The following is a 72,089-nucleotide window of genomic DNA, read 5'->3' as shown; positions in this document are numbered from 1 at the left end:
GGGTGGCCATAGTCAGAAGGTGGTTTATAACTTGAAGAATGGGCGACAAGAGAACCTTGAACTAGAGACGTCAGCTGATGAGTGGAGCTCAAGTGGATGCTCCTCATCCATGGACGAGGAAGAGAGTTCAAGTGAAGAGAGTGATAGCACTCTCGAAGTCATGGGCGTCACCATAAAGGAAACTACCTCATCAGAAGATAACCCAAGGATCCAAATGGAGAATGTGTGGGATGCCAGCCTAGAGAAGATGTTATCCAAGGATATAAAGGAAGAAGAAAGGGAAGGTTATGAAAATGTTCTCAATAAAAGAAGGGAGCAAGCCAGTAGCTCAAAAACTAAGAAGATTAGGAGTTGTGCAACAAAATGCACTATTGTCCGAGGTGAAGAGACTCTTAGAAGCAGGATTCATATACCCAGTAGAAGATTCAGAGTGGGTCTCCCCAGTAGTGGTGAGGCCAAAGAAGAATGGTAAATGGCGAGTGTGCGTGGATTACAAGCCACTAAATGCTGCAACAAAGAGGGACCACTTCCCTCTCCCATTTCAAGATGAGATTCTAAATGAAGTAGCAGGCCACGAGCGATACACAGTGTGTGATGGCTACTCCGGCTACTTTCAAATACGCATTGCAGAGGCGGACCAGAAAAATACTACTTTCATCACACCATGGGGCTGTTTTGCATTTCGAGTCATGCCTTTTGGTCTCACCAACACTCCAGCCACCTTTCAACGATTCATGAATATGGTCTTCCAACCTTACTTTGGTAAGTCCATAAGGGTTTTCATAGATGACTTTTGTATTTACAGCTCCAAAAGTATGCATCTCGGCAAGATTGATGAAGGATTTACTGGCTTAGCTAAGCTGGGTGGACAACTAAACAAGGACAAATGTCACATTGGGGAAAGCAAGGTTACAGTATTGGGGCATGTAGTGTCCATTGATGGAATCGAGGTAGATCCTGAAAAGATAGAAACATTGCTAAATCTACCTCCCCCAACTTCCATCAAACAATTAATCTCTTTCTTGCAAAAGCTAAGATATTTGAGTAGATTCATACACTTACTCTCCCAAGTGATATTTCCTCTACAACAGCTGACTCGTCAAGAGATGCGTGTTTGGAGTGAAGAAAGTGATGGGCATTTTAGAGAGATAAAAAAAAATGTTAGGGTCACTCCCTGTAATCCTCCAACCTTGTTGGGAAGAAACATTCTTTGTAAACCCTAGTGTGGGAGAAGAAGCCATTGGTGCTACCCTCCTACAAAAAGATCCAAAAACATCCTTTATGAGGCGTGTGTATTTTGCTAGCCGCCTCATGGAAAACACAGAGAAGGCCTACACCCTGATGGAACAGCTAGTGTTAGCCCTCATGTTTGCGGTAACCAAATTTCGGCCATACTTGCTGCCAAAGAGGTTTGTAATTATCACTGTGGAGGATATGTTTCCCTATGCACTACAACATATGGAAATCTCTGACAAAATAGCAAAGTGGGTGGTGCGACTTCAAGAGTTTGATTATACAATACAGGTTGAAAGAACAACTCGAGCATGCTTAGCCGACATTTTAACAAACAAGTGCTATGAAAAAGTTTTCCATTTGAAGAGAAAGGAACTTCCACCACCGCCAGCTCTAGAGGCTCTGGTCAATTCTTATAGCCTCTACTTTGACGGAGCATACAAGAGAACCAAGGATAAGGCAGCTGCAGGCATTGTGGTCTTATCTCCATTGGGAGAGAGGATCCATGGTGAAGGGATCACTCTAGAAGATGTCCACTCCAACAATGAAGCAGAATATCAAGCTCTAATTCATGGCCTTTGTTGGTGCCTGGATAATTCAATTGAGAGATTAAATGCTTTTGGTGACTCCATGCTTTTGGTAAGGAAAATGCAAGGTACATGGGCTTGCAAAAATGCCAGTCTCTCTACTAAAATGAGAGAAGCCAAAGCTCTTATGAGGAGATTTAGGGAGGCACAAGTACATCATGTGCCAAGAGACCAGAACAAGGATGCAGACCACCTAGCATCATCGAAGTTAAATGAGTCAATAGTGGGAGCAGTGTCCATCCAACTTCCACTTCAGCAAGGCAAGGAGGACTTAGAAGATATTATGCACATTTTGGAGCAAGGAGAGGCTCCTAAACACTTGAATGCAGGGGAAAGGCGATGGTTAGCTAGGAAGGCTACGAGGTATCGCATAGTAAATGATAATTTGTATTGCCTTGGTAAGGATGGTGTGCTTAGGAGAGTGCCTTTGAAGAGTGAAATTGAAGAGATTTTAAAAGCTTGTCACGATGATGTGTGCGGAGGACACTTTGCACACGACATCACTAGTAGAAAGATTCTACAAGCTGGGTTTACTTGGCCAAGTCTTCATCGTGATGTTAAATACTGGTGTCAAACATGTGATGAATGTCAGAAAGCAGGACCACGACGGCTCATAGCTGAACCTCAGAACCCAATAAAGGTATATGGGCCCTTTGAGAAGTGGGGAATTGATGCCATAGGGCCTCTACCACACACTCAGTCAGGTAAAGAGTACATCATTATGGGAGTAGACTACATGACTAGATGGGCTGAGGCTATGCCAACCAATAGAATTACTTCTAAGGATGTGAGTCAGTTCATCTTTGACCACATTTGTTGCCGGTTTGGCACCCCTCTTGAAATACTATCTGATAGAGGACCAGGGTTTAGAGCAGATTTGGTAGGAGAACTCATGCACAAGCTAAATATTCAGCATCAACACTCTACTCCTTACTACCCTCAGTGCAATGGCTTGGTGGAAAAGGTAAATGGAATCATTTGCAAAATTCTCACCAAATAGGTACATGCCAGGCGCCAAGATTGGGACAAACACCTGAATGGAGCTCTATGGGCCTATAGAACCTCCTTCAAATCCGCATTAGGGTACACACCCTTTCATTTGGTTTATGGAAAGGAGGCACTTTTTCCCATTGAAGTGAAGTTAACAAGTCTTCGAATATTGGGTAGCCAGGTAGGCTCTCAAAAGGAGAAAGTACATCAAAGGATCATGGATCTAGAGAGGCTGCAATTGGATCGTGAAGAAGCCATCAACCACTACTCTCAAGAAGCAGAGAAGCGTAGAGAAAAGTTCAACAAAAAGCTAGCATCTAAAGACATCAAAAAGGGATCTCTAGTGCTTCGATATGACAATCGCTTCGACACTCGTAAGGATGGAAAGTTTCTTTTTCGATGGGAAGGCCCGTTCTTGGTCACCAAAAAGTTCAAAAATGGCTCTTACAGACTTCAAGACATTGATGGTAAAGTGCACAAGACCAGGACAAATGGATGGCGTCTAAAGCCTTATCACATCAAAATAAGGTCAGCCCAAGATCAAAGAAAGTAAGCTAGAGGCATAAATACCTCTAGCCAAGGTTTGGGGGGGCTATGATCCGAGCCTATCACATTTAAAAAAAAAACTATATTTTGTTGGTTTTCCCTGCTTCTAGAGGTTTACAATAAAAGAAAGAGTGAGAACAACCTCTTGGAAAAATTCAAAAAATGACTGGATGGGAATTTTTCCTTGACTAGTTCACCGGAGGTGAAAGGTAGAACCTAGTGGTAAGGGAAGGGAAAATATGTAAATGTGAAAAGAAAAGATATGATGTGGTTGTGGAGCCATGCACCCATGATTCAAGGGTCATGGGGGGTTCATATCATCATGGCTTTGGAGCCATATAATGATTCAAACAGATGGGACCCAGGTGGAAGACTTGGTGAACGAAGGAAACAAACACATGATTTTGCTGATTTTTAAAAAAATACGTCCACTCCGATCCAAGAAAAGTTGTCTCCATCAAAGTTGTAGCTTATGAGCTGGAGATTCTGACCATCTTTTTTTAATAATTTTTGCAGCTATGGTCTAGGAAATATGGCAAAAATGGTGGACGCCAGTTTTTCCAACTATGGTGGAGACCACCCCCTCTACCTTTACACACACACCCTTCCTTTCCCACATTGAGTCCTTCTCTAAAAATCATCCATTAGTCTCCTCACCCTCCCCTCCTTTCTCCTCTCTCTCAAGCTCATAAAACCATCACAAACTCCTCTTCTAATCACCTCTCAAATCATGCTTAATCTTGTTGTAATTCATAAGTTGTCATTCAAGCCCTTCCTATTATTACTAGATATGCATTGATTTTATGAAGAATCTTTACATTTTAAAATAAGGAAGATCTTGGACTCAAGCTATGGAGGAAGGAGTGAAGACAACACAAGTGATGATGGAGCCAATTAGTTGCAAATTGGTCAACAAATCCCTTGGAAGGAGCTTCTTCATTGGTGGAATGTCCCTAATCAAGCTTCATTTGTACAAATTGCACTTGGATCTTAACCTCACTCCTAATCACTCTCTTGCCTATATAAAGAGCCCCCCCCCTTTGTAATTTCAAGTCTCCCTCAGCCTCATTGAGTCTTTGTATCACTCATCATGAGCCCATAAAGCTCATTCATTCACTCTATTCTTGCACATTCTAAAGTGCAAATTGTTTTATGCTAGTAACCACCCTCCTCTCACTTATGTTAATTCAGAGAGATCTTTTATGTGTGTGTGAGAGTGCTTGATGTAATTTTGGCTAAATCTTGAGTTGTTGTTTAGTAATCTACATGCTATTTGTGTTGGGAGTGCTTGAAGTTATCCATTCCTTGTACACACATTGAGGTTAATGCTTCATTTATAGTGATAGCTCTCTCTCTCTCTCTCTCTCTCTCTCTCTCTCTCTCTCTCTCTCAGCGTAGCGGTCCTAGTCCACGCTTCCAAGACTAGGTGGTGCCCTCATCTCCTTTCCCTTGTGGCGCAATGGAGTTTGTTTTGGTGTAGAGGCCGCCATTCCAAATTTCCTTTGTCAGCGTGTACTGGAGTAGCTGGCGACTAAGCCCGGGAGGACGCAACCTGCTCTGATACCAATTGTTGGAATTAGGGTTGCAGAGAAACACACACAACTTGGAGAAGACAAAGGAAGCTCAAGGCACACAATAGAGAGTGTATTACTTAGTGTGCAATGGAAAGATAGATAGCCCTAGAGTGATGGGCGTATATACAATGCACGGGGGAAAAAACCTCCTAAAGAGGGAAAAAATGCCCCGACGGTCCTAGTGTGTTCACACACATCACTACCACATGTATATGGTAACAGTACCAATGTAATGAAAATGGCCTATGAACTTTGAGAATAGAGGAATTAGGAAATTACGTGAAGCACTTTTGAGAGATTACTGTGATTACTTTTGCAAGAGAGAGAGTTTAGAGAACATGACAATAGTTGAGGACCGGATTCATATGGAGCCAGTCCCCCCTCCAATAGGCATTTGTATTATAGTTTCTCCCATCAAGAGAGACTTGGTACAATACAATCTTTGTGTTCCTTGTAACCTAGGTGATGCAATGAAGATGGAAAGCTTCATGCATCACAAGCATAACATAAACTTGAAGAACGCATTAACTATCCCAAGCCTCAGTCCCAAGGCCTCAAACACCTTCGAAGGTGGAGAGAGCTAGCGGGGAATGAGGATAGGGAAGAGGAAGAAGAAACATTCCATAGGAGAAAGAAATAGTTCCTCACTTATCATTACTCTTCTTGCTAGCATATGTAATAGCATAGTAATGAAGATGGAGAAGATGGAAAGCTTAAGCATTGAAGCATAGCTCTTGGTTGGATTTTCATTCTATAGCCAAGAGTGTTGGTGTAGGCTTTCACTCTCACAAGCTTGGAGAAGGAGGTGGTGTTGCTCAACTTTCACCAAGTGAGAATAGCCTTGAAAATGAGTGTGTGTGTGTGTGGAGTATATCCCCCTAGCACCCCCCTTTCTTGCTTTGGGCTTGTTGCAAGCTCATTGGACCCCTCTCCCCTTAGCCAATCACATCCAGCATGCAGTCAAGCATATGGGTAGTCTTTTGACAAGTGTCCTCCTTACCCCTTAGAGAGAGAGAGCTTGAAAATATCTAGATATTTGTTAGATGGAAGTAGAATCTCATTGGACTCCTCTTTAGCCCAACCAATAGCATTCAAGCACACCATGTGGTTAAGCTTAGTGAGAGTTTGACATGTGTCCCATGTGCTCTTTTAGAATTCCCCTAACTTTGAGATTTTTATGCATAGGAAGTTTCTCAAGCAACCTACTCATTAATTGAGTAGGTTCTCTTTTTGACTCAAGCATCTTACCCCCCATGCATAGGAAGCTTCTCAAGCAACTTCCTCATTAAATGTGACAAGTACCTTAAGTACCTTAGTCATCAAGCATGACAAGCACCTTAGGTGGGGTTCCCACCTCAAGCACAACCTTAGCTTGCTTAAGTTTAGGGCGGGTTTCCACATCAAGCACAACCCTAGCTTGCTTAAGGTTAGGTCGAGTTCCCACCTCAAGCACAACCCTAGCTTGCTTAAGTTTCCCACCTTAAGCACAGCCCTAGCTTGCTTAAGGTTCCCACCTCAAGCACAGCCCTAGCTTGCTTAAGTTTAGGTCGCGTTCCCACATCAAGCACAGCCCTAGCTTGCTTAAATTTAGGTCGGGTTCCCATCTCAAGCTTAGCCCTAGCTTGCTTAAGGTCAAAGGACTTTTAACACTAACCGGGTCTTTAATGAAGCTAACCCTAAGGTCTTTTAAGCTTCATTAGTTGGAGATTGCTCTTTGATAGACTACCTCCTTTTGGACCCCTATTGAGATGTAACCATCTTTCCTCTTGGTCCCCTGCTGAGGTAAGTCTAGAAGCACTTATTGCACATTGCTCTTTGATAGACCATCTCCTTTTGGACCCCTATTGAGATGCAACCATCTCTCCTTTTGGTCCCGTCTTGAGACAGGTCTAGAAGCACATGTCTCTATTCTAACTCTTGTTCCCATTTATTCTCCCACATTAAATGATCAGTTTAATATGAGAAAATCATTTGGTAAAGTTAGATATTATATTTTATGACACATAGACAAAACAAATAGATGCCCAATTTTTAGACCTAAATGATGAGGAACATGGATCATAATTCATGTACCCTAGTCAGATGAGGAAATTGGAATACGAATAATTCATAGTGTTTATACACATAGGACAGTCACTTGGCACAAATTCAACCCAAAATTTTGCAAAAGTTGGATCACGATCCAATAATTTCTTGATTTTATAAGAGTTTCAATCCGCTCACAAAAATATTTTAGCACGTGGAATTAAAATATGCAAATCTGATTAAAATGTGTTATGACTTAGAAGAAACTTACAAACCCTTGAGTGTTGGTTACATTTCACGTCGGGATCCAAAGCTCTTGAACAAAGTGTATCCGCAAGGAGGCAATTGGATCTTAAATCCCAACAGGTTGCTTTGAAATTTTTACTACAAAATTTTCATAGTTCTAAGGTCGCGAAGGTTTTATTATCAGTTTAGAATTCCAATCCAAGGAGATAGGGCTTAGCACTGTATCCAGAAGGAAGAGTGTAAACCAAGGGGAGACTCAACAATTAGAGACATCTTGGAAGAATGTCTATCGGACACCTCATCTGCTGACAAATTGCATCAAAGTAGATGATAAACCCAACAAGTTCAAGGACTTAGTGCCTGTGACTACAATGGGGTTAGATACTTTGATGATGATGGAATGGAATATAGCATTGTCTTTGATCCGTACATTGTTGATAAGTGGGGCATGATGAGAACCAAGGCAAAGGTAGAGGAAGAGCCAGAGGAGAAACCTCCTCTAATCCAAAAATTGAATGCCAACTGCATCAAGACCAATGAGGCCATGAGAGTTCAAACTGACTACATCTATATGAGCATTTATAAGTTCATGCATGGGGGTTTGAAAAATTTATACAGGTGCATAGATATGGAATCTCCTATTCAGACATCCAAGGAATGCAAATTTTCTTATAGTACAAACATGAATACAAAAATGGTGGACCAAAGAGAGTTGGAAAAATATACCTTTATGAATGCTCCATACTCTTCCTACTACATTCCACAAGGTCGAACCCACAGGGTAGACTTGAGCCTAATTTGCAAGAGCTAGAGAGCCAAACCATGAGGAGAAAATGGATAAAAGGAGCCAAGGGAAAATACTTATAATTCAGGAGCTCAACCCACAAGATCAATCGGATCACATACTTCCAGGATCACGAGATCCAAAACACAAATCACATGTCATTGAACCACACAAAAGGATAAACCTCTCTAATGGGGTCGAGAGGGCCACAAATTGAGATTAGAGAAATAGATCATGTGGCGATGGAAAGGACTCCACCAAGTTTCGCTCTCAGAACACAAGAAGCAGGGAGAGATGCCTAAAAAGAGATCCTAGAATATCAAATTGATGGCTGAGCCTAAAAAAATGAGACCATTGCAAGTTGCCAAATGTGTAAGCAAAAAGTATGGTGGATCAAAGGATCCCCATGCCCATGTATCCCTCTTTACACGAGTTCTAAGGGTGGAATGGGTGCACTACTTCACAATATGGAGGATTTGAATTGACATTAGAAAGAACTGGTTTGACATGGTTCCAATTGTTGACCCAATAATACTTTCCTACAATAGAAAATCTGGTAATTGAATTTGCGAAAGAATTTCTAAAGGGGGAATAAAGCATAATACTATTTTGTAGATATATGATTTTAGACAAATAGATAACAAGAAGATGAAAGATGCTTCTTTTTTATTTAAGGAATATCTATAGATATGTATGCCGAGAGAGGTCCCACAACAAGACAGTCTATCAATAATATTCATTGAATCTTAGAAACACAAATCTTAAAAAAGATCTTCATTTGAAGGGATTTGATTCTCTGGAAGGAGTGACAAAGAGGCCTTGTATCTTGTGGACAACTACAAAGCCTATGGAAAATTCAATGAGGAAACTAACTTCTTGACAACTAAAACAAACTCTACCATAAGTGGAAACACTTCTAGGGGAACAAATACTACACACCAAATGCTTAACATGGAGAAAATCACAAAAGAAGTGATGGGAAGAATGAACTAGGTTTTCAAAGAGATGCAGAATATCTGACAACCTTAGACAAGGAAGTGCAGGATCTGTGGGGGGGTCATCTTGCCACCAAATGCTACATTTAGCCAAGACCAGTAGTACCAAATGTGCCGTGATAGCCAAAATGGTGTGCCATTGAATAAGATTGGACCAAGCATGGGACCAATGAGTGCTATTACAATCAAAATTTTGTGAGGGAATGATCGTACAATCCTCCACCCATGAACCAACCACCACCATCAAAGTACATAGTGGGAGAGAATAACATTGCACCACCAGGAGTTGAGAGACCGCAACCTGTTTTAGGAAAGCAACAAACTCTTCTGAACGACAACATAGGTTGTATGAGATACTCTCAACCAAATAAACCTCAAGTGACTTAGGCACTAGTGCTTAATTCAACCTACTATGAAGGTCCTAAGGAACTGTATGTAATCTCTACATAAACCTTTCCATATTAGGAAGCACTATATTTCCCCTTGCCAAACACAAAAACCTCTCTCCAACCCTCATATGTATCACAACTGACACGCGATCATTATTCCCTAAACTAAACCTCTCTCCAACCATCATATGTACCACGACCAACATATGATCATTATTTCCTAAACAAAATCACTTTAGTGTTCATAGCCAGCCCAAACTACAAACCCAAATCTTATCCATCTAGACAAGGATAACTAATGCCACCAACAGTCACCCCATCCGTGGGGCCGTGCTTTGGATGTGGAGGTGATCATTGTGGCCATGCCCAATCCTCTCGAGATGCAAAATCGCAATGGACTTCAGAAACGACTTTCTCACGAGTTGTTTGTACACGTGAGTTTGCAAACAATTACATACCTAAATCCTAAACTCCAGCCTTTCATAGATTAGAGGAGTGCATCTTTTCTTAGGTAGAGAAGAAATAAACCTAGGCTCTAATCACTAACTATCTAGATTTATCATTGCACTCTCTTTATAGAGAGGGGTAGGATGAAGGCAATAGAGTAGAGAGAGAGCAATAGTAGATTTATCCTCTCCTATTGATCTCTCTCTACTCCTACTATCCTCTATCTATCTAATGTATAGATAGAGAGGGATGTAGATACCACACAAAGGAGAGATCTTTAAATTCTTTGGCTTTTGTCCAAAATTGGAAAATACACACATTGTTCCAGATAGCCCCAAGAAACATGAAAAAGGAGCAAAGACACCGATAAACAAAATAGGAATCCTACCTAGTTCCAGTGGCCAAATTCAGTGTGGATTGTTCTTGTTGTTTTTGGCTTGCAAAGCCAAAAACAACAAGAATAGTGGGAAGGAACGTGCCAAGGCGAACCCCACTAAAGCAGACGCCAAGTTGATAAGAGCACGACACAAATCTTGGAAAACCAAGAGGAAAAAGATGAAGGCTACACAAGAGAAAAAAACAACAACAACAAGAATAGTGGGAAGGAACGTGCCAAGGAAAACCCCACTAAAGCAAATGCCAAGTTGATAAGAGCACGACACAAATCTTGGAAAACCAAGAGGCAAAAGATGAAGGCTACACAAGAGAAAAAAAAAGCAACTATGGCCCTAAAGATCTCACAAGCTCAAGAGCAATTGAAACAAAACAAGGAAAGGGAAGCTTCAATAGCAAGGTCTAAATAAAGTCCCTCCAATCAGCTCAAAAGGATCAATCTTCATAGACAAAGTCTTCAAACCATTAAATGCTATATTGGAAGCATTTGAGGATAAGCTTAAACCCAACTAGACATTAGAGCAAAGATGGATGACATATCCACATGCAAAAGTTGAGAAACAAAGGTAGGAAAGGAATATAAAACTAATAGAATTTGTACCGGCCTTGATAACACCAATTGAGACCTCACAATAGAATGAGTCCAAAAGGCAAAGAATTAAGCTTGAGTCACTGAATGCAAAGACCCATGAAAGAGCTCCTCAAATAGACAAAGAACCAAAACCACAACAAAGCATGTAAATAGAAACTCAACCTTAGGTTGATGATGAGCCAAAAGAACAAGTTAATGCACAAGCCCAAATAGTGATCGAACCAAAAACTCAGATGGATGAATCTATGGTTGCAAACACCACATATGAGGTTGTACTAAATGGCACCCCATCCTAGAGATTGATGACCCATGGCCATATGAATTATAGAAGGCAACAAGGAACACGAAGTAGGGAACTGCAACCTATCAATCTATCTCAATCCTCAAGATTAACATGGAATGTGAGCATCTAAGCCTCGATATCAAATCTCTCTATGGTGACATGGGTTTTGTCACCTCAAGCTAAATTAAAATCTTCACGTTGAGAAACTTACCCTCTTACACAAGAGAACATGAAGCTAAATCAACAGTCATAGTCATACCATCGCAATGGAAGGCAACTCTTAAAATGATAGATTCTAGGAGTTTACAGAAAGTGAAGTCAACTCCCATCCAATGCACCATAACATTGGCAAAATTGTGTAAAATAAGACCACGTGTGGAGTGAAGTGGAAAAGAACGTGAAAAAAGGGCATTAATTGGCCTTTCAAATCCATAGGAACGTTTAGGTAAAGAATACAAAATATTTGAAACCAAAGACTAGTGAGCCCGTGCCTATAAACAAAGTGGGCGAATATTGTGAAGGTGAAGACGAAAACACCACCATACCGGTGTATTGCCGCTTTGTGGGCACGAGATAAACGATAAGAATCTGTATGCATTTTTGAGTTTTGACAATCTTATGATTCATGCCAGACAGTTATGATATTAACTGAAATGTGTGCTAATTGTAGATTTTGGGGCCATCAAATGCGGTTGCTATCTATAGCCCAAGATGTGGAGATGCTATCAAAATGCAGATTTTTAGGCGAGAAGTGTAGTGCTTCACACGCTCTCCATGCCTGTCTATGCGGCTCATCGAACAAGGAAGATAAGGCCTATTACAACAATTGTTGGGGCCCAATTTTGTTGGTGTTTGGACCCGCCTCGACATGTGTACTGGGAAATTAGATCAAGCTTAATAGGGGTTTGATTACTAGTGCAACCTGGCATGGGCTACAACATGTGCTTTATAAGGCTCAAATTGGGCAATAACTGCTCAACTTATAGCCAATTCAAATTTCTCCATAGTCCCGAACATCCACGAGCAGGGGAAATTGAGGGGATGCAATCAAAGCTCTCTTTGACGTGTCTTCGACACCGCTTTAGTCAAAAAATTGGGTGCTTGGCAATGCTTTGATTGATATGTAAGCTAGAAGTTATGCTTGGCAGTGATTGCGTTGGTATGTATGCTGTACGTGATGCTTTTATGAAAGCACATAAAGTTCTTGAAGGGATTCCATCCAGAATGTCATCAATTGCGATGCTTTGAGGGTCAAATATGCCAAAAGTGATGCTCTCACGAAAGCATAAAAAGTTCTTGGTGGGCATTCTCTTTGGGATGATATCACTTGGATTGCATTGAATAAGGATATGGCTAGGGAATGCTAGAGAAAGATACGGTGCCTGGTAGTGCTTTGGTTATGGAGGGCTAATCAAGAAACATGCTGTGCTAGGCAATGCTTTGGTCGACATATAAGACAATTGTGGTTTACTTGAGGAGAGAGGGTGGCCACCCAACACGCCGGGGTTTAAATTCCTTCAAAGGTCACCCATAGTAAAAAAGAAGAAGGGATTTTAATGTGGACTAGAGGGGAACGAAGAAAGAAGGGCGAAACAGGCAGCATGAGGAGGAGTGCAAGGCAAGTTTGATAGAATACGTTTGTTTAGTCTCGTTGACATTAGGTTTATTTCTTTTTCAGGGCAAGATTACATTAGGAGAGAAAGGGTTTGGGTGAGCAAATGTGCACAAGGATGGATTCTAAAGCTTTGATCAGGACCAACTTGTGACCATTGTGGACTCGAGTGCAAGCTGCCAATGATGGCTTGAGCATGTGACGGGCAAGAACTAAATTTATGATCGGTTGGAGGGCTAGGCAGTGGATATTTAGCGTGTTTGGGTGCCAGTGCTCAGGAATTTACTAAGTATCTAGGTTTCTTTTAACAGTTTTTGGTGATTATCGAGGGTCGATTTTGATCGCACTTTGTACATAAATTGGGATATTGAAAGAATTTCGTGTTAGGTTGAATATGTGTTGCAAATTTCTCACTACTTTAGTCTTGCTGCCTCTAGCTCTCTCAACTCTCTCATAGCCAAAAGCCTAGCGCTTGCCTGGTCGACCCTGGACGATGAAATGAGAAGCGAATCTGAGATTGAAAACATAGTTTTGGGAACTAAAGAAAGATTCCATGTTTTTTCCAATAAAAAATCCAAGCGACAAGCATGGTACAAGAAAAACAAACCAGACATAAAGAAAAAACCAACCGCATACCAATGCCGATAGTAAAAGAAAAAATTCATTACCTAATGCTTGTAGGGAGAATGGATAAAAGATCCTTGGCCAAAGGAAAGAAGACAATGAATAAAAAGGGAACTAAATCCACAATAAATAAGAACGAGTCAAGAATGACCAAGTGGAGTGTAAAAAGGAATATCAAGAGCTAAAACGAACGCTAAAGAAATTTTGGACAACGAAAGTAGAGAGTTTTGAAAACACTCAAACAGATCACATCAGTGTTTCATTCCATTACAAAATTTACAATGATTAAGGATAAACGAATTCTTACCTAACAACCCATGTGAGAAGTGAAAAAACAAGAAAAATAAAAAATAGCCAAGAGAATCGACCTAGCAAAACCAGGGGAAGAGCTTAAACGAGCATACGTCGCAACTGACTTAACCCCTAACCTGTGAGGAAGAAGAAATTTTGATTGCTCTGCAAGAACTACAAATACGTGTTTGCTTAGTCTTACAAAGATATTAAGGGAGTGCGGTGTCCCAATATTTGTTAGCATACCATCCCTCTCAAGAGCGATGCTAAGCCCAATAAACAATGTTTGTACACATATAATGAAACATTCGGACGAAAATCTAAGAAAAAGATAGAAAAAAAAGGAGACTGAATTCATTTACAAAATTGAGTACACGGGCCGAGTGTCGTTTATTGTTGTGGTTCCCAAGAAAAATGAGAAATTCAGAGTGTGTGTAAACCTCAAAAAGATCAATGTTGCCACTATTAGAGACTATTATCCTATTACAAATCATGTGCTAAAAAGAATGGAAGGAAAAAAACCCTACAATTTTAGACAGATTCTCAGGTTATAAACAATTGGCTATTAAACTTGAAGACCAACATAAAATGGCATTTGCCACAGAATGAGATACATACATTTATCGAGTTATGTCTTTTGGTGTGACCAATGATCCCAGCCACCTTGTTAATCCCTAGCTCTTATTGGGGAATATTGTTGTGGAGAATCTCTATTAAGATGACTTTGTGTGTACCTCTTTAGTCTAGTTATAGCTCTTTATAGCCATGTAGGATTGGCATGTTGACAAAAGGCATGTGATAGCCCATGTCAAACCGTTTGTAACTTTTCACCTAGGATCAATGACCTATGCCATGCTGTATTATGAAGATGATGTATCCCATGATGTCACTCACCATTCTGACAAAAGGCATGTGATAGCCCATGTCAAGCGATGTGTTATTTTTCACCTAGGATCAATGACTTGTGCCATGATGTATTGTGAGATGATGTATCCCATGATGTCGCTCACCATTTTGACAAAAGGCATGTGATAGCCCAAGTCAAGCCATGTGTTACTTTTCACCTAGGTTCAATGACCCGTGCTATGATGTATTATAAGGTGATGTATCCCATTATGCCACCTCTTTCAATGTTTGTTTAAGTGGCCCTTTGTAACAACCAATGGACGAGTTAGTGCAGCCATTCCGTTTCTAACATTTTTTATGGTTCTCTTGTTAATCCCCATTTTGTCAAAGTCGACAATGCGGAAGCGTAGAGGCCAAGGGGAGTGAGCATGAGAGAGAGAGAGAGAGAGAGAGAGAGAGAGAGAGAGAGAGAGAGAGTCTCCTGAACCAATCAACCTTGGCAATGAATAACTGAATATGTATACAATGGAGGCAAGGGGTTGCTTATATAGCAACCTTAGTAAATTGCCCTACCCAAACTTTGACAAATAAGTAAACTAAATACCTAAAGCCAAAAGAAATAATAGGATCACATTGGGAAGTTCACTTGAGATGCCAAAACTCTAACACCCTCTCTACATCTCATAGTGGAACATCAATAGTGAGACCAAGCCGATGTAGAAGCTACCATGGACACCCCAGCACCTGTCGGGATACTGGATACACCTCGATTTTGCTATTCTCAACTTTGTACCTAAAAATAATGCCATCTTGAGCATCACTTTCCTTTTAGAAACTTTGAAATGTAGACCACACTACGTCGAAGAATCCGCACATCACGTCCAAAATATAGAACTCCAAGATAATGAACTGTGGAACACATCTTGTCCATAATCCGACCAACAACAATGAATTGGAGCGCCCATCCATAGTGTTTTAGACGTCTGATTCGTTTCCTACTAGCTGCATGTGCATTGAACTCCAACCTACGGGTCCAAAAACCGATAACTTGAACTGCAACACAAGGGTCCAAATTAATTATAGGGAGCACTCTTGCCCCTCTCTGCCACTCACAAGCCTCTCTCTAGCTGAAGCTAGTGGGATACTTGCACTTTGACTAGAAATCTGACGTTGAGGCCACTGTGCCGCCACATGTGCCACACTGATCTCCTCTGTCAAATCTTTATGACCGTAATCTATGTCCAGCTTGCCTTTGTCTTTGTCTATTAGCAAGTTTTGGCTTTTGCCGGCACCGTTGCAATGCCCAATCCCGTGCCAAAACAGCTCTTCATAAAAAGGCTCCCTCTCTTAATCAAAGGCCAAGGCCTCGCTAGCTGCAGCGTTTTGAAACGCTGGCAGCGCGGAGGCCATTTGGGAGAAAGGAGGGACGAGAGGTGTTTGTTTTTAAACGCCGCCCGCAGAGTAGGAGGGTGAGCTCGTGACGTCGGCAAGCGACATCGCCCATGATCCCAACGCTGTCGTGAGGAGGGAGGAGGTCGCTCTGTTGCTTGGCCACAAGGATGGGGGAGCAAGGTGCCGCCAAGGTTGCGCTTTAAAACGCTAGAGCAGAGAGGGAGGGCAACGTTTTTGGGCAGCAGCAACAAAGAAGCCGGCGATGCAGTGTGCTCTTCTCTTCTCCTCTTCAAGGCCGCTTCTCCACGCCAAGGGCTTCAAGCACGAGCTACACCAATAAGCTCTGATACCATGTCAAAGTCGACGATATGAAAGCGTAGAGACCAAGGCGAGAGAGAGAGAGAGAGAGAGAGAGAGAGAGAGAGAGAGAGAGAGAGAGAGAGAGAGAGAGAGAGAGAGAGAGAGAGAGAGAGAGAGATAGATTTTATTATCGTCCTCGGAGGTCAAATATGACCTATGGGACCAAAGTTACATGTGATGTAGTATGTGTATGGCTGATGAGTGACTCTCGATGCTCCAAAATTGTAGTGATGAGAGTCGCAATGGAGAGCCCACACTTTGGTTGGGAGAGGAAAGTGTGTAGGTCTAAGTTATGGCTGAAAATGTGAGAGAAGCAAGTTCGGATGTGATCAAAAGCTGAGCACTCTAGTAGTGTGTGGTACTCAGACTCTCGAACTTGCAGTGAGCATAATGTGCACAATTGATTTGACTCTTCTCCATTGCCCCAATGCCCTATCTCGCATCGAAGGAAATGGGAGCTAAGCCGAATTGCTGCGATAGTGCGTATCGCGGACAAGGGAATAGGCTCAAGCATGTAAGTGTGAGTACGGTTTCCTCTCTCAGCGAAGAACATGGTTTTGTAGTTGGGGGCAATATAGGTGGTGTAATGTATGAAGCGTGACCCACCAGATTTCTCCCAAGCCGTAATACATTGGCGTTGTAGAAAAGCTTCATTCACTTGAGAGTCAATTGAAGCATCATGTAGCAAGTGTAATGCATCCCATCTCCCAAACCACTTCTTTATGTCTTGCATCCATCCCGTGCTCAAGATCTTGCTTTTATGCGTCTTTTGAACTTTTTTGCTTGCTTCCCATGCAATTGTAGGAAGTCTATGTGAGGGGTTTTGACGCATCTTTATCATGTACTCCACAACCCTTTCCATGCCCATAACCTCAATTGGAAGAGATCCCGACTCAAGAAGTAGGAGCATATATGGTGTTTGTGTCTTAACTTGGAGAAAGTTTGTAAGAAAACGCTTTTGGACATTCTCAAACTCTTTCCAAGTAGACTTTGAGATGCTCCCGCCCCACACTTCAACTCCATAAAGAAGAACCGGTGTCACCAATGCATCAAAAAGATACTTCTTGAGAACCCAACACTTGATGTTTCCCGCATTACACATGTTCTCAAATGCATAATATGCTCTCTTTCCCGCTTCCAAATGACGCATAGCACATTCATGCCACTTGTGGTTGGATGGAACCTCAAGGCCAAGGTACTTAAAGCTCTCAACAACTTCAAGTGTCTCGTTGTTGTACACAATGCATGGCTTCTCCTTATGGTTGGTTTTCACAAGCATAACCTTTGTTTTGGATTCATTTACAATCAGCCCACTATGCAAGCAAAAGTTCTCAAGGACAACCATAAGCTTTTGTGCATCTTCTAAAGTGTGTGCTAGAAGCACTACATCATCCGCATACAACAAAAGCATGATTACCGCATTGCAAATAGTGACCTCTTCAATGCCTTCTTCTTGCATAAAGTCAAGTACCATTTGTTCCAATTGATCGATGCATAGACCAAAGAGAGTTGGTGACAATGGACATCCTTGTTTAACCCCAATAGTGCTTACAATTTTTTTTGAAATTTCTCTTCCCATGCGCAATTGACAAATCACCTTCTCATAGATTCGAGAAACCGCAAGCATAAACTCACTTGGAACTTGGAGTTCTTCCATCCTTCTCCACAAATTGTTACGTGGAATCATATCAAAGGCTTTCTTAAAGTCCACAAAACAACAATACAATCGCTTGCCTTTCAACCGACTTTCCTCCATGAGAACACGAAGAGTGACAAGATGATCAATGGTGCTATGGCATCGACGAAAACCCGCTTGTCCCTTTGCACGCTTGTCATTCTCTTTAGCCCAATCACTCAATTTCATCTCCATTATGCACCCAAACAACTTTGCCATAAGAGACCCAATCATTATAGTCCGGTAGTTGCTTACATTCTTTACATCCCCTCCTTTATGCAAAGGCTTAACCCAATTAGTACTCCAATCATTAAGCATACCATGTTGAAGTGCAAGGTTGAACATATCACGCATCCACTCATGGGTAAAATCTCCCGTCCATTTGATCATCTCCGGCTTGATACCTTGAAGATCTCCCGCTTTGCGAGTGGCCAACTTTTCAAGCCCACCGCATACATCCTCAATAGTAAAAAAAGACGGCATACATAGGAGTGAACCATAAAATGACATTTTTTCAGTATTTTCTTGCTCATATAATTGCCTACAATGTGTGTACATATCCACTAGACTCAAGTTACCAAAATTCTCAACTCGCTTGCCTCTCAAGTTTCTCCAAAATCTTCCACATGCATGTGCCTTTTCTTGGACTTGAAATTCTTGTTGCTTTACTTCCCATCTTCTTCTCTTCTTTTGAATCAATGCCTTGTATGTATGCAAATGACTTTGATAGTTGTCTTTGTCCATAGTTGACTTGTTTGTGCATACATTTTTCATGTTGCATACATCCCGGCTCATAGTGTCAAATTTCTCCTCTTTCAATACATGGTCATGCTCTACTTTGCTCATCCGCTCCTTCAAAGCATTCAAGTCCACAAGAGAGCGTTTACATTCCTTGACTTCCTCTTCAAGTTGCATCAAACGTGTTGTTTGCATCTCAAGTGTCCTCTTGAGATTCTCATTCTCAACCACAAGTACCCTTAGTGTGCCATTCTCCATTGCAAGTGTTCGTAAGTCTTCGCCTTGTTTGTTTACGGTCTCTTGCAATGATACCAAGTACGCCATGATCATGGTTTTCGATGTCGTTGGTTGGGTGGTTGTGTTGCTATCTCCACACTTAGGAGATTTTGGATCATTTTCCACAATAGTTGTGGACCTTGTTGAAGAAGAAGAACCCTTGCGAGTGCCGAAAGACATTGTATGTAAAATAGGAGATGAGAATCAATTTTGTTGAACCTGTTCACTTCGGAAATGCTGCTACAGAAACGCCTTCCATAACTCTGAAAATTTCTGTCTTTACATCAATGCGTAGAGGACTTTGTGCTCTTCGATTGAGGCTATAGATCACCCAAATCGGAGTTCGGATGAAGAAGTTATGATCAAAAGAGTGGACTGCTGTCTACTAGGTCAAAAAACGGCTGCACTGAGAGAGAGAGATAGATAGATAGATAGATAGATAGTTCTATTATCGTCTTGGGAGGTCAAATATGACCTATGGGACCAAATGAACATGTCACGTGGTGTGAGTGGAGTTCATAAGTGACTCTCGATGCTCAAAAATGGCTGAAATGAGCGTCGCAATAGAGAGTCCACATCGTGGTTGGGAGAGGAAGGTATGTAGGGAGAGCTCATGGCTGAATATATGGGGAAAAGAGGACCTAATGTGGTCAAAAGCTGAGCACTCAAGTAGTGTGTGGTACTCACTCTCTCGCACTTGACGAGGGCATAAGGTGCAAAGTCGATGACACTCCTCGCCAGTGCCCCAACGTCCTGTCTCGCAGCGTAGAGAATGGGAGCTAAGACGAATGGAGGCAATGGTGCGGATCGCACTCAACGGGATGGGCTCAAGGATGTAGGAATGGGTTCGGTTACCTCGTTCCGAGAAGAAGAGAGATTTGTAGTTTGGGGCAACGTGTGTGGTGTAATGGCTGAAGCGAGAACCTCCGGATTTCTCCCAAGCCATGATACATTGGCGTTGTAAGAAGGCCTCATTAACTTGGGAGTCGATCGACGCATCCTTGACCAAGTGACATGCATCCCATCTTCCAAACCATTTCTTGATATCAAGCATCCACCCCGAACTTAGTATTTTGCTCTTGCATGTCTTTTGAACCTTTTGACTTGCTTCATATGCGATTCTAGGAAGTCGATGGAAAGGGCTACGTTGTGTCTTACGCATGTACTCCACAACCCTTTCCATGCCCAAGACCTCAATGGGAAGCGATCCGGACTCAAGAAGTAAGAGCATGTAGGGTGTTTGTGTCTTGACTTGGAGAAAGTTGGTGAGAAAACGCTTTTGGACATTCTCAAACTCTTTCCAAGTAGACTTCCCGATGCTTCCACCCCACACCTCCACTCCATAAAGAAGCACCGGTGTCACCAATGTGTCAAAGAGGTACTTTTTGAGAGCCCAACACTTGATCTCTCCTGCATTGCACATGTTCTCAAATGCATAATAAGCCCTCTTTCCGGCTTCCAAGTGACGCATTGCACAATCCTTCCATTTATGATTGGATGGAACCTCAAGGCCAAGGTACTTGAAGTGATCTACCACTTCAAGTTTCTCATTGTTGTATACAATGCATGGATTTTCGTCATTGAGGGTCTTTACAAGCATAACCTTGGTTTTGGATCCATTCACGATCAGCCCGCTATGTAGGCAAAAGCGTTCCAAGATACTCATAAGCTTTTGTGCATCTTCTAAGGTATGTGCCAAGAGCACTACATCATCGGCATAAAGCAAAAGCATGATCACCGCATTTCCAATCTTAACCTCTTCTATGCCTTCTTGCTGCATAAAATCAAGAACCATGTATTCCAATTCATCAATGAGTAGCCCAAAGAGGGTTGGGGAAAGTGGGCATCCTTGTTTGACACCAATAGTGCTTGCAAAAAATTCTGAAATTCCATCTCCCATACGTAATCGACATATCACTTTTTGGTAGATGCGAAAGACTGCATGCATAAATTCTCTCGGCACTTGAAGGCTTTGCATACGTCTCCAAAGATTTCCTCGCGGTACCATGTCAAAAGCTTTCTTGAAATCCACAAAGCAACAATACAACTTTTTTCCTTTCAATCGAGACGCTTCCATAAGAACTCGAAGAGTGACAAGGTGATCAATAGTGCTATGATGCTTTCGAAAACCTGCTTGGCCAAGCGCACGTTTGCCATTCTTTTCAGCCCATTCACTTATCTTCATCTCCATGATACATCCAAATAACTTTGCCATCAAAGAACCAACCATTATAGTGCGATAGTTGTTCACATTGTTTACATCTCCTCCTTTGTGCAAAGGTTTGATCCAATTTGCACTCCAATCATGAGGCATGCCATACTGAAGTGCAAGGTTAAACATATCGCATATCCAATATCGTGTTTTCTTGCTTGTCCATTTAATCATTTCAGCCTTGACACCTTGAAGGTCACCTGCCTTGCGAGTAGCAAGTTTCTCAAGCGCGCGGCATACATCTTCAATGGTAAAGAAGGGAGACATAAATGGAAGGGAGCTACAACCCTCCATCTTATCAACATTGGGTTGCTCATAGAGGTTCTTACAATGCATATACATATCCTCAAGAGTCAAGTCACTAAAGCTCTCAACGCGCTTGCCTGTTAGATTTTGCCAAAACTTGCCACATGCATGTGCTTTCTCTTGTACTAAAAGAAGTTGTTTTTCGACTTCCCACCTTCTCCTCTTCTTTTGAACAAGTGCTTTGTATGTGTATGAACATTCCAAGTAAACTTCCTTGTCTTTGATTGCATCCAATCTTAGCAAGTGTTTTCGGGTTTGACTACATTCCATGTCAAACCATTTCTTCTTGGTACTACCCTTCTTAGACCTTTTGCAAGACATGTGTTTCGCCGAAAAGCATTCCTTCGCACAGGAGAAAATTACTTCTTTGAAAACTTTCCACTTGCATTCTAATGTTGGGCTCCCTTGATGCTCTATCATGCTTAACATTTGGTCCACCATATCAGCATATATAAGTGCTCGTTTGAAGTCTAGACGTAGGTACAAATGATTCACATCATGATTGGAGGCTACATGTTCGGGCCGTTTACCACACTTGAGGTCAATACATAACATCCTATGATCCGATTCCGGATTCCATTCACCAAGTGTAAAGCTTTGTATGCATTCTAGAGTGGCTTCTGAGAACAACATATAGTCAATCACGCTAGCACCATTGTGCTTTCTACATGTAAAGTCATTGGTGCCTTGCCATAGAGATACACCATTTGCAATGAGCATTCCGGTACTATTGCACATATGTAGAAGTGACTTTCCATAGTGATCCACTTCTTTTGCATCATTAGAACTTCGATTATACATGTATGAGTCATCCACTCTTCTTGATACATGCGGCATGTCGACTTGTTGTGTGTCGTGTTGTAACATATTTGTGCGAGCATTCATGTCTCCAAAAACAATGACTTCACCTTGATCCTTGTAATGAGCAATGTCTTCCTTTAGTTCAACAAAGGGCTGATCTCTATCCATATTCAAGCGAGCATAAAAGTTGGAGTCATAGTGAGGAATGTAGCAGCCGGCCACAAACATGACTTGACCATTTGGTGGGCTGATTTTCAGCCATAAGTAGCGTTTATACTTATCTTCTTTGATAATGGAAACATCTTTCAAACCCTTTTTGGTCATACATGCTACGCCTCCTTGGCCTCTTCGTTGCTTTGCATTTTTGGCCCACATCAAAGAATGCACATCGTATTTGTCAAATCCAAGAATTCGTTGCGCATCATGCTCCCATGTTTCGACAAGAAGTATCACATCGGAGTCATTGGTAAGCTCATCAATGCCAATTCCCGCATTCCATGGATACCCGTTACAATTCCAAAAGCTTATTCGCAAGCGTGAGTTGGTCTCATAGATCATGTGTCCCTATTTGTTGGGTGGACTTGCATCCTCCTCAAGTGCCTTTTCTTCTTGAGATGATACCTTAACCTTCTTGCTTCTTTCCTCGTATGCTTTGCGACGTACATTTTGTTTCATAAGAGTGCGATCCTCATATACATTACAACCCGTTCCTTTGAGGTAGATCCAACCATTGTCAAGGATGATCTTTCTCTTTACCTCATCAGCCATGGTACATACAATAGGTCTTTCTCCCGAGCGAGGGACTCCTTGTTTTCCAACTCGATGTGCACCATAAGCCATGATTCCTGACATGCCAAAGTGTGTAGCAAAAAACTCTTCAATAGCAACCGCAAGAGATTGGGGTGTTTCCATGCTTTCCTCCTTGATTCCACGAATGACGATGTTCTTTGAGCGTTTTTGTCGTTCTTGCAATTCTTGAGTGTCCACATTCTCTACATTCTTTGCTTGGACAACGGCTTGCGTGATAGGAGATGTAGAAACCACATTATCCTTACATATATCAGCCCATGATTTGGATGCATTTCTCATCTCACATACATCATGTCGTATTGTATCTATCGTTTCCTCTTTCAATACATGATCACTCTCAACTTTGCTCAAGCGCTCTTTCACTACATTCATGTCAACAAGAGAGCGTTTACATTCTTGAACTTCATTCTCAAGATGCATCAAGCGTGTTGTTTGCATTTCAAGAACCTTCTTGAGGTGCTCATTCTCCACAACGAGAACTCTTAAAGTACCATTCTCCATTGCAAGTGCGCGCAACTCTTCACCTTGCTTGTTGACGGTTTCTTGTAACGAGATCAAGTAAGCCATGATCATTGCTTCCGTTGTTGTAGACGATGTGGTTGGATTAGCATCCAAATTCCTTGGAGATTTTGCATCATTCTCCATGGCGAGTGTGGCTTTTCCACCCTTGCGAGTTTTGTCTGACATTGCCTTCAAGTCGGCAACAAAAACGCAAAGTTTTGACAGTTTTTTCAATTCTGAGATAGCAAAGCCTTCCATCACACAGAAAAATTCTGTCTTTACATCAATACGTAGAGGGCTTCGTGCTCTTCGATTGAGGCTATAGATTACCTAAATCGGAGTTCGGATGAGCAAGTTATGGTCAAAAGAGTGAACTGCTGTCTACTAGGTCAAAAAACGGCTGTGAGAGAGAGAGAGAGAGAGAGAGAGAGAGACTCGTGAACCAATCAACCTTGGCAATGAATAACTGAATATGTATACAATGGAGGCAAGGGGTTGCTTATATAGCAACCTCATTAAATTGCCCTACCCAGACTTTGACAAATAAGTAAACTAAAGACTTAAAAGCCAAAAGAAATAATGGGATCACATTGGGCAGTTCACTTGAGATGTCAAAACTCTTAACACATTCATCCTTCTTAAAATCCCGCACATTCATGTTGCCTACATTGAACTGTAGTGATCCTGTTATGGGGTGTGCTTGAACCTAAGTTGTTAACTCTCATACATAGGTAAGCAACACAATGATATGGTCACAAGGTGGCCTAGAGATTGGTAAATAATCTTGAAGTGTCTCTAAATAAGAACTTCAAATTGCACCTCTACAATCTAGACATGTAATAAACTTTACTCGAAACAAACTTGCGAAACAACTTCCTATATCAATAACCTAAATTATTCAAGGATGAAAATCTGGCATAGTGTTAGTTTGACTGACTCTCCAATGATGCTTTACTAAAACTCCCCAACTTGACCCAAGAGGTGTTGCTAAGTTGGTGAAGCCTTAGTGATGTAACCCCAGGGAGGGTTGAGGGATTAAGGCTCATGGGCTACATTCCCTATGGGTGTATCCTCCTTCCCCATTGGGGAGGTTGTTCCCCATGTGGATGTCATGGTGTTGTTTTATTTTAAAGTCTCCAACCTGTTCTTCAACTCATTAAACACCTATGTATGTGTGTTTGGCACACAACTTACACACTAAGGACATCATCCATGATTTCCAATTGGCTGACGACCTAGAATCCATGACTACATATTCCTTTGCAGCCATGGCGATAAGAAAGCAAATTACCCCCAACTCACCAATTATTATTACAATTCTACTACCGCGCCACCTAATGGGGTTGGTTGTTAAGAATATATGCCTTTTTCAAGTAAAATATTTAAAATATTTTTTAAGTATCACACGTGCTCAAAAAATACCTAGATTTAGTGAATTCCCCACCTACAAATTTTGAGATTTTTTTCTAAATTTTAGATTTTGAAATGAGAAACCTGAAAAATTTGGAGAAATTTAGTGTACAAACATTCACGACCTCTAAAATCTCTTGTGTGTAGGGTTTCAAAGTTCTCGGAAAAAGATGTCACAAGAGGCGACTTTACAAGTTATAGAAGGCTATGTCACCCATGACAAAATAAGCAGAAAACTATAGAAGACGCCCCTCAGAGATATGCCACAGATAAATTTGTCAAGCATAACTACAAGCATAGAAGTAGACAACTTTGTGGCACAATGTCAATAAATTAAGGTGTCATTAATTTGCTGCCACTTATTCATTGCAAGCATGGAAGTAAACAACTTTGCCAAACAAAAGCAAGAGTAAGGTCATCATCATCATTAATTTTACAAAGAGCCCATGGCTACTAGTGGCTGAAGTAATTGAAGCATGGAACGGCATGCTCATTGCTGATGCCCTCCCAAGCTCAAGCGACATTTTCAATGCCCACTTGATTTAGAACCTGCAAGGAGTCATTGTGGGAATGTGTGAACCCAATGCGCCTCTCCTCCTCAACAGCAGATTTTGATCTGAAAGCTAGAACCCAAGCTCTTCGCCAGCTATTTGAACTAAAGTTTCCCCCTGACCCGTGCAGAGTTCGCTCATGGTGCACAGTGACATCACCTCTGCATATTTCAACTGGCATTTCAATGTCTGTGTCACCTAATGTTGCGGCCAGCGTGTGCGATTTGTCCCTATCTCCATGTAGAGGCCCATGGTGCCGCAGTTCCTTCTCTAAGTGGGAGCCTGGCACAAATCTCAGGCACCCATTTTCCATAGAAGAATTATCAATAGCCAACCAAAACGAGGCTGTCCGTGTGTCCTTGGTAACAGGCCAATATGCCAAGTCTTGGTGCCTGTCCATGCAATCCAAATTTGTATTATGAACCTCAGAGTTATGCACCCACTTGAGAAACAAAACAGCTCAAAGATGACAATCCCATTAAAGATATGAATACATGAGCAAAACGTATGCTCCATGCTGAAACTGCTGTTGCTTGCCTGTTCTTACCATGAAAAAACGCCGTCTGTTCTGCTAGGCGGCTTTGCTAGTAATTGATCATAGTCAAAGACCATCTCCGGCCCACATAGCTGTTGAGCGATTGATGCAGCACATCTCTCATAGATGTTGCTTCTCAACGATGAATTATACCTGCAAAGCAAGCAGAGCTTTAGCTGAGAAACTGGCCCAATTTTCAGCACTGCCCATAGTATTTAAACATAGACAACAACGTTTTATAGTGAAGCTGATGGAAAGCGATACAGCAGACACCTGCAGAACTCCTGAAGGATATCCTACTATCTGCAAAATGCTAGGTTCCTTGCTCTTTTAAGGATGAAAGTAAAAACCTAGCTTGACTTCTGAGTGCACGCACAGATATGCAAGTATACACACATACAAAAATTAAGCAGCTGAGATAGTGAAACCTGGATGGAAGCATAATGTTAATTATTGAATATTCCTCCAATGGCTTTGTGTAGTCACTAGACATGTCGCAAAAGTCCCGCCCTTCTACAGGGATTTCACGCCTTATGAATTTCATGTACTCCTCTTCCAATGAAACAACCTCGGCCTCAGATAGAACTCCCTACAAAGAAGTCCAAAAGGGTGCTTCTCAGCACAAGCTTAAACAAACTCAATGAACAACATGAAGCCTTCAATCCAGTTTCACCAAGTGTCACTACTGGCCTCACAATGTCAAAGTAAGACTCTTCAAAGAATTTTTTGCTCCTGAAATGGGTGTTATGTAGGAAAAGCGTTTAGAATGGGGTTCATATTTAAAAATTAAGCTCCAGTAAGGTCAAGTACAACAACCCCAGGCTGAGATTTCATAAACTCAGTGTACCACATTAGACACTCATTACAATGGCAGATACGTATCAAGCTGGAGAGTGAGAGGGCTCATTTGACAATTTCTTTTTTTGTTTTAAGATGAGCTTGTATCATGTCATAGGCAACGTTTTGGGTCTACCGCTCTCTAGCGTTTTCACTTGCAATCTCTCTTTCTCTCCGTAACGGGACGGCACCACGTGCCAACGGAAAAGAACAGACGAGACAACTTTAAGTACTTCAATTAACAACTGGACTGAGAGAGAGAGAGTGCACAACACACAAGGCGGGGAGTGGCGGAGTTCACCTTTCTTTGTATTGCTTCAACTCATTTACATTACAAGCCAGTACTCCCTTGCTCTACACTTCCACGTAGGGAATCGTGCCAGAGAATGAGCCCATGGCACATATTGAAAGGCCCTAGGCTGCCACGTCATCAGCCAATAGCATAAAACGGGGAAGTCCATACAAGCTGCCACGTGGCACTGTCACTGCAATTTGCGGGCGCCCGTACAACTGCCACGCCGTCAGGTTTTACGCTAGCAAGTTGGTGAGTGTGTGTGTCCTACTTTATTTTATTGTCTATGGGTCACTTTGGCCCACCGGACAGAATCCTCATAAGTTGGTATACTAGGAACTCTTTAACTCTTTGGCCCACCGGACAGAATCCTCATAAGTTGGTATACTAGGAACTCTTTAACTCTTTGGCCCACTCGGCAAGGAACTGTAAGTTGGTGCTTGACATGTTAGCAGTTTGTCACATCCCCCCTTCTTGAAAGAAGAGTAATTGTCCGCGATTACCATATATCTGCACAATAACTCAAGTTAGCACAAAAATATCCGAGGGTCATTCCAAGGGACAATCGGTTTTCTTATTCCAGATGGGAGCTCTTGATATTCCAGCGTAGCAAAATTAGCGATCACACCAAGACAGCGCTCGGGTGTCTGGATGCATTAGAATTACATACCCATGCAATTTCACCCAATTAGGAATATTCAGTGGGTGGCACATCACAATGCAACACAATTGCTCACATATGCATGTTACAAGACACAACGAAGAGCGCCGGCTAAGTTGTAAGGTGCAGCGGAAGTGAATGTTGAACTTTGCTCAAGATGAGTGCTCCGAACTGTGCTCAAGGTTCCTTTTACTTACGGAAGGGAGAGCCTTCCGTTCCTTTAGTGAGAGAGTGCAATGGACACAAACAAAGTGATGAACACTGTGAATGAAGGTACATGAGACTGAGAGATAGAGAGAGAAGAGAAAACGACACCAGAATGTTGTCAAACCCTCCTCCGAAGGCCCCACTCTCTATGGCGAGAGCGGTCTACTATTGATTGCACAATCTCTACAATGCTTGGACTTGCCGACGATGTCGACGACGATGAGGACGACGACGAGGAGGGCTGAAATCTGAAAACGCTAATGGCTAAAATCTGCAAATCTTTATCTGCTGAATTCTGACTCTATGTCGGTGACGATGTCGATGACGACGACGCGCTGAAAACGCAGATGCTGAAATCTGTGTTTTCCTGGCTGAATCTGCAAACTACGCTGGATTTGACTATGCGGCGAGGATCTGCTGCGGGAAGGTGAGATCTGCGAGGTTCGGGGGTCATTCTGCTGTGCCTAAGTGCTGAAAACTGAAAACGCTGATGCTTCTAACTGTTCCGTTGCGAAGGATCTGCAGAACGCTAGGATGGTATGCTGATCCAAAAACGCTAGGCTGAAAATGGGTCCTGCTGCAAAAACGTTGTGAATCTGCTTGTGCAAACCACTAACACTAGGGCTGATCTGTCCTCTGCTGCTGCCGGCTGATTTGCAATGCAAAAACGCCAGGCTGCTGGTCTTGTCCAAAAACGCTAGCTTTGCAGATGGCTGAAAACGCTAGGTCTTGGGGGTCCTGCTGAGAAGGTGCCTATTGAACCGTAGTTCCTGCTGCCTCTTCTGCCAGAAAGTGCTAGCGCTAGGTTTCTTAAGTACTTGGCTAGTCAAATTGCCCTACCTAGTTCCGAACAAAAGTCACTTAAAAATAATAAGTGAAAAATGTCAAAAATAGGGAAAATAGGTCTATGCATTGTAAAAATGCTCCTGATGGGTTCTGATGGAAATCTGATGATCATGCTCTGTGCAACCAGAGGATATGCACCTAATCTAAGTGTATGGACATGCACGGTCTGCGAACAGACTCACAAAAGTGCCAGATCACTTCCTAATCTAGGCTGACTGAACTGAACTGAACCCTGGTCATGCTGTAGCTTGTCCACGGACACATAGGGTTGGATGTGTCACGCGACATAAGCACTCCCTCAAGACAGATGGTCTGCGTATGAAGCCACTCAACAACTACCTCGTCACTCCCCCCCGTAAATAACCTTAAAGGTCTGGACCATGAGCTCAAATGACTAATACAACCAAATGCTCTCCAAATCGCAACTTGCGTTGCTTGGAGGTTTCAAGCATACAACGAAACCCTCCCCAGACATCTTGTCTGAGTCGTTTCGAGGTTTTTAATCATACAACGAAACGTTTCCCAGACATCCCATTTGCGTCCATCCGAGGTTCAGACAATACCAAAACAACATTTCTCACTACTACACCCAAGAGTAGATCACCAAGCATTGAAACCAGTATTAAAACCAAAGTCAAACAATTCAAATCGGCAACAAGACGGGTTTAAAATAGATACCATCCATTTCAACCAAATTGCAAACAGGACTTTCTTAGACAGAGTTAAAAAGTATTTAAATACAAAACAACTAGAAACTTCATTATGTCTTTGTTCGAACAGCTGAACTTTGAGGACGACTTGCTTGTTCTTCTACATCACGGTGATGGTACGATTCCGGATCTAGAGGGTCGCTTCATTCTTGTCATGTCAAGGCAAACTTCATGATGTGGAAATCAACCTTTCCATGGTATCCTTGTATCGTCACTGGAAGCGCACCAATGAGAGGAACCACCTTCTAGGTCTGACTGGTGGCTAACTCAACCTCAATTTCTCGCCCCTCTGTATCATAATCGAAGTCCATCTCTTTCAAGAATTCTGGATGGATAAAGTTCTCTTTAGCTCCGAGGTCAAAGAAGATCATGGCTTTCAAGCCATTGACTTTGCCATATGCTCTGCACAATTCATTTGAACTCTCCAGAATTATGCCATAAATATTAGGTGCTAGTCCAACAACAGGTCTAGCTCTCTTAGCTGGAGATGACTCTTGGGATCTTTCTGCCGTCCGAGCACTAAGTCGCTCTGAAGACGTCGAGGCTCGTTGAGGACAAGCATTGAGCGTATGCCCTGTTTGAAAACTTTTGAAGGTGGCACCGGAGCACAAGGTCGCTCTGAAGACGTCGAGGCTCGTTGAGGACAGGCATTGAGCGTATGCCCTGTTTGAAAACTTTCGAAGCATCGGCCTTCTTGTAACAGGGTTTCTCGTTGACGTGTCAGACGTGGCCTTTGAGGTTGACTGAAACCGGCCTGGAGCCTTACTAAAGGGCGGTAAATTTTGGCTTTCACCCGATCTATATGTTGTTTAACTTTACCGAACTGTATGACACAAAGTAACTTCACGAGTAAGCCTGTAACCGGGAATTCACCAATTCAAGACAATCCACAACTTGGTAGCTAAAGCGTTTCCAGTGGACGACACCCTATTGGCCCCAAAGACTGGCGCCCCTTTTGATGTCTTGAATCTTATTGCAAATGAATGACCCAAACACTTTCACCTAACTCTCACCAAGCTGCTCTAATTGCAAGTTCTCAACCCAATTTCAGCGGATAACAACGCCATAACTCTTGTAGGTCAAAAGCACACGTCTAGGATGGAGCTTTCCGGTGAGCTGCAGGTCAATTTCAGCATGCTGTAATTTCCTGTTTTGGTTAGTTTCAGGTGCCTAAAGCCCTGTATAAGCACCCAAGGCTTTCCTGAGGCTTCCCTTGGTGTTGCCTTGCAGTTTAGGTGCGAAACCCTAAACCTGCAAAAAAACACAGCAGGCTGTAACTTTCTATTTTGGATCGTTTTGAGAGGAGCAAACACGTCTACGTGTGTCTCAAGAGCTCCCACTAGGACAATTCCCCTTCAAATTGGAATTGGATGAGTTTTCATGTGAGAAAATGCTCTGTTTTCGCAATTCTTCGCGATGGAACTGTGCGTACTTGTGGGGGATTAGCAATTAGCTAATCCGGTTCCAGTATAGAAGGCTCTTGCCTTGGCAAATGCGCATAAAACCCACAAAATTGTACATGGTCATCTAAGAAGCCCAACTAGTGGGGCATCACCATATGTGCAAAGGGGAGAGAGAGATGCACTAGAGCAAATCATCGTGCTAAATGAGCCAAGGGAGAAGGCAAGATTTCCATTAAAGCTACAAAACCTAAAAAAAGCTGAAAATGCAGCTTTTCCACTCTCGTATTGGCCTCCTTTTGGGATGAGCCTTCTGGAAGCTCAGTTGGCCTACAGGTTGCGCTCCTATTGCAATGTGTCTAGTTTGCTCCTCTTGGTACCCACCAACTTATAAATTAATTCTTAGCACCCACCAACTTATAAAGTCCTGCCGAGGGGCCTAAATGACTTTAATTGAGCCTAGCTACTTTTCTACTAGTCGGATTCCACTGATGATCGCCCAACCATCTCATGGCTACCTGGCCTTGACTTCTGCGGTTGAAACTCACGACCAACGGCTGTTTCACACTGGCCATGCAGTGTCCGAGCATTTGTGATTTCAAAAAGAGGATCCCAAAAATTAAACAAAAATCAAGGGAAGGAAACCAACAAATAAGGTCAGTGTTTGTCACAATCCAGTGACATACCCCCCCCCTTCTTGAAATCGCAACGTCCTAGACTGCATGCATCCTATACATGCCACAAATGATTAGTGTGATTAGCCCCCTTTTATCATCGCATGTATCCGTAACAAAGTCTATCAAAAATATGCACAAATGACTTGATGAAACCTTCATACATTTTTGTCTATCATAGAAGTGAGCACTATGCCTTTAACATTTGTCAAGCAATGTACATTTCTATTGCACTGAATCCGTATGTACATGAGAAGTGCTAGCTCTAGCGTCACCCCTCTTTTGAGCACAGTTAGGGTATACTTGGGTTGTAAACCAAAGGCTTCAAGGTAAAGCTGCAATACATTTGGTGACTACCAGTTCACTTTCTTCCATCCACTTTGCACACATAGGTGGATAGTTTTTGAGCTTCACCAAATAACTTCTTGTAACTTTTCCCTTAACTTTTCTTTCTAATGTGCCAAAATTTGCTCAGGTACCAAGATCTCATCCAATTCCTCAATTTCCTATTGATCTTCATCTGACATATCTTCCGGCACATGTAACAAACTTGGACACTCCAAGTCAAGATTCTACCGCGACACAGCAAAGATTCACTTCAAAACAGTTCACAATTCACACTTGATTCGACACGGCCCGGCGTAGCTCCATGCCTAGAGATATTGGCCCCAAAGACTGGTGCCCCTTTTGGTATTTATTTTTGTATTAATCTGTGTTCAAAGTACAAGAGAGTGAGTAGGTGCTCACTCTCAGACTCTGCATCCAGATGCTCTGAGAAGTGAGGGCCTAACCACTTATTTATTGGTTACCAGGGATGCCCAAAAGCAGAGCCCCAAAAGCTGTAAGTGAAAAGCTTCTAAAAATAAAGCATTGGAGCCAAAAGCTGCCAATTTTCAGCTAGCACAAAAGCAAGATTTCCGTACAGCTGCTTGCTTTTTGCGCCGCAATTCATGGAAATTCCGTACGGGTGCCACATCAGCCTGTCAACGAGAATCGCGCCGAAAATTGCAGAACTGCCGTACTCTCTGCCACGTGTACATTCCAGGCTTGTACCCTACTACTAGCCGATGTGAGTGTGTCCGAGCATGCCATGTCACCAGTTTGTGATAGCACATCATTCACAAAGGGTCTTAGAAGACTCACATTATGAATCTTCCAATTGTCAAGCAATTTCAGCCTATATGCAACATCGTTGATCTTATCAAGTATTTGAAAAAACCAATAGTAACGCATGCTAAGCTTTGAAAACAACCTTTCCTTGCTCTTCATCTTCTTTAATCTTGCCATTTCAAACCGCAGAAGTACCCAATCACCAGGTGAAAACAAGAGTTCTCGTCGGTGATGATCAACAACCCTTTTCTTCTTTGTCTAAGTCCTCTCTAAGGCAAGCTTAATTTTCTTATACATTTCATTCATATTCTCTACATATCAATCTGCTTCAAAAATCTTATCCTTTGTGTGCAAAATGGGAGGAACCTTTTTGCCACCTTCAACAATTTCAAAGGGTGCCTTGCCTGTTGATGAATGCACCGTACTGTTGTATGCATGCTCAAGCATGGGTAAATATTGTTCCCACTTGCCCTTATTGTCTTACACGTAGGATTTAAGACAGGAGAATTAGCCTCTTTTGACTGTCCATCATTTTGTGGATGAAATGAGGATGAAAACTTGAGCGTAGTGACCATGTTTTCTAACAATCCTCTCCATAACAGGCTAGTCATGTGAGGATCACGATCCCTAACAATAGACTGTGGCATACCATGGTACTTAAATACATTGTACATAAACAATCGTGCCATTTGATCAGATTTTATCTTGTTCTTGATAGGAATAAAGTGGGCATATTTGTTGAACCTAAAAATAATGGTCCATATATCATCATTCCCTGTCGGCGTTCTTGGAAGATCAAAGATAAAATCCATAGCCATACTTTCCCATGGCTTATCTGGAATAGGCAGTGGTTGTAACAACCTTGGTGTTTTGCCTGCCAAACTTGACTTTTAGGCAAAATACGCACGCTCACACAAAGGCATCCACATCTCTCCTCAAAGTAGGCCAATAAAAGAATGTCTCGACCGCTTTCACTATTACATCTATACCACCATGCCCAGCATACGACGGGACATGACTTTCTACCATAACCTTATGATGCAATGGCCTCGTGACACATTATCTATCATGCATCATCATAAAACCATCCCTCAGGAGATAGTGCTCATGGCATTGTCCATCATGCAATTGTTCAAAGATCCTTGCAAGATCTTCATCATGTCATCGAGCTCATGATAATAGGAATTGGCACAGCTCAAATTTGTGGCTTTCTTGACAATGCATCAGCCACTGCATTCTTCTTGCCTACCACATGCACAATTTGAAAGTGGAACATAGACAGAATGTTTGCCCATCGAATATGCTTTTTAGATAACTTTGACTGTGTCAAGAAGTATTGCAAGGTTTGATGATCTGTTTGGACAACAAAATCAACACTTGAGAGCGCAACATGGATCACAACAGTAGCTCTTCCTCATAAACTTGCATGGTCTTTTCTGGCCCTCGCAAGATTCTGCTTTCATAGGCTACTACCTGGCCATCTTGCATTAACATTGCACCAATACTATTGCCACCAGCATCGCACTGATCACAAACGACTTCTTGACATCTGGTAAAACAATTACTGGATCCGAATCCATCTGTTCATTTAAAAGTATAAAAGCTGAAATCTCTTTTTGTGTCCATTTGAAAGTGACCTCTTTCTTTTGCAAAGCATGTAGGGGTGAAGCAATCTGAACAGAGTTATGAATGAATCTTCTGTAGTAAGAACACAATCTCAAGAAGCTATGTAAGGTGCAGCGGAAGTGAATGTTAAACTTTGCTCAAGATAGTGCTCCGAACTGTGCTCAAGGTTCCTTTTACTTACGGAAGGGAGAGCCTTCAGGTCCTTTAATGAAAGAGTGCAAGTGATCACAAATAAGTGGATAAACACTATGCATGAAGGTACTAAGACTGAGAGATAGAGAGAGAAGAATACGACACCAGAATGTTGTCAAACCCTCGTCCAAAGGCCCCACTCTCTATGGCGAGAGCGGTCTACTATTGATTGCACAAATCTCTACAATGCTTGGACTTGCCAACGATGTTGTTAGGTGCAGCGGAATGATTGTTTGCGCTTTGCTCAAGATAAGTGCTCCGAACTGTGCTCAAGGTTCCTTTTAGTTCTTATGGAAGGGAGAGCCTTCCGTTCTTAATGGAAAGTGCTATGATCACAACAAGGTGAATGGACACTGTGTGTGCAAGTGAATGAGACTGAGAGATAGAGAAGAAGAGAGATACGACACCAGAGACGTTGTAAAACCCTCCTCCGAAGGCCCCACTCTTGTCGACGAGAGTGGTCTACTATTGATTGCACAAAGTGGTACAATGCGCATGCAATGGACTGATGCAACTTGGGACTATGCCGATGACGACGACGGTGGTGTTCTCTCGATCAAATTTGGCTTCACTTTCTTTTTCTTCCAAGTCGTACTGATGCTTCATGGCTTCCATTTTTACATCGTATTCACGATCTATGGCTGCCATTCTTTCTTCGTAGTCGAACTTCCTGTCCATAAACGACTGCTTCAACTCCTCCATAGGAGTTAGTGCAATCTTTGTCGTAGATGGAGAAGGGTCGAAAAAACCTCCTAGTGGGGAAAATTCTTCTTCGCCTCTCTCATGCTCATCACCTCCAAGCGAAGTATCTATTCCGCTTCGAGTGATGACCATTCTGAAGTCGTGGGTTCTTGTGGGTTCTTGGGTTCTTAAGTTCACGAGGAACTTGGGTTCTTGGGGGTCTTGGTTCTTGGGTTCTTGAGGATCTTGAGGTTCTTGAGGTTTTCTTTCGCTTGCAATCTGTGTTTGAGAAGGATCTTGTCTTCACCCGAGTTCTACTCTTTTCCGCGGGCGCACCCCTTGGCAGCCTTGCGCTCACACCAAGGTTGCTTTTTCCCACCTCACGTCGATTGGCCGGCCGCTAAGTGCACAGTCTGCTCTCAATGAGTGAAAAGAGACACAAGGGGAGGCTGGACAAGCCCTTCTTTCTTGGGATTCCTGTCACTCTTCAAAAAACACGATTAGGAATCGACACGCCCAAGAGAACTTGGGTTCATGCGACCGCAACAAGCAAAAAACAATTCTTCTGATTCTTTCCTTGAGTGATACAGAACACTGCCAAAGCTTTGATACCAATGTTAGGTGCAGCGGAATGATTGTTTGCGCTTTGCTCAAGATGAGTGCTCCGAACTGTGCTCAAGGTTCCTTTTAGTTCTTATGGAAGGGAGAGCCTTCCATTCTTAATGGAAAGTGCTATGATCACAACAAGGTGAATGGACACTGTGCGTGCAAGTGAATGAGACTGAGAGATAGAGAAGAAGAGAGATACAACACCAGAGACGTTGTAAAACCCTCCTCCGAAGGCCCCACTCTCGTCGGCGAGAGTGGTCTACTATTGATTGCACAAAGTGGTACAATCCGTATGCAATGGACTGATGCAACTTGGGACTATGCCGATGACGACGACGACTTTAGGGCTGAAATTTGTGGTCTTCTAACTGCTGAATTTCGGGGCTGTTTCGATGGCTAAAAATGACTGTTTTGGCTGCGTTTTCTAGGGCTGAAAATGGGGGTATCTGCAAATACTTAGGGCTGAATCTGCTGCTGATCTTAAAGCTGAAAACGCTGCTGTACCTGCTGCATTTATGACTGAAAACCAAAAACGCTGGGCTGCCTCTGTAGCGTTAGTAAAACGCCATGCAAATCTGGGACTGCTGCTATCGTTGATGAAAACGCTCGGGTCCTGAGAATGGCTAGCGATCATGGGACTCTGCAAACGCCAGGAGTTGGTGATGTTGGTGAAGACCAAAACGCTGGGGCTGAAGTCTATGGCGAGGATGGAGACCAAAATCGCCAAGGGTGTTGATGGGGGTTCCTGCTGAGAAGGTGCCTGTTGAGCGGGAAGCTCCTGCTGCCTCTTCTGCCAGAAAGTGCTAACTTGGGTTTGCTTATATATTAACTTAGCGAAATTGCCCTACCTACTTTTGTTGGGAAGTCACTTAAAAATAATAAGTGAAAAACGTCAAAAATAGGGAAAATAGGCTAAATGCACTGAAAAATTCCCCTAACTGATTCTAATGGATTCTGATGGGAATTCTGATGATCATGATGTGTGCAACCAGAGGATATGCATCTACCCTCAGTGACTGGACATGCACGGTCTACGAATAGACTCACAAAAGTGCCAGATCACTTCTAATCTAGACTTGATTGGACTGACTGAACCCTGATCATGCTGTAGCTTGTCCACGGACACATAGGGTTGGATGTGTCACGTGACAGATGTCGACGACGATGAGGACGACAACGAGACGGCTGAAATCTGAAAATGCTAATGGATGAAATCTGCAAATCTTTATCTGTTGAATTCTGACTCTTTGTCGGTGACAATGTCGATGGCGACCATGCGACGGCAACGCGCTGAAAACGCAGATGCTGAAATCTGCGTTTTCCGGGCTGAATCTGCAAACTTCGCGGGGTCTAATCGTGCGGCGAGGATCTGCTGCGGGAAGGTGAGATCTGGGAGGTTCGGGAATTCTACTACGGTTACTGAATGCTGAAAACTGAAAACGCTGATGTTCTTGATGTTCTTGTCTCGAAGGTCAGCAAAAACGCGGTGGTGGATCTGCAAACCAAAAACGCTAGGGGCTGAAATCTGTCCTTGCCACGGGACACATCCAACCCTATGTGTCCGTGGAGAAGCTACAGCATGACCAGGGTTTAGTTCAGTCAAGTCAGTCTAGAATAGGAAGTGTTCTGGCACTTTTGTGAGTCTGTTCGTAGACCGTGCATGACCAGTCACTTAAATTAGATGCATATTCTCTGGTTGCACACAACATGACCATCAGATTCCAATCACATCCCATAAGTAGCATTTTTACAATGCATAGACCTAATTTCCCTATTTTTGACATTTTTCACTTATTATTTTTAAGTGACTTTTGTTGGAAACTAGGTAGGGCAATTTTGCTAAGATAATATATAAACAAACCAAAGTTAGCACTTTCTGGCAGAAGAGGCAACAGGAGCACACGCTCAACAAGCAACTTCTCAGCAGAACCCCCAAGAGGCCTAGCGTTTTTGCTCCACAGCATAAACCTAGCGTTTTTGGACCAGATCAACCAGCGTTTTTGGATCTTGCAGATTTCTGGCAATAGCAAGAAGCAGACGCCCCAACGTTAGCAGATTCACCGCAGCAGGACCATTTTTCAGCCTAGCGTTTTTGCCTCAACCTGAAGCCATCAGCGTTTTTGCAAATCTTCGCGACAAGACCAACAAGAAGACCAGCGTTTTCAGTTTTCAGCAGTCAAGCACAGCAGTAGAACCCCCGAACCTCGCAAATCTCACCTTCCCGTGGCAGATCCTCGCCGCACGGTGAGATTCATCAAGGTTTACAGTTTCAGCCCAGAAAACGCAAATTTCAGCATCTACGTTTTCAGCGCGTTGTCGTCGCATCGTCGTCATCGACATAGAGTCAGAATTCAGCAGATAAAGATTTGCAGATTTCAGCCCTTAGCATTTTCAGATTTCAGCCCGTCTCGTCGTCGTCCTCATCGTCGTCGACATCGTCGGTAAGTCCAAGCATTGTAGAGATTTGTGCAATCATAAGTAGACCGCTCTTGCCATAGAGAGTGGGGCCTTCGGAGGAGGGTTTGACAATATTCTGGTGTCATATTCTTCTCTCTCTATCTCTCAATCTCATGCACTTCCATTCACAGTGTCCATTCACTTTGTTTGTGTCCATTGCACTCTCTCACTAAAGGAACGGAAGGCTCTCCCTTTCATAAGTAAAAGGAACCTTGAGCACAGTTCGGAGCACTCATCTTGAGCCAAGTTCAACATTCATTCCGCTGCACCTTACATTGGTAGCAGAGCTTTGGCAGTGTTCTGTATCACTCAAGGAAAGAACCACATAATTCTTTTTTGCTTCTTGTGGTCGCACGTAACCCAAGTCCTCTTGGGCGTGTCGATTCCTAATCGTGTTTTTGAAGAGTGACACGAAACCCAAGAAAGAAGGGCTTGTCCAACCTCCCCTTGTGCCTCTTTTCACTCATTGAGAGCGGACCGTGCACTTAGCGGCCGGCCAATCGACGTGAGGTGGGGAAAAGCAACCTTGGTGTGAGCGCAAGGCCGCCAAGGGGTGCGCCCATAGGAAAGAGAAGACCTCGGGTAAAGAGAAGATCCTTCTCTAACACAGATTGCAAGCGAAAGAAGAACCTAAAGAACCTCAAGACCTCAAGAACCTCAAGAACCTCAAGACCCCCAAGAACCCAAGCCCAAGTTCCTAGTGAACTTAAGAACTCAAGACCACAAGAACCCAAGACTTCAGTGGATGGTCATCACTCGAAGCGGAATGGATACTTCGCTTGGAGGTGATGAGCATGAGAGAGGCGAAGAAGGATTTTCCCACCAGGAGGTTTTTCCGACCCTCCCCCTTCCCCATCTACGCCAAGGATTACACTAACTCCTATGGAGGCTTTGTACCAGATGTTTATGGAAAGGAAGTTAGAACGCGAAGCAAGAAATGCAGAAATTGATCGTAAGCACGAAGAAAGAATGGCAGCCATAGCACGTGAACGCGACGAAAGAGAAGCAGAATTTGATCGCAAGAACAAAGCAAGACAAGCAATGAACGACCGCCACATGAAAGAAATGTTGCGACTCTTTTCTCAAGTTCAGGCACAGATGCAAGAGATTCGGGAAAAGGAGACTCTCCGTCTCTTCTTCTCTAAAGCAAGACACACATGATCTGCATGATTATGATAAGCATGATGAATTGCATGATAATGATGAGCATGATGATTTGCATGATGATCAAGATGTGATTTCTCACAAGCATGATGATTTGCATGAAGATGATGTGATTGTTCACAAAGATGATGTGTTAGTTGATACTTTCTCTAGTGAAGCTAACCTCATTGCAGATTCGATCAATCACGAAGAACTGATCTTCGCTCTCGAGTCGAGGTCCACAGAACCCCCCCAGACAAATTCGATCAAACACGATGAACCGATCTTAGCTCTCGAGCCTAGGTCCAAAGAACCCTTACAGGAAGTACTATGTATTCGAATGATTATTCAGCACGCATTGTTCGAGTGTTTCATTCGTGATCGTTTCCTGTATTTTAGTCAGCGTCTTTATGTGATCCCTTTTCCTAGGCATGACATATTGTTCGTTGAGCACGTTTCACTCATTAATGAGCACGGATGTATGCGGATTATTCACGAAAAGCTGAAAAGTATGCATTCAAGGAAGTCACATTCCATGTCTCTTCCTTGGCACGACACAGTTGTCGAAAGAGCACAAGAAAGTATGAGCACCAAGCATGGGCATTTCCGTTGTGAATTGCCACAGTTGAGTTGATTTAGATCAGAAGAGAAAGATTCGATCTCATTGTGTGTGTGTGTGTGGTGAACGGTTTGGCACTCCATCTATTTGTTCATCTACATTGCATGCACAGTCTTTTAGGAAGACAAGATTTTCTCCACTCACTTTACATGGAATAGGTATGTTCATGTTTTTGTGTTGGAAGTGGTTTCAGGAATTTTCAGCCTTGGAGATTCTTGAAGAAGCTGGACTTACGTCCATAGACAAAGTTGAAGCATTAAAGGAGCTACCGATGATTTGGTGTCGCTTTCGGCGCGGCCCAAAGAAGCAAGCATTGCAGACCTTTATGAAGTTCAAGTATCGCACGACCCACACATCAGAGTGGACCGGCGAAGAGTCCTTTCCAGGATTCCGGATGTTATAGGCGATCTCCCTCGACGCCATCCAGTTCGGTACCAGTACCTCACTTTGAAAAGGAGGGGATGTCACGTGACACATCTAACCCTATGTGTCCGTGGACAAGCTACAGCATGACCAGGGTTTAGTTCAGTCAAGTCAGTCTAGAATAGGAAGTGTTCTGGTACATTTGTGAGTCTGTTCGCAGACCGTGCATGACCAGTCACTTAGATTACATGCATATCTTCTGATTGCACACAGCATGACCATGAGATTCCAGTCACATCCCATCAGTAGCATTTTTACAGTGCATAGACCTATTTTCCCTATTTTTGACATTTTTCACTTATTATTTTTAAGTGACTTTTGTTGGAAACTAGGTAGGGCAATTTTGCTAAGATAATATACAAGCAAACCAGAGTTAGCACTTTCTGGCAAAAGAGGCAGCAGGAACACACGCTCAACAAGCAACTTCTCAGTAGAACCCCCAAGAGACCTAGTGTTTTTGCTCCACAGCATAAACCTAGCGTTTTTGGACCAGATCAGCCAGCGTTTTTGGATCTTGCAGATTTCTGGCGATAGCAAGAAGCAGAAGCCCCAGCGTTAGCAGATTCATCGCAACAGGACCATTTTTCAGCCTAGCGTTTTTGCCTCAACCTGAAGCCATCAGCGTTTTTGCAAACCTTCGCGACAAGACCAACAAGAAGACCAGCGTTTTCAGTTTTCAGCAATCAAGCATAGCAGTAGAACCCCCGAACCTCGCAGATCTCACCTTCCCGCGGCAGATCCTCGCCGCACGGTGAGATTCATCAAGGTTTACAGTTTTAGCCCAGAAAACGCAAATTTCAGCATCTACGTTTTCAGCGCGTTGTCATCGCATCATTGTCATCGACATAGAGTCAGAATTCAACAGATAAAGATTTGCAGATTTCAGCCCTTAGCATTTTCAGATTTCAGCCCGTCTCGTCGTCGTCGACATCGTCGGCAAGTCCAAGCATTGTAGAGATTTGTGCAATCATAAGTAGACCGCTCTCGCCATAGAGAGTGGGGCCTTCGGAGGAGGGCTTGACAACATTCTGGTGTCGTATTCTTCTCTCTCTATCTCTCAATCTCATGCACTTCCATTCACAGTGTCCATTCACTTTGTTTGTGTCCATTGCACTCTCTCATTAAAGGAACGGAAGGCTATCCCTTCCATAAGTAAAAGGAACCTTGAGCACAGTTCAGAGTACTCATCTTGAGCAAAGTTCAACATTCACTTCCGCTGCACCTTACAATCCTTACTGATGGAACTGCTAACACTGGGGTTGACCTACTCTTTCGGGGAAATCTGCTACCGCTAGGGCTGATCTGTTGTCTACTGTCGTCGGGAATCTGCAAGTGCAAAAACACTGGCTGATCTGGTGCAAAAACCCTAGACCTTCTGGTGAGAGAAAACGCCATAGTTGTCGTAGGGGTTGGTCTTGCTGAGAAGTTGCCTGTTGAGCAAGGTGCTCCTGCTGCCTCTTCTGCCAGAAAGTGCTAGTTTTGGTTTCCTTATATATTTCATTAGCAAAATTGCCCTACCTAGTTTCCAACAAAAGTCACGTAAAAATAATAAGTGAAAAATGTCAAAAATAGGGAAAATAGGTTTTCTGCTCTGTAAAATGCTCCTGATGGATTCTGATGGTAATGCTGATGATCATGCTGTGTGCAACCGGAGGATATGCATCTAATCTAAGTGTTTGGACATGCACAGTCTGCGAACAGACTCACAAAAGTGCCGGATCACTTCCTATCCTAGGCTGACTTGACTGAACTGAACCCTGGTCATGCTGTAGCTTGTCCACGAACACACAAGGTTGGATGTGTCACTGACAAGCTATGAATGGTATTCACAATACAAAAGTTTATGCATTATTTGATGGGAAATTTCTTTGTGTTTTATGTGGATCAACATCATGCACAGTCTTCAAGACTGGCCATGTCTTAAATTGCTTCAACCTTGGTAGGATCCATTCAGACACCATCCTTTGACACTATGTGGCCTAGAAAGTGGATCTCTTCCGAGAAGAATTCACTTCTCTTGGGATTCATGAGCAACCTTCCAAGAAGAATCCACTTTTCTTGGGATTCATGAGCAACCTGTGACTGCGTTAACTCTTTGAACACAATGGTCAAGTGACACCTATGCTCCTCTTCATGCTTCAAATAGATTATGATGTCATCAAAGAACGTGCCAACAAAATTTTGATGTGGGTGGAAGATCCTATCCATCATCCTATTGAACATAGCAGGAGTATTTGTAAGACCAAATGGCATCACCACTAGAAACTCATATAGACCAAACGTCGTTCTAAACGCAATCTTGTGCACATCCTCTAGCTTGATACGAATCTGATGGTATCCACTCTTAAGATCTATCCTGCTGAAAATGGCCGCACCCTCTAAACGCTCAAGAATATCATCAACCTTGGAATAGGAAACCTGTTCTTGATGGGAATCTTATTCAACACACAGTAATCAATACACATGCGCCAAGAGCCATCCTTCTTTTGCACTAGAAGCACTGGGGAGCAAAAGACTAAAGAACTAGGTTTTATCAACCTTTTTTCAAACAGCTCCTCTACGTGGCTCATAATCTCATTTTGTTGGGCTACACTAACCCTGTATGGAGGTCTATTTGGTGGGCTACAATCTGGCACCAAATCTATCGCATGATCCTCAAGCCTCTCGGCGGCAACTGAGACGGTAATAATTCAGAGAAACAATCACTAAACTCTGGCAAAAATGCTGACCTTTCTTTATTTAACAAAGATAAATTTGACTGAAAGTAATCTGGAACATCACGTGTAAAAATCAAATACGTAGAAAGATGATATTTAATTACAGAAGTGATAGCCGAAGCTGATACAATAGGGACAGACTCTCCTTTTAGCTTTACATCTAGGATGTGAGTTTTACCCCTATACTACAGGGTGACCTTTTTGTTGACGACATCCAACATTCCATGTACACAGAACATCTATGGGATTCCCAACAAAGCATCGCACCCTTCCAAAGGCATGATATAAAACTCTTCTGTGTCCACTTATGACTCAATATGTAGACAACTTTCCAATGATGAGAGTAACACACTCTGAATGGCCAGGACATGCCAAACCTGCCTTTGCTGTGTATCCCATCTCTTAGCTCCAATGCCCAACTTGATAGCCAACTCTGGTGAGATAAAGTTTGCCTTTGCACCTGGATCAAAGAAAATAAGCGAAGTTTGATCCCTCACTTTACCCAACGCTCTGCATAGCTCACTAGCATCAGAATTTGGCCCATCTCCCACCATAACTGGCACTAAACCGGCCATGGGTTTGGGCTTCTTTCCTTTCTTGTCCTCTTTGTCCTCCGAGTCAGCTAAGTCTCTTCTTTAGTGGACAATCAACAGCAAAATAACCAAGCTGCTTGCAAAAGGGAAGGATTTGTTCTTAGCCATTAAGGCCTTCTTCTCTTCGAAAGACTTGCGCACAAAAGGCTTCTTCTGTTTCTTGGCCTGTCCTCCTAACGTCTCGGCTCAGTCCTTAGCTTTCTCTGTTTTTCCTCACCCCTCGGAGGCTTCAGGAGTCACTTTTGCCAAGGGCTTCTTTGCTGAATTTTTCTTCGAATGGCCCCCTTGCCCTGGAATCCATTGTCCTCTCCCTTCAACAAGGCGTGACCAGTGTTGGCAACTTCCATAAGCTGAGTAAGGGTGGCCACTCTGTTCTTTGTATAGTAGTTCCTGAGCCCTTTAGGCAGTCCACAACAATACTCTGTTCTTTGTACATTAGTTCATGAGCCCTAGGTAGCCCACAACAATACTTCTCTGTCTGCTCTGTCAATGGCACAAATCTGTTGGAAGTTACTGAAAGCAACGCTTTACAAAACTTCCGATTGTACTCCTCTAAGCTAATGCAAGTAGCCGCATTGCGTTGGTGCCAATCTGTCATGACATCAACTTCAAACTCATTTGATAGCCATGCAGATGCAAACATTTATTGGAAGTAGATCCATGCGGCGGATGCCTGTCCTTGCATCAATAATGTCGTCCATCATGAACGCACATTTCCTTTCAAGAAAGTGGCAGCTTCTTGGACCTACGAAGCCTCAAAATCCCCCCCCGGCATAGGCACTATCAAATTGTTGGAGGAAGGTAAGAGCCTTCCTCTTGTCTTCAAAACCACTAAAAGTGTCAAACTTCACAGCTGCATCACCTTCTTTGTATGGTTTTGGCTTGTCAAGCACTATCAGATTATCATAGGGAAGTGTTTGCAACATGGTTACAATGCTATAGATCATCTGTGCTCCTCAGCCATTAGCATTCTAGCTTCTTGATGCCATATTTGCTTGTTGTACGAAAGACCATCCATATCAAAATTGCCCTGTGGCATCCCAAACTGGCCCCGAGTACACTAAAACCCTAGTTGTAAGCCGATATTACCATACATGGGGTTTGGCATCATGCCTTGCATACCCCCAAACATTGTTCTTGGCATGTATTGTTGATTTCCAGGCACATAACCAGCCCTTCTTTGAAACACAAATCCACCCCGAAATAACCAGGATGTACCGCGGTGGTAGAATTACCTGATGCATAGCCTAGAAGGTAGTTTTCTGTTTAAACCAACATTTGGACTCCGAAAGGTGGCTGGCTGAGGAATTGGGGTCCTAGCCACCTGTTTGTGGACTGAAAAAGTTTTCCTTGGAGCCCCAACTGAGTCCCCACTCTCCCTGCCCTGTTGAGACACATTAGGGACCTTGGCTTGAGCCTCAACGGACTCTATTAGGTGAGAAAATTGCATTTCCTGCTGTGACGTTGGTAGAGCTTGCAAAAATTCCATAAACCTTGGATTCTGCACCAACCAGTAAACATATTCACAACAACTACCAATTGTGTCCTGAACGCATCCTCATATAGTTGCCCAGTACAGACAATGGTGGCCGTGAACTTAAGTAGTGATGTCCCGGCGACGGAACCATGAAACCGGCATGTAGCCTTACTAAAGAGCGGTAAACTTTGGCTTTCACCCGATCTACACGTTGTTTAACTTTACATGTACTATACGACAGAAAGTAACTTCACAACTAAACCTGTAACTGGAGTTCACCACTTCAAGACAATCCACGACTTGGTAGCTAGAGTGCTCCCCAGTAAACAATGACACCCTTTTGGCCCCAAAGATTGGTGCCCTTTTCGTATTTCTTTATTCTTATTGCAAATAAACGACCTGAACACTTTCACCTAACTCTCCCAAGCTGTTCAAACCTGTCAAGGGCTGTAATTGCAAGTTTTCGACCAATTTTCGACAACATAATGACGCCAAAATTGTAGGTCAAAAGCACACGTCTAGGACGGTTTCCCTTGCATTTTAGAAGCTTTTCCAATGAGCTACATGTTAATTTCAGCATGCTACAAATTCCTATTTTGGTCATTGTCACGTGCCCAAAAGCCCTATATAAGCACCCCAAGGCTTTCCCGAGGCTTCCCTTGGTGTTGCCTTGCAGTTTAGGTGCGAAACCCTAAACCTGCAAATAAACACAGTAGACTGTAATTTTCTGTTTTGGATCATTTTGAGAGGAGCAAACACGTCTAAGCGTGTCTCAAGAGCTCCTGCACGCAATGGGACAATTCCCCTTTGAATTGGATGAGTTTTCACGCGAGAAAACTCTTAGTTTTTGCAATTCTTCGAGATGGAATTGTGCGTGGCTGCCAGGGATTAGCAATTAGCTAATCCGGTTCCTGTACAGAAGGCTCTTGCCTTGGCAAACACATATAAAACCCACATAACTACACATGGTCATCGGAGAAGCCCAACTAATGGGGCATTACCATATGTGCAAAGGGGAGAGAGAGAAGCATTAGAGCAAATCATCGAGCTACATGAGACAAGGGAGAAGGCAAGCTCTCCATTAAAGCTGCAGAACCTGAAAATCTACCACAAAGCTGAAAATGCAGCTTTCCACTCTCATATTGGGCGCCCCCTTGGGATGAGCCTTTTGGAAGCTCAATTGGCCTGCAGGTTGCTCTACCAACTTATAAAGTCCTGCCGAGAGGCCTAAATCACCTTAGCAGAGCCTAGCTACTTTTCTACTAGTTGGAGTCCAATGCTAATCGGCCCAACCATCTCGTGGCTTCCTGGCCTTGACTCTCGCAAGTGAAACTCACTGCCAACGCCAGGGATGAGCCTTTTGGAAGCTCAGTTGGCCTACAGGTTGCTCTACCAACTTATAACGTCCTGCCAAAAGGCCTAAATGACCTTAGCAAAGCCTAGCTACTTTTCTACTAGTTGGAGTCCAGTGCTGATCGGCCCAACCATCTCGTGGCTGCCTGGCCTTGACTCCAACAGGTGAAACTCCCTGCCAAAGCCAGTTTCACATGCACTGTCTGGGCATTTGTGATTTCAAAAAGAGGATCCCAAAAATCAAACAAAAATCAAGGGAAGGAAACCAACGAATAACGTTAGTGTTTGTCACAGTCCCGTGACATTGACTTTCACAAGGCTCCCGAGGATTCGTTCATTGTTGTTGGGGGTTCAGGTTATTGGCCGGAGTTTTTTCTATAATTAACTCGAAATTGCCTTTCATCGATTTGTAGCCAACTGCTGCATGGTCTATAAGCTCTTGCATGGTTGATACTTGCTTGGACAAACAATCCTCCTGTAATGGTGATGGCAGTCCAATGGTGTATCGCTTGCACTAGTCCTCAAGGGAGTGAACTTAAAGAAGCACTCCGGTAGGTAGACGTCGAGAAACCTTTGATTATAGTCGTCCATGGTCTCTATGGCAAGCATTTTCAAGTTGCCCCATTCTGACAAGATCCGGAGTTCAAAGAGAGAAGTCCTATCACTGTGTACAAAAATTGTCTTGAAAGCTTGCCGTGTTCTTGGAGCATGCGGTTGTGTCGCAATTGAACTCCACCACTGCATAGCATTATCTTTAAGAAATCCCACTCCTTGAGAAATCTTGGATTCTTTTGTATAGTTCCCCAAAGAATAGATATTGTCGAATTGATGTAGGAACTATAATGCTTTTTTCCAATCTTTCAACCCAGAAAAGGTAAAAAATTTTACTATCGTGCCGCCATCTTCGAAATCTTTCCCCTGGTTCGATGGGTACCCTGGGTACGGATAATAAGGATATCCATACTGGCTCGAACCATTGTATCCTAGTGGCGGTGGTGGTGGGGAGGTGGTGGCAAAGGTGGTTGCATTGGATCAAGATCAGACGGTTGCACCTATTCTTGAAGACTCCCCCATTCAGAACAGACGGCTAAGAAGGTTGCTTTTAAAAGCTCTTGTACTTTATGATGCTGAAGGAGGGGGTACCACTAGGGGCATAAGAGGGGGTCACATGTTGTTCAAAAACTATTGGAAACCTTACAACATCGAGAGATTCTGTTGGGGATGCCGCGGAAGTATGTCGCGAAGCTCATCAAGAAGAATCTGCAGGTACTCTGCCGAATCCATTAACGCCATTGTGCTCTATCTATTCTGGGTAGGACCAATATGTTTTCAGAAAAGCACATGACTGGAGCTCTGATAGCACTGTAATGGGACGGCACCACGTGCCAACGAAAAAGAACATATGAGACAACTTCAAGTACTTCAAATAACAACTAAACTAAGAAAAAGAGAGTGCACAATACATGAGGCAGGGAGTGGCGGAGTTCCACCCCAAGATAGCATTGGCCCCAAACCCTGGCGCCCCTTTCGGTATTTCTTTATATTGCTTTGACTCAGTTACAAGCCAATACTTGATTCCGTACAGTCTGCCACGCCATCACTTGTCAACACATAACGCAAAAATCCGTATGGCAACCACGTCAACAGTCAGCGTAGATCGCGGAAAATCCATACAGCCTGTCCACGTCAGCATCAGCATCTGTACTGTCTGTCCTGCCTAGGCGGTCATGCCACGTCATCAGTTTGTGACATATATCCCACCGTCTAGAAGGCGAAATTATTTGAGGTCTACCCTTAACTTATATGCTTTTCTAATTGCTGAATAAACCCCCTCCCTTGCACTTGCATGGTACGATAAGTTTTCCATGGTCGATCCCAAGAGACTGCAACATTTTGTCTAGTTGATGTGGATTCGGAGTGACAAGATTTAGTGCATCAAGACATCTGTGAGAGATCAGTGCAGTCTGAATGTGATGGTTAAATAAGTATACGAGTTCATGCCTAAGATCTCGACGGGGATAGTGCTGTGAAGGTGATTATGATTGTTCAATGACATGTTTTCGTGCTAGTGCATGGTTTGAAGTGGTCGAATGCATGTAAGCATGGAGTCGGTGTCTACTAAGCTATGCTATGTCTGCCGTCTATTTTATAGGCATAATCGAGTGCAATTGCTCTTTTTTTGGGCGGGGGGGGGGGGGGGGGGGGGGGGGGGGGGAGAGAGAGAGAGAGAGAGAGAGAGAGAGAGAGTCATTAGAGTGATGAGGTGGCAAATAAACCCCCAAAGATAGAGCAAAGAAAGAGACAAGAGATTGTAGATGATGATGTGGCACTACATGCGGATTTGCTGACGAGGCATCCGTAAAATGCAATGGGAAATCTGGATGCTGATGTAACAGATTTCCACGTCAAATTAAAGAGCTTTTGGGTGCAAATTTAGCGGTTGCTTTTGGAACCTAGCGCAATTAGTTTCTTTTCAGCCAAGGCCTTAATATGAGCCTAGAGGACCACTCTTGCAAATTAGCTAGGTAGCAAATTGCAGAAAGCACTCCTCCAACAGTTGTACTCTGCAATTAAATAAAATATAAGAAGTACCGAAACAAGTGCCAGACTTAGAAGCTAGTGCATCTGGAAGTGGAACTCCGCCACTTCGTGTCACGACGACTACTTTGCATTTTACATTTAAAGTGTTAAAGTTTTTCACTTCTTTTCGTGTGTTGTTGTGAGATTACCATCTTGTCAATGCCAACCTGATTACAAGGAGGAGGGAAGAAAGGGCCCTTTTGCAAATTATGGTGTTTTTGGCCATATGGAGGTTAAACTTCCCATGCCGTTCCGAAATGGAAGTGACCATTCCAATGACAAACTACCGCTTGGAACGTCTAACCATTCCGGCACGTTCCCCCCACTTGTAGATGTCCGAAACGCCGTTCCGGCGTTCCAAGGCCTGAAAAGGTACGTTCCCTGTAACATTGTCTCCAATACTGCCTCCATAAGCACCTTCAAGTCCTTGTAGTTGGTGGCATCCAACTTTTGATCCTATGGAAACACCAAAAATTACATTGGAACTTTACTCTCAAGGAACTCTTATAGCTCGTCGCTACTATGAGTGGATTTTCCTAAACGCTCCAAAGAGTTGTCCATTGTATCTTCGTGTGTTTCTTGCATCATGATAACTCTCTGCAGCATTCTTCTCCTTCGGTGCCATTGTCAAGTCACTCCAAGGTCGCAAAGGAATCCTCTTTAGACATGTCCAAACCAGGCTTCAAGGCTGCAAGCAATCTCCCATCGACAAGGATCTCCAAACTCCTTGGGCAGTTACACACGCTGAAATCGGTCCAAAATTAGCTCCCTATGCAACATAAAAGTCTCCAACCAGCCTGGCTGAAAATCTGCAAAGGTACCGGGCACAAACTAAGCATCTAAGCTAGGTCTTGTTGAGGGAGGCTATGGCACCTTACAAATGTGCTAAATGGCAACAACCTGGAACAACCATATTGCTCCCACAAATGTGCATCGACAAGTATCTAGAGCATGCTTCTCTACACCTATTGTGCAGGCACGTCGTCAAGACTTAGAGGAGCCCCACTTAGATAATGAGGAACTTCAAATTTTGCCATGCAGCTTCATTAACCATACAGGAGGCCTTCCCAAATGCGCGGAGAGAAGGTCACTTTTTGGTAGGTAACTAACTAAATCACTTTGCCCACGTGACTTAGTTAAAGACTTTGCAGGGAAGCTGCGAGATTCCATGCAACGGGGAAGGACGCACCTTGAGATGCACAAATCCATTCTTGTGAAAAGCTTCGATATCAGCTGATGCTACTGTGTAGTCGTCACCTTGGCGTCCCTCGCTCGCCTCCATTGTTTGTCAGCTCCCCAAAAAACGCACGCCCTCCTCTTCTCTCAAAATGTGATTTCGATTGCCATGATTCGTCAACGGCGGATTTCAACCGTTGAGTAAAGGGGTGCTTGGGCCCGTGTCACACACGGGCGCCCGACAGGCTGAAAAAGAGCCCTTTGGGCGCCCAGAATGTCAAATATGAACCAGCGTCAGCCAGCTTGAGGTGAAGCCTCGTCACTATCTCACACCAGGTCAGCCAAGAGGGATCTAGGGCTCAAATTTATGAACGCGGAGTGGCCTTGATCTAGGGATGAACTAGGGACAAAAATTGTGCCCCGAGTTCACTCCTAGTTGCCCACCTCGCGAGGTGTGGGTCGAACCCGAGACCTCCCCATAGCCACACAAAATCCCTACCATCACGCTAGCGCGTCTGGTTGTCCATGTGGGCATGGCACACAATCATACCCTGGTTCACTCAGTCCTAGTTCACCTTTAATTCACTAGATGATCTGACGGCTCAAATTAAACCTCTTTGCTTCCCCAAATTTGGGTCGTAGATCCCCTCTGAGCCATACTGTAACGGAATCGGACTAATAACATTGAGAGTAGCGGAATCAAGATGATTGTAGTGAGAAATTTTTTTAAGAGAATTCATCATGAGCATTAGATAGCAAAATAACCATAATACCTAGTTAACTTGGCATGAACAATACTTGTAAAAGAGAGAGAGAATTAGAGAAATTGACAACAGTTGGAGGACCGGATTTACTTGGAGCTGGTCCTCCTCCAAAAGTCTTTTGTATCATAGATTCTCCCATGAAGAGAGACTTGGTAGAATACATGTTTTGTGTTCCTTACGACCTTGTTGGTGCAATGAAGATGGTAAGCTTCATGCACCAAGATTATGCCTGTAACTATCTTGCAAAAAAATTAGCTTGTCCCCGGCCTCAATCCCAAGACCCCAAACAACTTCAAAGGTGGAGAGAGCTAGCAAGGAGTGAGGGAAGGGAAGAGGAAAGCCTAGCCAATCACAAGCTTAGGTCTTAACTAGCCATAGAGGTAGAATTTGAAGAAGTTTCCTCCTTTCCTCTTTGAGAGAGAAGGCTTGAATTATTAATTAATTATACTTAATTCTTATTGGACCTCTCTCAAGGTCATCCAATAGGCTTTAGGCACACTATGAGGGCAACCTTGCTAGGGGCTTGACATGTGTCCTACATGCCTCTTGTGGAAAGGGCTTGCCTTGAGTGTGTGTATTCTCTCTACCCCTACCTTTAAGGCTCACCCCCTCCTTTGTAGGGATCATGGTTGACTTGCACACCACAAGCACCTTGGCCTTCAACCATGACAAGCACCTCAAGCACCTTGGTCATCAAGCACGACAAACACCTCAAGCACAGGCCTAGCTTACCCTAAGGTCTGAGGACTTTTAACACCAACCTTTGGAGGACTTTAATGAAGCTAACCCTAAGGTCTTCTAAGCTCCATTATTTGCACATTGTCCTTCAGTAGACCATCTCCTTTTGAGCCCCTGTTGAGATGTAACCATCTCCTTTTTGGCCCCATGCTGAGTTAGGTCTAAAAACACATATCCATGTTCTAGCTCTTGTTTCCCCTTTTACCTTCCCATATTAAATGATCAGTTTAATATGAGAAAATCATTTGGGTAAAGGTAGATATTAGATTTCATGACATTACCTCTCCCTTGAAATCATAGTCGTCCTCGACTATGAGGTAGAGAAGATAAAGTGTTAGTCATTTGTCTATGTTTCTTAGCAGGTAGAGGATCCCTTTTTACCCTACGACATCATTCTAGAATGGGTGACTAATCCCTGTGGTGGTTGGGAGACTTGGCTGTTGCAAGCATGCCTACTCTTTGGTCCATATCACGGTTCCAAAGTAGATTGACAAGTTCCACTTGTTTTTGTAGTACTATGGACAATGTTATTGTACGCATACTCTACAAGGGGTAGGTACTTCTCCCATTGTGAGTGTTGATCTACTTCTATAACCTAGGTCTTGAGTAGATCTAGAATCATAAGGTTAACTACTTCACTTTGGCCATCACTTTGTGGATGATAGGCTAAAGAGAAATTTAGCCTTGTACCTAGATTCTCAAAGAGACCCTTCCAGAAACTATCGTTTATTCGAGGATCTCTATCTAACACTATGGATGTTAGTAAGCCATGGTATTTGAAACTCTGTGATATGAAGAGGGTGGCCATTTGATGTGCCTTAATAGTCTTTTTGACAGGTATGAAATATGCTTGTTTACTAAACCTATCGACTATTGTCCATATTCTCCTATTCCCATGGATAGACTTGGGTAATCCAACAATAAAATCCATGGATATACTCTCCCATGGTGAATCATGAATTGGCAATGGCTGGAGTAGTCTAGGTTGCTTCTCTCTATCATACTTGGTCTTTTGGCATACCACGCATTTGAAACATACTCTGGTATGTCTACTTTCATGATAGGCCAATAGAAATACGTCTCTACTCCTCGAAGAGTAGGTTGAATCCCTTGATGCCCCGCATAGGGAGGAGCATGGGATTCATACATTATTTTCTCACGAAGGGAGTTAGTAACACATAGCCTACTGCCATGGAGAAGATAACCATCCTGCAAGGTGAACGGTTCTTCTTTCTTCCCTAAGGCAATGGCTGAAATTATATCCTTGAAATCAAGGTCGGTAGCATACTCATCTATCATATAGATAATTGTGAGTTGCTATAGACACTGCATGATTTTACTTTTGGTCATCGTGATAGTGCATCAGCCACTTGATTTGCTTGCCAGCAATATGAGCAATATGAAAATTAAATTTCCAAAGAAAATTTTCCCACCTCATTTGTTTGTCAGAAAGCTTGGTCTGCGTCATGAAGTACTTTAAACTTTGGTGATCCGTTTGTAGAATGAGTCCAGATAATGCTTCCATGTTTCAAGGGCATGTAGAACAACTAGTAGCTCCTTTTTGTGTATTCCCAACGCTCGCTCATCAAAATTGAGTCTTTGACTCTCGTATGCTATGGCATGCCCTTCTTGAAGCAAAACTACTCCAAGGCAATCTCCACAAGCATCACTTTGGACCTCAAATGGTTTTGAGAGATCTGTAGTGTAAGTATAGGTTGAGAGGTAAGATTCTCTTTGGACTTCTCAAAAGCATTTTGCTCTTTTGCAGTCCATGAATACTCAACGTTCTTCTTTGTTAAGTCATGTAATGGTCCTACTATTTGTGAGAATTTTTCTATGAAGCGTCTATAGTATGCACAAATACTAATAAAGCTTCGTAGCTCATGTAAATTCCTTGGGTTAGGCCATCCTTTTATTACCTCTAACTTTGATGGATCCATATGGATACCATCTTGAGAGATAATGTGACCTAAGTATTGAATCTCTTGAAGGAAAAATTCGCTCTTTTTTTAATAATGAAAATTTTATTCTCCCTCAAAGCTTGAAAGATTACCTGGAGATGTTGCTTATGTTCCTTGAGAGAATTGGAGTAGATGATGATATCATCAAAGAACCAATGCACTTGGGGTAGGGCCTAAAAATTTTCTCCATTAAGTGGTTGAATGTGGCTGGAGCATTTGTCAAGCCAAAAGTCATGACAAGATATTCATAAAGACCAAATGTTGTGCGGAAAGCGGTCTTTACAATATCTTCATTCACTATCCTTATTTAATGATAGCTACTTTTAAGGTTAATCCTACTGAAGTAGGTAGACCTTGTAGCTTATCAAACAAATCTTCTACCCGCGGTACGAGAAATCTATTCTTGATAACAATTCAATTTAGTGCTCTATATCAACACACATACGGTATGTGATGTCTTTCTTTTGCACGAATAGGACAAGTGAACAAAAGGGAGAGGAACTAGGCCTCACCATCCCCTTATCCGCCAGTTCATATACTTGCCTCATAATCTCCTCTTGTTGAGCTTGAGAAACTCTATAAGGAGGTTTATTAGGCAGTGAGCTCCCAGGTAGAAGCTCTATTGTATGGTCATCATCTCCTCGTTTTGGAGGTAACTTCATAGGGATGTCATCAATAAAAACATCTTCTAATCTATTTAAAACACTAGACAACTCTAATTCCTCTTGATTCCTACCACTTTGATTTGGTAAAACATAAGGATCAATTATGGACTCTTTGACAAAAATCATATACGCAAAAATTGAGCTTTTCATTAACTTATAAAAACCAGGTGAATTTACAAGAGGTATAGTACAACCCGACTCATTAGCATCTATATACATGTTCTTTTTCCTATAGGTGAAATAAATTCTCCTTTCAGGGCACTTCATATTGGTAGCCATGTGGTTGAACCGTGGTGACCCTAGGATAACATCCTCATGCTGGAGAGGGGAGATGAAAAAGTCATCTTTGTTTGATGTAGCTTTGGACATGAAGCCTCATTTTCCCAATCAAGGGAGTAACGGAGGCTTGTTGTCCCTTGAAAGCTCCATTGGCAGTCGCACTATCTCCCATCTTGAAAGCTTGTATGCCCGTCTTAGTGGCCAACTCCGTTGATATGAAGTTGTGAGTAGAGCCAGGGTCAAAAAGGATAAAGGAATCATGCTCCCTCAACTTTCCCCAGGCATAGGAAAGGGATGATTCTTTGCAATGAGTATCCTCTTTTGGAGCTTTGACCGTAGAAGCTCTAGGAGTCTCATTGCATGCATTTCTTTTGGGGCAAGAACGATAACCATGTCTTTGCTCCCCACACATTAAACAATTATGATCCTTGCAAAAAGCCTCTAGCTCTTCAAGAGAGAGTTTATTTTTACCTTTGTAAACTCCTTTCTCCTTGGTCTTGTTGTTGGAGTTGGAGTTACCTTGGGAAGAGTTTTGAACATTGTTCTTCCCTCTTGATTCATTTCGTTCGTTGTTTTCCATGAGCTTAGCATTCCTTTTAGCCCCTTGTTGGAAATTGATACGCGAAGCAACCATAGTGTGGTGGATGACTTCGGTGATGGTCCTAGGCCTTTGAGATTTGTCATACTTGGTCATTTCTTTAGGTACTCCCGCACAAAATTGTTGCTTTTGCTCCACAAAATCTATCTTTTGGAAGATTAGCTTTGAGATGTAAATCCCAAAACTTGTCCACATACTTGTGGATAGACTCGTTGGGGAGTAGCTTCAAGCTTCACCATTCAATGAGCACTTTATCTTTGGCATAGCTTGCAAAAGATTGCTTCATGATGGAAACTCGTAGAGTTTTCCATGTCTTTGGAACTTCACCATTGCCACGGAGGCTAGCCCACCATTGTCGGAGAGACTTTTGGAAGTGCATAGCTACATGATGGAGCTTGGAGGACTCTATGAGGCCCTCATCTCCAAAGGCCACATCGAACTGATGGATAAAGGCCAAGACTTTGCCCGTAGCACCAAATATGTCATCATAGGTGAGAAAAGAGATGCTCTTTCCTCACTCCTTGAACTTTTTAATCTTGTAGGACCTTTTCCAAGCGTCATAGGATTTGCGATGTCCTCCCCTCTTGTATTCTCTATGAGAGAAACCACTGCTTTCACTGGAAGAGGAGGAAGATGGAGAAGAGGGTGACCTCTTTCTTGCCCTTTTCTTCTTTTGATTCCTCTTTTCCCTCTCAAAATGAAGACGAGAAGGACTATATGACAATCTTTTCCTCTTGGGAAGAGTTGGGGATCTTCGAGACCGTCGTCTTCATGGAGCCACATCCTTCAAAGAATTTGGAGATTCACTTCTTTCTCGTTCATAGGGTTCCTCCTCTTCTCTCACCGAAGAGAGTCTTCTTTTGGAGGTCTCTACAAGAGGCTTCCTAAGCTCTCTCTCTCCGCTTGGGGAGTTTGGAGAATCCCATGAGTGCAAAGCTGTTGGTTGACTTCGGCTTGCAAGGCAGGGTTGCCCATAGCTTATTGCAACCTAGTGACACGATAGTTCACAAACATGGTGGCATCATTAGTAGCACCTTCTTGTGCAAAATCAAAGTCGTCAATATTTATTCTACTCTTTTTATTATTGTCATCCAATCTAACTAAACTTATGTATATGCTACTTTGTGCTTTGGAAACTCAAAACTTTAGTAGCTACTCTTCTTTACTTTTGAAAATTAACTCTCAAGCAGTCACACCCGTGGTTTAGAGACTCTTGATTGCAACGAGTAGTGCAGAGGGTCTAACATTTCTCGGTTGATTAAGAGCTTGCTAGTAACTCAATAATGGTTAAGCCAAAGGCAAGCCCCAAAAGACTCCATTATTAAGTATTAATTTCTCGATGGTGTACCTCGAACTAAGTTCTTTTCAACCAAGATAATAAATATATGTCCCACTAACCCTCTTGCAATGAACAGGTCCAACCTTTCATGGACAACTTAAGGACCTCTCTTCTTGAGCAAGAAAAGAGAAACCAATAGCTCTAATACCAATGTAATTGAATTGGACTACTAACATTGAGAGTCGCGGAATTAAGATGATTGTAGTGAGCATTTTTTTAAGAGAATTTATCATGAGTATTTGATGGTAGTAGCAAAATAACCATAATACCTAGTTAACTTGTCATGAACAATACTTGTAAAAGAGAGAGAGAATTAGATAAATTTACAATAGTTGAGGACCGGATTTACATGGAGCCGGTCCCCCCTTAAGGCTTTTGTATCATAGATTCTCCCACGAAGAGAGACTTGGTACAATACATGCTTTGTGTTCCTTGAGACCTTGTTGGTGCAATGAAGATGGTAAGCTTCATGCACCAATATTATGCCCGTAACTACCTTGCAAAAACATTAGCTTGTCCCCGGCCTCAATCTCAAGACCTCAAACACCTTCAAAGGTGGAGAGAGCTAGCAAGGAGTGAGGGAAGGGAATAAGAAGAAGAAGTAGCATACAATAAAGAAGTAGTTTCTTCTCATATCATTACTCATATAGCATAGCATAGCATAGTAATGAAGATGAAGAAGATGGCAAGCATCGCTTTGAAGCACGACTCTTGGTTGGATTTGCATTCCATAGCCAAGAGGTGTTGGTGTAGGCTCTCTACTTCTCAATCTTGGAGAAGGAGATCAAGTTCTTGCTCATCACACAATGAGAGTGTGTGTGGGAGAATCTATGCCACAAGCAAGCCCCCTCCTAGATTTGGTTGACCCGTCTTCCTAGCTCATGCTTGAACTTCATTGGCTCTTTCTAAGCCTACCCAATCACAAGCTTAGGTCTTAACTAGCAATAGAGGTAGCCTTTGAACAAGTGTCCTCCTTTCCTCTTTGAGAGAAAGGGCTTGAATAATTAATTAATTAATTAAATTTAGTTCTTACTGGACCTCTCTCAAGGTCATTCAATAGGCTTTAGGCACACTATGAGGGAAACCTTGCTAGGGGCTTGAGATGTGTCCTATGCCTCTTGTGGAAAGGGCTTGCCTTGAGTGTGTGTTGTGTGTGTTTCCTCTCTCATGCCCCTACCTTTAGGTCTTTCCCTCTCCTTTGAAGGAATCATGGTTGAGGTGAGCTTTGCCACACATGTCGGAGGCTGGGAACGAGCCACGAATGGCTGCACACAACCTGAATATCCTAACAAGCTCAAAGGGACATGGGTGTGTCGCTCACCGCTCAATGCTTCCAACATGAAGTATCATGTGCCGCGAAGAAGAAGGAGTTGCTGCCACCTCTACGCTCAACCGCCTTGCCGTCGTCGATGCCACTGCAATGCTCTCTCTCTCTCTCTCAAGCATACACACACACACCTACACACATGAGACACGAAGGAGGAGAAGACAGAGGTAGAGCAAGAGCACTTCTTAGCTTGCACCTCAAAGAATAATGGCTTTAGGTCAAAATGGATCTTTTATAACAATTTGACCCATTCACACATGGGCGTCCACAGTGGCCGATCAAAGTAAAAATTGTATCAAATGAGCTATGTGGTGCACCTCTCATCGGCGATCACCCAAGCACCTATAGGACCGACAAGCCCGGCCCCTAAAAACAATGTGATATTTGTGGATGTTAACTGGGCCGACGTCCATTTGCTAAGGTCAACACCAAGCGATGGGGAGTGTTGGGCAGTCACCAAGCCTCCTATTTGCTCGGTGCTGACTCCACTGTCGCTTGTGATGACTTTAACACCAAGGTCAGCACCAAGAGATGGGGAGAGTTGGGCAGTCACCAAGCCTCCTATTCGCTCAGTGCTGACTCCACTGGCGCTTGTGATGACTTTAACACCAAGATCAACACGAAGCGATGGGGAGTGTTGGGCAGTCACCAAGCCTCCTATTCGCTCGATGCTGACTCCACTGCATGACTTGTAATCACATCACCCCAAGGGTCTATGTCGTTGATTAACATGCCCGCCTTCCTGATGTAGATTCCATACTTGGAAGCTAGTGAGATGAAGCCCGTTCGTCGAGGTGAAAGAGCATCTGAGATTGAATGTCCTTAGCCTTCTTCAAACTTAACAAAATCAACCAAAATTGACACAGTAATTGCATTCTCATATACAGTTAAAAAGCATATGCAGTGAATAGGCACATAGTTTGATTGGTAACAAACAATTTGTCAGTAATAAACATTATACTGTAATATAATTAAACGCATAAGCAATTGTAAAAGTTAAAAAATAAACAAGTATGGGGTCGCTAATTTAACGATCAAAAGGCACTAAAGGTCAACTATTAATACCATGGACAATCTTCTCAATTCTCTTTGGTCAATTAAGCTGTTTAATCACGAGAGCAAAGTATTTCATGTTCGAGGGCTGACTAGAGGCTATACCTAAAGGGCCGTCTAGTTAAGCTACAATAAAAGGAATTGCTAATGAAATCATCGCCTGAATTATTCCCTTTGTTTGACCACCCAAAGTTTTCACACTGATTCAATTTTTTATGTGTGCTTATTTTGTATGCCTTGGGCTTTTTGCTTTTCAAGGAAAAGCGTCCACATTGGGAACCTCTAGAGCTCTAGTACCATAGGCAATAGGCAATACATGTGAGTGAAGTACCAAATTTAGATTTTACATTGTTGGCACTTTTGTTTGTTTTTTTGTTTTTCATTGCCTTTCAATTTTGAACTTTGGGGGGTCATATGACATTGTTACCCTCCCCAGGCTCGTCACACTAGTAAACTCCCTTTATAATACATAAGCTAAAGGTCGATAGGGACTAAGCTTACTAGAAATCCCTGATACATTGCACACAATGCTACCTAAATTGGATTAAGAACCTAAAGTATCCATTGATTATTAAAAAGGCATTCCCCATGGTATTAAGAGAAGATCTCTAACGCCTAACTTGGTCAAACTAGCTTAGCCGGACTGCTTGATTCTTAAACCTAGACAAGGGATTATGAAAAAAAATTATATTGAATCTAATGTTTAATACTAAGCAAATGTGTTGAATATTATGCTACCAATCACAAGTAAAGTAGATGCTAAAAAAAAGACAAGGGGCAATGCTAATGGACAAGAAACACCTATTCGTGTTGATGATCATGCTCGATTTGAAGAGTGAATGAGACAAAGATTCCATGAATTTCAACATCCTAACAACGGCAACGCGTTCCTGTACACATTAGAAAACACAAGAAATACCTATAGGAGGCACATCAGTGGGAAGAGGCGCCAACCTTTATTGAACACAATAAGAACCCTAACCTAATTATTTGCACCCCCCTAGAGAGTCAAGGGAACAAGATATTGAATAGATGGGCAGGTAGCCCTAGGTCTAAACCCCTATCCTCGTCATCATCGAGAAAAACAAAGTCATCATCCGTGAGACCATACGTGCCATCCTTGTAATCATGTAACTCTTCCTCATCATTAGAGGCACGAATGTTCACTAAGAACGTCACTAGACGTCTATAGTCTTCTTGGTCAAAAAGGTTGGCTCGTGCAATTGAAGAGATGCTCTCTAAGTAGGGATCAGTCGTGGTCAAGAGACGTATCCGCCATTCTAATTCCTCGAAATTCTTCTCATATGCTAGCGTATCTACTAAATTCCATTCACAAGCAAGCACTAGGTAGACTATGTGAAACACTTGTGAAAAGTAAAGAGGGCAACTCTCTCCCAAGGTAGGAGTGGATGACTCTAGCATACTAGCCATATCTGTACACACAGATAGATGATGGTTAGTGTGCAAATATTATAAGATTCGTGTGTTTTTATGATTTTGGGTAATGTAATAGAACTTGTAGGTTTCTAGCTTTTTGTTTGGTGGCTCTTGCTCTTTTAATTTTTTATTTTTGTTTTCTTGAGTATTGGTCCATATATATACATTCCCTAAGATTGGGAGATTGAGAGGTCAGGGAGGAAGGTTAAGGGGAGAGAAAGTGAATGTTGGATGTCAGCAAACACTTCCCCCTTCCTTGGGTAGATCATACCTTTTGGAATGATGTCGTCACCTTTTGAAACCAATTGTTCCAAGTTATTATGGATGAAGACTTTGACCAATAGTTTTCTACCACCTTAGGCGTTTATCTAGTTGCAAGGGTGGTAAGGTACTCTCCCATGATTTTATTTGCAATGTTGTTGTAGGTGGTGAACTTACAACGAGAGGTGCAAATTCTTTCTTGTTTGTATGGATATTTACAATGGTAGATGGAGGTTGTGTTGAAGCTTGTATTTTTTGTATATGAACTATATGAAGAGCAAGAAGCTCCATTCATATTTTCTATAATTGAGCCAAGGGAAACAAGTCAGTCTCTCTTGGGTACCCAAACTAGCTCCGGATGAGGTGTATAGTGTTCTGTGTCTTTTTCTTCCCACAATCTTCAATTGGTTTTCTAGCTATAGGATTTGACTCGCATGGGTCTATAGGTGATAGGTAAGAACACAATTTACATTTTGGCACCCAGATTTGATCATTTTCTTCATAGTAGCCTTGGGCTTCCAATAGTCTTTTAGGAATCCAACGCAATATTTTTTTACATTTTTTGGAGTGAGTGGGGCGTTTCTTACAAGGCTTCTATTTTTTAGCATAAACAATTGTCGCTAAAGAAGCTTTAGGGACCCATTTGTATGTTTTCTCTGTTATATCATGATGGGTCTTGTGTGTTTCAATTTTTGTTTCAGCTATAGAAGTTGAAGCTCTAGAGGATTGGGCCATAGGTACATATGGTTCAGCCTCTTGGACATGCATTGTTTTGGGTTGTATTTTCTTGGGAGGTGATATCTCAGGGACTATCACTTGAGTGGTAGGGTTAAGAGTTGGTTTCTGTGTTGTGACACTCCCAGTCCCCCAATCAATAGTGCATTTGGCCGCTATCATCCAAGTGCGTCCTAGGTTTATATTGCCTTCCATAGTTCCAGAATGCATGACAAAAAAGTCTTGAGCTACAACCCCGTTGTCATAACTGACAGAAGTGTGTCAGATTCCAAAAACCGTAGTTTTTTTCTTGTTGATACCTTTGAATTGGATGGTACTCTCAGATAGAGATGGCTTTCCCAACTGACACCACACTCCATATGGCAGCAGATCATATTTAGCACCCGTGTCCAATAAGGCGTTATATAGCACTTTCCCATAGGCTCTATTTAACTCAATAGGGTATTATAGAGGCGTGTCAGAGTCCAAACAATCGTCCTCTATTTCAACGTGAAATGCATGTGTAACTCCAAGGTTGGCCTCTCGTTGGTGTCTAATACGTTGGTGTCACTCCTTAGCCTTAGCTTAAGCTTGTATCTTTTCCAATTCTGCTTGTGCCTTGGCTGCCTTTTTCTTATGGATGGCACGTAGCTCCTCTTGGCTGAAAGGATCATAGTATCTTTTAAATTTACTCCCATTGAGGAATCCAATGGTTTCAACTCCATCAAGAATCTCCACACGAATGGTACCTTGTGGGGTGATTTTGCATACTCTATATGGTCCTTTTCCCACATATTTCAACTTTTTCTTTTTGTTACACACTCCATACATAAGGACTTTATTCCAACCTTGATATCTTTGTTCTTTAGATGACAGTCAAACCATTTATTTCTCCTATCTTTCTCCACAAGTGCATTTTGCACAGCCAATTGCCTTTCTTTGTCTAGCCTCTCAAGGATATATAAACGCTCAACTAAAGGGTTACCATCCCAACCTTCTTGTGAAGCTATCCGTAGACTAGGAATTACAAACTCCCATGGCATAACTGCTTCTTGGCCATATACCATTTTGAATGGTGTACAATTAATAGCCACTTTGTAAGAAGTACGATAAGCCCATAGAGTTGATGCCAGCTTCAATTCCCAATATGTGCGATGAGCTTCTACTATTTTGGTCAAGATAGACATTAAGGTCGTGTTAGTTCTCTCAACTTGGCCATTTGCTTGTGGATAATAAGGCGTGGACTTATGGTGGGCTATCATGAAGTTTGTCGTGAGTTCCTTTATCACTCCATTTCTAAAATGAGTATCATTGTCATTCACAATCTCAAAGGGACAACCAAATCGTGTAATAATGTTCTCAAAGAGAAACTTAGCAGTTGACCTTGTATCAGCCTTGCGTGTCACTTTGGCTTCCATCCACTTTGTCACATAGTCAGTGGCAATAATAATATATCAAGATTGAGTGTTACTAGGTGCCAGAGTAATTGGGCCTACAAAGTCTAAACCCCATTTTTCAAATGGTCGAGTCACTTTAACAAGATGTAAGGGCATCTTCTCATTTTCCTGGGTGATCTTGTAGCGTTGGCATTCATTGCACCCTTTTGCAAAAAGTGATGCATCTTTGAATAAGGTAGGCAACCAATAGCCTGATTGCAACACCTTTCTAGCAGTTAGTTTCCCTAAAAAATGTCCTCTGGCTATACCCATGTGGGCTTCTTGCAGTATGTATAAATACTCATCCTCCCGAGCACAACGTCTAAGAATATCGTCCTTCCCTAGCTTGTAGAGAGTTCCTGCAATTAGAGAATAAGGTTCACATTCCTTTACCAATTTTTGAGCTATATCTTTACGAAGCTCTTTGGACGGAAAACCATTAACTAAAAAGTTCACAATCTTCTCACTCCATTGAGGCATGGTCTCGACTAGGAATAGGGAAGTATCGGGCAATTCCTCATCGATTCCTATAGGGGCTTCACCATTGGGTATGCGCGATAGGTGATCTGCCATGACGTGTCTTTTAACGGGTCTCACCACAACGATAAAATCAAACTCAAGAAGAATTAACAACCATCATGTAATTCTTCCCGTGGAACAAGGTTTATTTACTGGATACAACAAGGCTTGATGATCAACATAGACAACAAACTTGTTGGCAAGAAGGTTGTAGTGAAATTTTTTTACTGCATAAATCATAGCTAAACCTTCCCGCTCTGTAGTGGTGTAGTCCCTCTCAGCATCATTGATGGCTTGCAAAGGTAATGGGGTAGTCCAATTTATATTCTCCTGGTTGAGCTAGAACACACCCAGTAACAAAGTTTGATGCATCAATATGCTTTGTAGTGGTGCAGTCCCTCTCAGCATCATTTAATTGACGGCTTGCAAAGGTAATGGGGTAGTCCAATTTATGTTCTCCTGGTTGAGCTAGAATACACCCAATAACAAAGTTCAATTCATCAATATGCACATGGAAAATTACATTCTAATCGGGCACTCGTAGAATGGGAGCACTAGTCAAGGTCTTTTTCAATGACTCATAAGCATGGTCACACTCCACGGTCCAATGGAACTCAATAAGAAGCTTGTACAAAGGGCGAGCTATCTTGGCAAAGTTAAAATAAACCGCCTATAGTAACCAACATGGCCCATGAACCTTTGAACTCCTTTATAGTTTGTAGGTGGTGGAAAATTGGAAATGGCTTTAATTTTTCTCTCATTTGTGAAAATCCCATTTTTGGACACTTTATGCCCTAAAATGACTCCATGTTTAACCCAAAATTGGCATTTGAAAGAGTTTAAGGAGATGCAATAGAATCTGCACTTCTCAAACACATTTCATTAACATGATAGATGTTCCTTCCAAGAAGAATAAACACAAAGGTCATCTAAGAAAGCTTCGCAAAACTCCCTCAAATATTCTCTAAAAGCAATGTTTATTAATCTTTGGAAGGTAGCAGGTGCATTGGTTAAGCCAAAAGCCATAAAACGAAATGCGAACACTCCATATTTAGTTATAAAAGCAGTTTTAGCTTGGTCCTCTAGTGCAATTGTGATTTGATTGTATCCAGAGCACCCATCTAAAAAGCTATAACCTTCCTTTCCTGCAACTCTTTCAAGCACATGTTCCGAATATGGCAAGGGATAATGGCGGCATTAACCTTCTTGAGATCCACGCACACTCCGAGTTTCCCATTATTTTTTTGGCACAATAACTATTGGAGATACCCATTCTAAGTGCTCAATAGGGTATATGAATCCGGATTTCACAAGCTTTTCAAATTCTTCTTGAACAATCTTTGCATACTTAGGATTCATTGGGTAGGGTCATTGCTAGGCTGGTTTGGCCATGCTATTTATGGGGATTGTGTGTTGCATCACGGAAGGTGGAACACCTTTCATATCATTATATGTCCAAAAAATTATATCCTAAATTCCTTGAGAAGATCGTTGAGTACATATTCCTCAGTCTCTATCAGATCTTGGGCAATGAAAACAGGTTTGGACTCCTCACCTGGGTCTGTTAACTCTATTTTCTTAGCTATTACTGGACCATCATAGACTCCATTGCTTCCATTGATAGATGTTCTCTAGGCCTTTGTATACACAACCTTACATTCCTCTGTGGTGTAGGATTTGAAATGATCAGGTGCAAGATGTAAGTCTGTGGGGTCTTGTTCTTCTGTGGACTGTGATTTGTCTTCCACTTCCTTTTGTTGCTGAGCTAGCTCTCGATTTTTTCATCTCCTTACGATAAGGCTCAACTTTGGCTTCTCTGTAGCCTCTAATTGTGTGTTGTCAATGGGTTGTGGACTACACCACATGATGCTTTGAAGGTATTCACCCCAGTTATCTACCAACTTCTGATGAGCATCACATGCCCCCATATAAGTAAGCCATTCCGTGGTAGATTTCTTTTCATTTATTCTAGCATGCACATTTGCTTGATATCGTTGCCTCTTACATCTCTTACTCTTCTTGCCTAATTTTTGATTACAACCAATCTCTAGTGAAGAGTCACTAGATGATTCGCTACTTGTGTCTTCTCCTCTCCTGGGTATCTTGTCATCTAGGGTACCACTAGGCCTTGAATGGTTTGTCCCCACATTGGCACCAATATTTAAGTCAGATTCTTTGTTCTCAGAGTCAATTTTGATTGATGATTCCGACTTCAAATTGTGTGGGCTATAGTCTTTTGAGACGCTACTGCTTCCAACGTCAGTCAAGCCTTCATTGGGCAGGTCATGAGAAGCTATATACATTGCTCCTATCATATTTAAAGGTACGAGTGGTGGCATTTCATCCCCCTCACGTGTTACCCAGGTTGTTCCCCTATTTCCCCAAGTGTTTATGGTCGTTGCTAGGTGGACCCAATCCACATTGTCAGACTCAGTCATCGCTTGTAGAACATCCATATAAGAAGAATCTTCTACAACATCAGTATCCATTTTACACGTGTAACAATACTGCAATGGGGCCAAGTGAATAGTGGTGTCAGATCTATGATCAATTATAAATATGTTTCCTAGAGGATGTGCCCGACCAGTTACAAGATCAACTCGAATGACAAAATCTTGGAGCTGCAAGTAGATATGGATTTTAGACCAGTCATGCACCATTTTTGCTTCCCTCATGAAAGGAAGTCCTAAGATCATCTCATATAACATGGTGTGCTTGTAAATATCCATAACAATGAAGGTATTCTTTATTTTGTGTCCAAAGACCTTGATCTTGAGATCTTCTAGCATCTTAATACGCTTAACAATAGTCCCATTGGCCATCTTTACCACTACATTTGTAGTCCCAAGGTGAGGTCTTCTCATAGTTTCCCAAAAAAATTTAGTCACAGTGCTAACCCCAATGACACCATCAAGGATTCCCTTCACAATTAATTCCTTGGTAGTGATTGGTATGGTTGCATTGGATTCATCACCTTCAAAGTATCGTCCCAACTTGTTAACATGTATTTTAACAACATATTTCTCTCCTAGGTTGGGTTGTGGATCTAAGTGTTCCTCCTCTATTGGCATCTCCCTAGCTCCTTCCATCTGTGCAAATTGTGGTTGCCCGACTTTTAGTTCTCCATTGAGGAAAGCTCGAAAAGCTAAGAATAGCTCGGGGTATCCATATAGTTTGGACATGATGGTGGTTCTAACTTCTCAAGCCATGAAATCCATCAATTTGGCAAATATTTAATGGTTCTTTTTGGGCTTCCGTCTCTTGACATGAGGAAGATGGGATCTCCATTTCTTCAATAGGGTCAGGTAATCCCTCTATAAACATTCTGTCCAACAAGAAGGGAGTAAGCCCACTTTCCCATGACTTAAAGTCACTTTCTTCTTGGATGACACTTGGTATGGCTAGTGGTCTATGGACTTTGTGAGGTTGCTTTTGCGTAGGGAACACTGTGTCTGTAATCTGGATCTGCCTCGTTGCTTGCTCTAAATCCCTTTGGGTCTTTTCTATCAAACCCATTAATTGCTTGACTCACTTGATCTCCTCTATAGGGTGTGGGTAAGTTCCTATCTTTTTCTTGGGTCCTGGTCATTGTGGCTCATGAAGATCTTCCTTGTTTTTTTCTTTTCTAGTGGCCGTTTTAGTATCCATGGTCTCACCTGAATCAGAATCCTCTTCAATGTCATTCATATATACGGGGTCGTCACCAGTCCCTCTGTTGGTCTTTGAAGTGGGATCTGACTTCGCTGCTTTTTGTGATCTCTTCCTTTCTGTTTTCTTCTTCTTCTGAGATTGGGCAATTGATGATGTGTCTCTTTCTTCAAGAATATAATTTTGGTTTTGGAGCATCGATTGTGTGAGTACATTTACAGGTGTACTTTGTGTTGGCTCCTCAATAACCTCAAAAAAATTCAATGGTGTTATCTTTGGCGCATTTGGATTATCAAGAAATTGGGCAATCAAATGATCTCTACCACATAGATTACACATAAGTATCAGCATTGTAGATGTGCTCGCGTAATTGGTTTGCATTAGTGTGGTAATATTTTGTAGTCTAATGGGACATCTGGGTACACGATGTGGGCCTCCACACTCATAGCATTGAAGAGGTGGTCTCTTGGTAGTGAAATTGATATTTTGGCCTCTTGTCGCAAGAGCAGCTACTTGATAGACAGGTTTGACTTGTCCCCAATAGTCCTCATGTATTATTGTGGACTTTCTTCAAGTGCATCGATTCCATGGGCAATATTAGGGTCTATATCTTCCTCACAACCTTCCAAAACAATAGATGACTCACAACCCACTTGTTGTATATACTCACTTATACTTTTGTGGATAATAAGGTTTTGAGAGATAACCCTTCAAACGATTCTCTGCGTACTGTGTAAGCTCTCTGTGTATGTGTGTGTGTGTGTGTGAGTCGATCTACGCTCCGCTCCACGACTTAAATTTGGATCCACTTGAGCATGGAAAAATCCCAATGATGTTCATTGTCTCTTTCCCTTTGTTGTCATGATTTTTTGGATAGTTCAAAAGAACATGATCGATTCCACATCCATCACAAAATCCAAAAATCTTTTTACGTTCACCCTTGTGTGGAAAAATTATTGCGCAATGATCATCTCTACATTCATAGTAGCACATACCTTCTAATTGGGATTCTTGTAGAGCCCCCATTGGCTGTCTAGACCTAGGAGGATAACCTCTAGGTTTATAATTCTAGTTCGCTATGAGCATGAGCGTAATCTCGTCCAGCATATAATGATTTTTTGTTGGTTGTGCAATGTATGTGTCTACTCATAGGGACTTGCTACATGCCATGTGCAAGACGCAGGGCTACAAGCACACAACTTGACAGGTGCAAACAAGCTCTACGTCTATAGGGTGGTGTGTCACTCACCTCCTATAGTGCCGCCGCTAAGGGACTCCGTGTGCGCACAGAGAAGAAGAATCCAATGCATTGTCACTCATCCTTCTCCATGTCACCGTGATCGTCGATGCTCAATCTCTCTCTCTCTCTCTCTCTCTCTCTCTCTCTCTCTCTCTCTCTCTCTCTCTCTCTCTCTCTCTCTCTCGCACGCTCACAGACAAGCAAGAAGAGGTGAAGCAAGAGCAAATCTTGCGCGTTGAGAATGTTTGAAAACCCTAGCTTATAGCCTTATCTAGGGCTTGTCGTCCTTTTCACATACGTGTGCCCATAGTTTGTCAGTCAGTGCTAAATGGGGCAGGTGTGTCTTTCATCAGTGATCACTAGCCTTTTACTATAAACCTCTTGGATCAACAAGCCCGTTCCATGGCTAAACATATGCACTAAAGAATAATGGCAGCTTAATGGGTTAACATGCCCCCCTTCCTGATGTAGATTCCGTCCTCGGAAGCTAGTGAGGTGAAGCTCGTTCGTCAAGGTGGTAGAGCATCTAGGATAGATTGTCTATACAACAAATTCACCACAAGAGTATACAAGTGGAACTATATGGCAATAAAGCACGAGGGAAATATAAAGTAGATGAGGACATGAGTAAGTGCAAAGAATTATGAAATGCTACACTGCCATTAAGGACGAACAAATTTCCTTTTGATGAAATTAATCAATCAAGAGTTTTGGGCTTATGGATGAATCTATCAATTAAGTAGGTATGGCTAAGGTGAAAACAACTACTCTAGTAGTAGCAAAGTTAGAAAGATTATCTAAATGCAAGATTCCCCAATTGTGCCTTTTAGCTTTGATAAGCCAACTCACTCTCACAACTCCAAACAAGAGCTTGAATTTTTCACTTTAAGCTTAATGGAAGTGTTTTTCATGTCCTCACTTTAATATATATATATATTTTCCGTGTGTGATTATTTCGTATGTCCGGGGATTTTTGCTTTTCAAAGAAAAGCGCTCACACTGGGAACCTCGAGGGCTCTAGTACCATAGACAATATGTGTGAGTGAGGTACCAAATCAAGCCAAGATTTCTCTTCCAGCTTAAGATTTTACCTTTGTGGTACGTTTTCTTTTTGTTTCCATGTCCTTTGTATTCTCACTAATGTCTTTCGTTGTTGAAGTGAGCAAGCTTCTCTACGCCTAAAACACTCCTAAGGTCTCAAACACCCAGATAATTTTACCAACTAGGACTAGTGGTCAAGTAAATGAGTTAACCTAAAGTCACGACCTCCTAACCTTAAGGCTCATCCATAAGACTAAACTCTAGTTCATCAACCTAAGCAAAGACAGATTTATATAGCTAACAAAACATAACTAAATGCACTTAATCAACAACAAGTATAAATATCCATCATCATGAATCATGGAAAGTAGTACACCTGGAGGTATGGAGTTGCTCATTTTGTCGAAGCAGATGTCCTTAGCCATGTCGATGGAGATCCATATAGGTCCTACACAACAATATCAAGCAACAAGGCACTATACCTTGGGGACGCATGTCAGTGTGAAAAGACCAAAACTTCTGGAAAACAAGATGACACAAAATCTAGACCCCTAACCGACCTATCTGTTATTATTTATGGAATCAAGGGAAGAGGATATTATATAGACCGAGTGGCATCCCTAAGGCCAAGCCTCTATCCTCATCATCTAGATAAACAAAATCATTGTCAGTCAGGCCATATTCTTCCTCGGATTCTTCATTAACTTCGTGTGCACATATGTTAATCAAGAACCTCGCTATGCGTGGATACTCATCTTGTGCAAAAGAATAGGCATGTGCCACGGGAGAAACATTCGTTCCTGGGTACGAGTCACTAGTAGTCCATAGATGAATTATCCATTCTTACTTCTCTGAATTTTTCTCACACGCGAGTCTCTCTTCCAAATCCCATTCACAAGAAAGTATACGGTACAATTGTGAAACACTTGGGAAAAAGAAAAAGGGTACCTTTCATAAAAAATAGAAGCGCATGCCTCTGGTGAACTAGCCATTTCTAGGAACACAAATAGATCTGGTTGGGTCTCTAAAACATGTTTTCTTGTGCTGCTTGATGTGACATGGTGTATTTGGACTATGTGTTGGGTCTGACAGGGTGCATTCTCATTGCTAGTCGCTCTTGCTCATTTATTGTTTTCATCCTCTTTTTTGTTTTTTTGTTTTTTTTTTGGTTGGGTTTGCTTTAGTATAGAACTATATATATACATTCCCTGAGATTTGAAAGTTAAGGGGTATGGGAGGAAGGTTAAGAGGGAAGCAATTGAATAATGATTGTTAGTAAGTACTCCCCCCTTCCTTGTGTAGATTATACCTTTTGGAAAGTTATCGTCACCTTTTGAAACCAAATGTTCCAAGTTGTAATGGGCTAAAATTTTGACCAATGGAATCTTGCCACCTTAGGTGACTCATCAAGCTATAAGGGTAAGGTACTCTCCCATGATCTTACTTGAGAAGTTGCTTCAGGTGATGAACTCATACTTGGAGGTACGAAGTCTTTTTTGTTTGTGTGGATTTGTACAATGGTAGATGGATGTTGTGTTGAAGCTCGTATTTCCGTAGATGAACTACATGAAGAGCTGGAAGCTTCATTCGACTTCCATGTTTGTGAGCTAGGTGGAACAAATTGTTCCTTCTATGGTACCCAAACTAGCTCTGGAATGGGTATGTAGCATTCCGTGATCTTTTTCTTTCTCCGTTCTTCAAATCATTTTGGAGTTACAGGATTTGGCCTTGTGGGACGGGTGTCCAACCTCACTCCTATCTTATTGCAGACATAGCGAGAACCACGAATATAATTAACAATCCATGGGATGAAGATGACTCGATTAGTGCATAGAGGCTACAAGAGGTTGTCATCTCTTAGAAAACAACAAACAACTTGCATCTAACTCAAGCTACACTCAAATGACAGAAATCACCAAAAGCTAATCGCTCATAGGTAAACAAATCACAATTGTTACAGCATCAAACGACATCCAAATGTTACAAAACTTCTAGGACATGTTTATAAGACCTAAGCACACATGTTTATGGTCTCAAATATCACTTTAGGTCAAGTGCAAAAATCGTGATTATTAACAGTAGTGAGTTTTTGACCTAGCCGTTTTTGACCCAGAATGCACTAAATGCTTAGCAATGGTGCCCCAATACCCCACCTATACTTATTTTATGATTTTGAAGCTTAAATTCCTACTTATGATGAAATTAGGCCGCAGTCGGAGACACCAAAATCTATGGATTACTATGAAAAGCTTACGTCAATGCGTAGAGCTCTTACTTGCGGTTGCAACGCAACAAACTACACTGCAATGTGGCAACCGGGAAGGGAGTAGGAAGTGCAAGAAGGAAAGAAGTGAACGTTGTTAGCTCACGCTGTGTTTCTATTATCCAAAACTTGTAAAATACTTACAAAAATTGGCTTTTATACCTTAGCCAAGGTTTTTGTGGTCAAAACTAATAATCTGGGAGCTCTAAGTAAAGACAGGTTGATACAATCTGGAAGCTTGTAGCCTTGGCTCATCAATTATACTGTTTATCTGGAAAGTAGGAGTTACAATATTCCCGATTCATCAAAATAATAAGTGTTTTCACAATAAAAGCTCCAAAAAATGTTATCCGAGTTAGCTTGCTGCTAACATTCCCCCCCTCCTGGACTGTGTTGTCC

The 72,089-nt window shown here is 42.4% G+C and overlaps 1 protein-coding gene across 1 annotated transcript; it reads right to left on the bottom strand.

The window, feature by feature from the left end:
• Positions 1 to 25,249: 25,249 nt before the first annotated feature.
• On the bottom strand, positions 25,250 to 50,578 carry LOC147439992 (uncharacterized). The gene is made up of 4 exons (XM_086484445.1): positions 50,421 to 50,578; positions 26,453 to 26,613; positions 26,037 to 26,177; positions 25,250 to 25,881 (listed from the first exon to the last, which is right to left on the bottom strand). The coding sequence occupies exons 1-4, from the start codon at positions 50,511 to 50,513 to the stop codon at positions 25,452 to 25,454; spliced, it is 825 nt and encodes a 274-aa protein (XP_086340571.1). The 5' UTR covers positions 50,514 to 50,578; the 3' UTR covers positions 25,250 to 25,451.
• Positions 50,579 to 72,089: the final 21,511 nt, after the last annotated feature.

This window comes from Adiantum capillus-veneris, chromosome 16 (assembly GCF_014529385.1).
Source record: "Adiantum capillus-veneris isolate H3 chromosome 16, ASM1452938v2, whole genome shotgun sequence".
In the NCBI taxonomy this organism is placed as follows: Eukaryota; Viridiplantae; Streptophyta; class Polypodiopsida; order Polypodiales; family Pteridaceae; genus Adiantum; species Adiantum capillus-veneris.
Note: the sequence above shows the minus strand (reverse complement) of the source record. Positions and strands in the feature narration are given on the sequence as shown.

Coding starts and splice junctions, on each gene's coding strand:
- LOC147439992 (XM_086484445.1), bottom strand. CDS start 50,513: ATGGAGGCGAGCGAGGGACGCCAAGGTGACGACTACACAGTAGCATCA. Junction 26,178..26,452: donor AACATTATGCTTCCATCCAG/GTTTCACTATCT, acceptor CTTGCTTTGCAG/GTATAATTCATCGTTGAGAA. Junction 25,882..26,036: donor ACAGACGGCGTTTTTTCATG/GTAAGAACAGGC, acceptor TTGCATGGACAG/GCACCAAGACTTGGCATATT.